Source organism: Vulpes vulpes, chromosome 13 (assembly GCF_048418805.1).
Source record: "Vulpes vulpes isolate BD-2025 chromosome 13, VulVul3, whole genome shotgun sequence".
Taxonomy (NCBI): domain Eukaryota; kingdom Metazoa; phylum Chordata; class Mammalia; order Carnivora; family Canidae; genus Vulpes; species Vulpes vulpes.
Window position 1 is genome coordinate 53,035,787 of NC_132792.1, and position 72,089 is coordinate 53,107,875.

Here is a 72,089-nt window from a genome sequence, read left to right on the forward strand (position 1 = left end):
CCTAAGCACTGGGAAGAAAAAAAGCAGGAAATGATCAGCTCTATAACTGGTGGTGGTAAGAAAAAAGCTTAATCTTCAACATTTCTGCAGTGTTTTGTTGGTCCTTTCTAATAAAATTCCATTAAAATGAATCCTCCCTTTGTTCTAATTGTCTGTTTATATATCGGCTTCTCCAAGTAAGTTATAACAACTTTATAGTAAAGACTTAATCCTATCTTATTTACTGCTTTTGGTCCCTAGCATATCAGAGAATGAAGAACATGTGAATTTTTCTTTACTGTCTATAAGTATAAAGTTTTAAAGTATAAAGTTTTAGTTTTATGCAACTCATATTAGTTGGTCTCATCACTTCCTTAGCCTTATTTAAGTAGATGTCACTCTCAATCTTTCCATTTGCAATGACAGAGATAGAGCCACACAATATAATGATCAGCAATATATAAGTCAGAGAAAGACAAATACCATAATATTTTATTCATACTTGGAATTTAAGAAATAGAACAAGCAAAGGGAAAAGAGAGAGAGAGAGAAACAGAGAAATCAAGATACAGACCCTAAAGAACTGATGTTTACCAGAGGGGAGGGGTAGGGAGGTGGGAGGATGGGTGAAACAAGTGATGGGGATGAGGAGGGCACTTGTCCTGATGAGCACCATGTGTTGTATGAAAAGTGTTGAATCACTATAGTGCACACCTGAAACTAATATAACATTGTATGTTAACTAACTGGAATTAAAAACTTTTTAAAAAACAAAAAATAAGTAGATGTCACTCTCCTATATTAGATATTGTTAAGTTAGATCAAATGATTGAAAAAATTTATCTTAAAAGAAGATGATAACTCTTGTGTAACTAAGATGAAACATTAAACTAATAGTACAATGAGTACCTGGTTATATTTGAGTAATATGTTTGAGATGCACAAATCTGTTAACAAAATATTGTGAGGAGTAAATACTAAACATCTCTATTAATTATTATCACCCTGGTACCCAGAATGAGCTAAACTAGGGTTCTTAAAACTCAACAAATGAATTATTAAAATCACAACAAAATAAGAACTATTTTTTATAAATTTGTGTAATGTCATGATATATATATATATATATATGGAGAGAGATATATATTATATGTATATAATATATATATATTACAGAGAGGCCTTTTAAAATAAGAATTGGAAGCTGGTAATATTAAATTATCTAAAAGCACCCTCTAGTGGCGAAAAAGCAATTCACATATAAGACAAGCAAAATTATCTATAAATAAGTATCCTGACAGTAATAAATAACTGAAACATTTCTAAATGAAAAGAAGTGTGGTTATCATTAACTTGGTTTTAACAATTTTCCACTGCTCTATTCAATAACATAGTCAGTTGTAAAAGTTAACCTTAGTACTAAAAATATATCCATCGGGGATCCCTGGGTGGCTCAGCGGTTTAGTGCCTGCCTTTGGCCCAGGGCGCGATCCTGGAGTCCCAGGATCGAGTCCCGCGTCGGGCTCCCGGCATGAAGCCTGCTTCTCCCTCCTCCTGTGTCTCTGCCTCTCTCTCTCTCTCTCTCTGTCTATCATAAATAAATGAGTAAATCTTAAGAAAGAAAAAAAGAAAACTACTTATCAACCCCCTTTAAAAAAATAAAAAATAAAAATAAATAAAAATATATCCATCATAGAAAATACATATACCTGCAATGCAAAAAAAGACGCAAGACTTCTGCTGACTCTCTGTTGCTGTGTACCTCTTCTATTATTTTTAATTACGAGTACAAATCAAACGTCTAATTTGATATTTCTATTAGCGACAACTGTTTAAAATTTTAAATATGATAGTTTAAATCACTAAGTATTGATCATAAACCAATAGTTTTTGCCATTAAACTATATATTACCTAATTAGAAATATCCAATGTTTCATGTTTTCAACTGCTATATTTTACTGACCAAAGAAAATTTTTCTTAGAAATCTTGAAATGAAATATATTTGTAATATTTATATGTCATAAAACACTTCAATAAAATAATTGCAATTTCTTTGAAATCTGATGGCACAAAAAAAATTGCCAATGAAAAGCACTATCTCATTTTTAAAAATCTGTATTTTGGCTTTGAACATTTTTTTCTTATTTCAGTGTGCTCTTATCTTTCTACCAATGTCTGGCTAAAAGCTAAGACATCAATAAAGACCACCTGGAATTTTTTTTTGCTTCATGTCTTTATTGAATAGGTTCAAAAATGAAGACAGTATTTGTAATAAAAAAAAGTGAACAAGAGACAACAGCAACCATAATAATCTTACTTCTCAAGCTAGTGACTTTCAGAATAATATATAAGCAATTTTTACATTTTTAATTTAAGCTTAACAATCATTTCTTTATTCTACCACACTGGCAAATACTTGTGAAAATAAATAAAAATAAATGATGCATAGATCTAGGAAAATTTCTTATAAACTGAACTATTGCACAACAAATCAGTGTGAGAATAATATATGTAGGTAACAAAAATGCATTTAAAAACACTGTCACAACATGTTTCATAATTCCTAAGTGTACTTCACCTATTTACTGTTTATAATAATCTCTGGGTTCTAGAATTGGATGATTTCTTACCAACTCATTTTCCATGTAGTACATTATAACATTTACTGGCTACTGCAAAATTCTGTGAAAAACAAACATGTGCCATTTTGTTTAAGTTCATTTATCTATCCCTCTTTGGGCTAAATTACCTGGTCTTTAAAAAAAAAAAAAAAAAAAAAAAAAAAAAAAAACTTGGAAAAAGAAAAATAGTGCTCAGTTCCAGGGAAAACAAAGTTTAAAGTTCTTCATATGATTTGTTAACAGAACAGAATAACATATATTATTGAAATGAAAATCTAATATGTACACTATTCTCCTAAATTAATTACAGCTTATTGTAGTTAATGGACTCTCTTTTTAGGTCAATATGACTGAATAAAGACAACCAGATTTAAAATTAATGAAAAGTCAGGAAAGAAACTATAAGGTAAATAAAACAATTCCCATTACTTCAAAGTTCATATCCCCTGCCTGAATGAAAAAACAAAAAAAGAAAAACAGAAACACAAAAAACAAAAACAAAAAACAAAAAAAAAAAACCTAATGAATACAATTATAAAGTATAAGCATAAATAGATTTCAGAGAAAATTAAAAGCCACAAATTTCTGCATTAACCCTTATATTTGCTCACAGTCATAAAAGAGAAGCTAGAAATGACCTATAAAAGACTTGCTTATATCTTTATAAGATCAAAGCTCTTTTCTTTCTATTCCCCAAACCACTAAGGAGTTACTGAACATGGCTGCACAATCAAAGTATCTACTACTAAATACTATCACATTGAAAGTGATAATGATTAAAAGCTGTAGGTTAGCCAAAGTCAAAGTACAATTAAATTTTTGTGAATTAGTTTAGTTACATAAGTCAGCTGTGCATTAAAGCAGTGCATTTTCAGTGTTTTTTTACTGTGATGTGAAGGTGTTTTAGTATTAAACACTAAAAATAAAATATAAGAAAGAAAAATTAGTCTCTTAAACAGCTCATCACTACATCTAACTATACTTCAAGGGAAATTAAAATTAAAAAATTAAAATACTTTTTACCTGCATGCCTTGTAGTAATGATTAATTATCCAAATTATTTATTAGGTTGAGGTGGTTTGTTTTAAAATCCATCAAAATAATTTCTTATAAATTTAGACACAGAAATAAACATGTAGAATTTTGTAAGAAATTTCATGCCTCTTAAATATTATGCCTCTTATTTTCAAACTTTGCAAAAAGTAAATTAAAATGCCTCAGACATAAGTTTATAAAAAAGGAAAAAGTGAAATATGGAGACACAATTAGAATATACATTCAACTAACACACTGAGGTAAAAAAATCAGTTATAACTGGAATAAGATATATTTATATTTTTTAATCTTGTGTCTCTGAAAAGGAAATTACATAATTACATTTTAAAGAATGAGTAAAGATCTCTAAATTATAAAATTAATGATATATCAATTAAAAAACAACATAGTATAGGGGTTTTATTCTCTTTTCAATTATTTATAAAATTAATTGTTGAAGAGCTCTTCAGGAAAATGACCTCACATAACTAATTGTAACTGAATGTACTGTTTCCAAATTCCAAGCATCCCACCCTATGATACTATATGAAAATAAGCACCGATAATAAAAATGTTTGTTCTGATTTTTTGCTCAAAGTAATGATCATCCTAAAGCTTGAAGGGCTGAGCACTAGCATTTGATTTTGTGAAGGTATGCTTAATGTGCTTTAATAACAACAACAGAAAAGTAATACCTAAGTTAATGATTCCACTTGAAATTATTTTCTGACAGATGAGTGAATATTTCCTTGAGTGGCACAGTTTGGGCTATCAGGTATTAATTATATACAATATATGTACACATATATATATACACATACACATTACACAGCCAAAGAATTATGCTCCAAAAATTGCCAAAAAAAAGTATTTTGAATAATTTTAGCATAAAATCATTAAAGGAAGTGCTCTAGCTATCCAAGCAGCAACAGTCATAAAATTCCAGACTTAGCTTTTTCTTTTGGACTCTGTTCACAGAATCATTCTTCGAATGCCACATTCACAGCAATACTTTGCCCATTCTACAGGGTATTTAGTCCCACACTCATGGCAGAATTTTGGTAAGTGTCCTGTTGAATTTCCTTCCGTGCCTTTAATGTTTCCGCCATTAAGTGAAGATATATAGTCTCCATCTGGCCTGAAGGAGTACAGGAAGAAAAGTGGAAACACAAAGTTCTTGTCAATAGTTTTCATACCCTTAGAAAACAGGACATAATATTAAGTATACATAAAAGCTTGCTTAATCTCAATTTTAAGATTTTTCTAGTTCAGATAAAAAAATCCCTTTTAGTTAATAATTAAATTCTAAATGTTTTCTTTGGCATTATATTTGTCCCGATTATGAGAATTTTTCATGAGTAAATGCCACACCACACTTTCCATCTGCTCAATGTACTAGGCATATACCACAGGGAATAGAATGGAAATTTATAACAATGTTCCTTCTGCAAAACCATCTCTAAAGAGAAAACTGGAACCTCACCCTCAGGAAAGATGGAGGTCTTTCCTCCAAATATACACTGCAATAATTATGTACATATATTAAAATATATACTATAAAACTATATATACATAATTTTTCCTAATGTGTCCTATTTTCACTGTATCCATGGAGTCATTTCACTCTAAGTCACATCACTATCATCAGGTTGAATCTTATTAGGTCCTTTGCTCTAATTTAGTTATACTTACAACACACTCAAATTCTCTTGTCCTTCAACCCTGTACTACAACCCACATGGCTCTAGACACTCTCACTGCCACCCTAAACTGTGTCCTCCGCTTTGCTTTGTTTTCCACCTGACATGCAGTATGTCATTTCTGTTACGTCTTGTCTTCTCCATAAGACTGTGAGCTCCCCGAGTGTGAGATTTTTATGTTTTGTTACTGCTCTACATCTGGGATCAAGAGAAGTACTTAACATAAACTTAATTCTCAGTAAATATTTTTTTTAATGAATAAGCGAATGAATGACCAATATATGAAGAAGATAAAGCAAAATATTTGATCCTTTTAAAATGATAAACTCTTAAGATTTATCAACAAAAAAATAAACAATATTCAGAATAAAGGAGGGATATAATATAGATATAGCAGATAGAAAATTATAAGAACAATTCTATGCTACTAATTAGAAACCTAAGTAAAATTAAAAACGTCCTAAAAAAAAAAAAAAAAAAAGTCCTAGAAAAATATCTTATGAAAACTGATTTCAAACAAAATATAATATTAAACAGTCATAATTATTAAAGCAAGTGAATCAGTAATTGACATACTACTACTCTTCCTTATCATGTGGGCACATGCAGGCGTGCATACACACACACACACACACACACACACACACAAACACACACACACAGTGGACTCATGACAGTTTTACATGGTAAGTTCTAGTAAACTTTTCCAGCAGAGGGAGGTGAAAAACAACATTCTGTAATTTCTTTTCAAAGGTCTGTAAAACCCTGATATTCAGGCCATTAAGAGAATATAAAATTAGAATCAATTTTGCCTATTAACTTGGAAATATATGTAAATATTTCTGAGCATTTTAGCAAACACAATCTACAAACATATGCAATTCAAAATGCTTTAGATTTATTCCAGAAAATAAGACTGATTTAACATTAGGAAGTCTATTAATATAATTTTTCACATAAACAGATTAAAGGATCTAAAAATATTGTTTTTCTATATGATATTCAATAAGATTCACCACTTATTTTTGATTTTAAAAAAGACACTTAGAAAATCAGGAATAGAAAGGAATGTCATTGACAAAAGGTATTTAACAAAATCCTGTATCAGCCTTCATATTTATTTTTTTTGTAAAGATTTTATTTATTTGTTCATGAGAGACACAGAAAGAGAGGCAGAGACATAGGCAGAGGGAAAAGCAGGCTCCTCGCAGAGAGCTTGATGTGGGACTCGATTCCAGGACACTGGGATCATGACCTGAGCCGACAGCAGACCCTCAACCACTGAGCCACACTGGCGTCCCAAAGATTTCACTTATTTATTCACGAGAGACACAGAAAGAAAGAGAGAGGTAGAGACACAGGCAGAGGGAGAAGCAGGCTTCCTGCAAGGAGCCTGATGTGGTACTCGATCCTGGATCCTGGGATCACACCCTGAGCTGAAGGCAGACGCTCAACCACTGAGCCACCCAGGCGTCCCTCAGCCTTCATATTTAATGCTGACATTTAAGGAGCATTTTCTTTAAAAGCAGAAATGCCAGAAGAATGTCAGCTATAATCATTTCTATTTTAATATATAATATAGCATAAGGAGAACTCTTTCTCCATTTCTGTGGACACATCTGACATTGGTATAACTTCCTAGCTTTCTTTAATGAAAACCTTTAAAAAGGTGGGATGCCAGCTGTGTTCCCAGGTAATAGTGCTTATATGCAACCCACTGAAATTAGACATCCCTGAGGACAACCTGAAAGCTATGATTATGGGGCTGTTACAAGAGAAACTGGTTCCCTTTGGGGACACAGAATTTCCAATTAAATTGATCATACACACACCTATTAAGATCTTGTTCTCTCACACCTAAGCTGTCACTTGGACAGCCAAAGAAAATCAGCTCCAGGACTGGGGCAAGGGCTCCCAAGAAAGAGAAACACCTGACATTGCCTGCTGTCATTCCCTCTTTCCTGTAAATAACCCCAAATGTCATATATTAGCGTAGGATCCCTCTACCTGAGCCTAAGACAAGCTCTTGATGGACATTTCAAGAGTCCTGACTTAGAGGGAGCGGCATGAGGAGAGGGGAAGGGAAAGTTGAGTCTCTAAAGCCCCACTTAGTGCAAGTGCAAGAAATCACTTTCTCTCTCCCACAATGACATTAAAACCCAAGTCTTTAAGTAAGGAAGATCGATGAAAACCTCAAATATAAGTGTGGCATCAGGGTTACTTTACTAATGTGACCTCTAGTTTCCTTTATTGACTTACCTGTGGAAGTTTCCCTATCTTTTCTAAGAGCTAAGCTATACATTCAAAAGGATATTTGTTCCATTTTGTGAGCATTTCTAGGTCTTTTGGGTGGAAGGGTCATCCAGAAAATGTAGTCTATCACATTTCCAGAAAAAGAAATCTGTGAGATTCTTCATCTGTTATGGCTCTAATTATTCCATCTGGGTAGGGTAGTAAGTCAAGTGAACAAGGTTCAGGGGCTTTCTATTACACATCAACCATTAAGAAAGAAAGAAAAAGAAAGAAAAAGAAAGAAAAAGAAAGAAAAGAAAGAAAAGAAAGAAAGAAAGAAAGAAAGGAAGAAAAACAAAAAAATTCAAACACATTTTTAATGTGATTTTTGCACCTGCCTATTGTCTCTTCTTTTGTCTACCTCTTTAGAATGAGATGATCTTTTTATTCAAGTATATGTATTTATTAAGTTTTCCATTTTATAAGAGACTGTAAATCCTACATTCAGAATGGGTTCAAAACCCATAACTCCACACATATACAATAACATACTACAACCAGCTTCAGGACTCCAAGAACATTAAGCTCTCTTCTTTAATATTTACAATGTATGAAAACCTCAAGTGAGGGCGCCTGAGTGGCTCAGTTGGTTAAGCATCTGCCTTTGGCTTAGGTCATGGTCCCAGGAGTCCTGGGATCAAGCCTCATGTTGTCAGGCTCCCTGGTCAGCAGGGAGTCTGTTTCTTTCTCTCCCTTAGCCTCTCTTTCCAGCTTGTGTTCTCACTCTCTCTAAATAAATAAATAAATTTTTAAAATCTTAAAAAAAAATCTCAAGTGAAACAGTCTAGTTGCAAAGGTAGCAATTCACTTAATTCCTTTATGGTTCTCATCCCTTGTTATGTATAGGTATCACTCTTAAAACTTTAAAAATCCAAACCAAAGAAATCAAAACCTCTGGGAGGAACGTGAGCATGTTCATTTTTAGAAAGTTCCACAGGTGCTTCTTTCTGAAGAGGTAATCTCCAACATTGACAGATAGTATCTTAGATACTTGAAAATCTATCCCTGGATTAAATCTGAATAATGGATAGCTGTATATGCTATATATTTATAACAAAAGCAGACAACATATATACTTATATTTAACACATATATATCACAACAATTTTCTATGAATTGTAGGATATCATGTAATAGGCCTGCATTGAGGGCATCTTAAGAAAACATCTTATGAAATTCATTGTCATATTTATAGTAGATACTTTAATTAAGAAGTTATCCATTGGATGGGGATGGTAAATTAGAGGAAAGTAGTCAAAAGGAACAAACTTCCAGTTAGGAGATAAATAGGTAGGAGGGATGTGATGTATACAACCTGATGACTACAGCTAACACTGCTGTATGATAGATAGAGAAGTTGTTAGTATGAGAAGATGGATGTTAGTCAAACTTGCTATGGTAATCATTTCACAATATATATAAATCAAACCATCCTGCTGTATGCCTTAAACTTAAACAGTGATGTGTGAAATTATTTTTGAATAAAACTGGAGGAAAAAGTTATCTATTAAATTATCCAGTGACTCTTCAAACCCTCATTCTTAGTAGATGACATAATACTCTGTGGAAAGCCCAAAAGATTCCACTCCAAAATTGCTGAACTCATAAGGAGTTCAGCAAAGTGGTAGGATATAAAATCAATGCACAGAAATCAGTTGTATTTCTACATACTAACAATGAGACAGGAGAAAGAGAAATGATGGAATCGATCCCATTTACGATTGCACCAAAATCTACGAATAAATATAATCAGAGAGGCAAAGGATCTGTACTCGGAAAACTATAGAACACTCATGAAACAAAGGGAACAAAACACAAGAAATGGGAAAATGTTCCATGCTTATGGATTGAAAGGACAAATATTGTTAAAATAATCTATGCCACCTAGAGCAATCTATCCATTCAATGCAATCTCTATCAAAATATCACTGACTTTCTTCATAGAGTTGGAACAAATAATCCTAAGATTTGTATGGAACCAGAAAAGGCCCCAAACAGCCAGACGAATATTGAAAAAGAAAACCAAAGCTGAGGACATCACAATTCCGGACTTCAAGCTGATGATTACAAAGCTGTAATCATCAAGACAGTATAGTTCTGGCACAAAAAGAGACACATAGATCAATGGAACAAAATAAAGAACCCAGAAATGGACCCTGAACTTCACGGTCAACTAATCTTAGACAAGGCGGGAAAGAACATTCAATGGAAAAAAGTCTCTTCAATAAATAGTGTTGGGAAAATTGGACAGCCACATGCAGAAGAATGAAACTGAACCATTATCTCACACCATACACAAAAATAGATTCAAGATGGATTTAAGATCTAAATGTGAGACAGGAATCTATCAAAATTCTAGAGCAGAAGAGAGGCAGCCACCTCTGTGACATAGGCGATAGGAACTTCTTGCAAGACACATTTCCAAAGGCAAGGTAAAGAAAGGCAAAAATGAACTATTGGGACTTCATCAAGATGAAAAGCTTTTGGGGATTCCAGGGTGGCTCAGCAGTTTAGTGCCGTCTTCATGCCGAGGGCGTGATCCTGGAGTCCCAGGATCGGGTCCCACGTCAGGCTCCCTGCATGGAGCCTGCTTCTCCCCCTGCCTATGTCTCTGCCTCTCTCTCTCTCTGTCTCTCATGAATAAATGAATAAAATCTTAAAAAAAAAAAAAAGATGAAAAGCTTTTGCACAGCAAAGGAAACAGCCTACAAAACCAAAAGACAATCGAAAGGGAGAATATATCTGCAAATGTCTTATCAGATAAAGGGTTAGTATCCAAAATCTACAGAGAACTTATCAAGCTCAACACCCAAAGAATCTAGTCAAGAAACGGGGAGAAGACATGAACAGACATTTCTCCAAAGAAGACATATAAATGGCCAACAGACACATGAAAAAATGCTCCACATCAGTCAGCATCAGGGAAATACAAATCAAAACCACAATGAGTTACCACCTCATACCAGTCAGAACAAGTCAGGAAACCGACAGATGTTGGCGCAGATGGAGAGAAAGGGTGGAACCCTCTCACACTGTTGGTGAGAATACAAGCAGGTATAGTCACTCTGGGAAACAGTATGGAGGTCCCTTAAAAAGTTAAAAATAGAGCTACCCTATGACCCAGCAATTGTACTACTTGGTATTTACTTCAAAGATACAAATGTAGTGATCCAAAGAGGCACCTGTACCCCAATGTTTATAGCAGCAATATCCACAATAGCTAAACTATGTCAAGAGCTCAGAGGTCCATTGACAGATGAATGAATAAAGATGTGGTATCTTCTTTTATATATACATGTATATATAAAATGGAATATTACTGATCCACTAAAAAAATAAATCTTGCTATTTGCAATGAAGTGGATGAAACTAGAGGGTATTAAGCTAAGCAAAATAGCAAAATAAGTCCAGCAGAGAAAGACAATTATCATATGATCTCACTCATGTGGAATTTAAGAAGCAAAACAGAGGATTATAGGGGAAGGGAGGGAAAAATAAAACAAGACGAAATGAGAGAGAGAGAGAGACAAACCATAAGAGACCTTAATCATAGGAAACAAACAGGGTTGCTGGAGGGGAGAGGGTAGGTGCATGAGGTAACTGATTGATGGACATTAAGGAGGAGACGTGATGTAATGAGCACTAGGTATTATATAAGACTGATGAGTCTCTGAACTCTACCTCTGAAACTAGTTATTATGGTACATGTTAATTAATTAAAAGTAAATGAAAGGAAATTAAAAAAATAATAATAGGGGCCCCTGGGTGGCTCAGTCAGTTTAGTATCTGCCTTCAGCTCAGGTCATGATCCCAGGGTCCCTGGGTTGGGTCCCTCCCCAACTCTTTGCTCAGCGGGGAGCCTGCTTCTCCCTCTCCCTCTGCCTACAACTCTGCCTATTTGTGCGCGCTTTCTTTCTCTGTCAAATAAATAAATAAAATCTTTAAAAAATAATAATAATAAATTATTCAGTAGCTCTATGAGAATTCATAGGCAGATTTTTGAGGTCACAGGACTAATTGTACTGCACAGAAAAATGATTTTTTTTTTTAATACAACATGAATCATGTAACTATTCCTCTCTTCTGTACTTTGGCTGCTACAAAGTTTGAATTCAATTTATGGCCAAAGGCTAGTCTATATACAGGGTCTCATGACACATATTTTGTGGACTAATTTCTTTCCTTTTCTTACCTTCTCTTTTAATTCTCATTTTTCCTTTTCCTACTCTTTCATTTTTATAAAATATTGTATCTCACTGTATGTCATGGATCTCTGTATATGCCTTAAAACTTTCTGGAATAAGTTGGGATATATACATATATGCACATATATATATAAAAATTATATATATACACACATGTGCATGTATATGTATATTTATAAAATATCTATAATTGGAACGATTTTATTATATGCTTAAAAACAGAGTGAATGTCAAGTTGTACAAACATTTTGACAGATAAAAAAGGGATGTACATGGATAATCACAGCCTCAGCAAGGGAATTTAAATGTATTAAAATGCTGCTGAAAATTACAATACCAGTGGTTTAAAAGGTCTACTACTCAATTTGTAGAAGTAAAAATAATCAGGATGTACTTAAGATATAAAATACAAATAAATCCAGTGAAACTGAACAAACTATCCTCAAGCCTTTACAATAATAATAACTACAAGGTTTAGAAAAAATATTATTTATACCCAAACTATTTCTTTAATGTAAAGTCAAAATAAATCATATAGCAAAGGAAAAATTAGATTTTCTATTAATAGCCTGATATATATTTTTGTATATGCTCCTTAGAAAACTAAATATATTTTTATTTTAGTTATTAGAATCTCAAAGTTAAACATACCTGGCTATGTAGTTCTCAGTATATGTTTTCCTTTTGTTTGTAGGCACACTTGAGGAAGGATTTCGTGCCAAACTAGGTGGTGTGGTATTTCGAGGTTTGATGTTAGTTCTAGAAGAAAGAGATGGCATAATGAAAAAGAACTGAATAACAAGCATTTATTTCTTATATTGTTCACTGACATGATTAAAAAATAATTTAAAGCTGTAGAGAGGTAAATTTAAAAGAGTAAAATCCAAGTAATTAATTTTAAATCTGAAAACAATGGTAGTCAAAACTAAGGATAAGTCAAAGCATTTTGCATTTGGTAACACTAACCTGATGGTAAATAAAGACAACTAAAAATAAATATATATACATATATATTCATGTTTGCATATATGCTTATATATGCATATAATCTTACATATGTATATATATGCATGCATATATACTTACATATGTGTATATATATATATATATGCTTGCCTTACATGAAACTTTTTAAAGTTTAAATCTATAGTTCCCTTAGAGATGTGTCTTATTAAATGCCTATGAATAACTGTTAAATAATGTTACACATTATGAAATATGGTTAAAAAAAACAAAAAAAAATTTACGTAACCACTTTAATAATTTCCAATTTATGAAAGACTGTTCTTAAAAACAAAAACAAAAACAAAAAAATCCTGTTCTTGGGTTATATAATTTTCCCTTTTAAGATTTAATTTCACCAACTATACAGCCTGGGCTATCTGCTCTCAATAGAAGAATTCTTGTTGGATCATCACTGAATTTCCTTTATGAATCTTCAGGAATCAGAAAGCTTAGACGGTTGAATGATGGTACAACGGTCAAAGTATAGGATTTGGGATTCAGATGAACCTCGATTCAAATCCCAAATGCTACTGACTAATGTGGAGGTAGTGGCCAAGCCGTGTTCAAGTTCCCTCTTTCTAAAATACGACTATCCTCACTTACCTTAGAAGTTATGGATATCAATTGCAATTTATACAAACATTCAGAATAGCTGATGATACTATTATAACTACTATGGCTATTATTTACTGTTCCTAGTTAACATTTACAAAATGCTGCTTACTACATTTAGTATAGTTAGATTTCTAATTGTTTTCATATATAAACTTACTTAATCCTAATAATCCAATGGAGTAAGTCATATTAATAACTCCATTTTAGAACTGAGGCAACTGAAACAAAGAACAGTTAAAAGCAACTTAACCAAGCTGACCTATACAGTATGTTACCGAACTTGGAGTCAGATGTTAAATAAAGAGCTAGTTTCCCCCCTTAGAGATTTGGTCAAATCTTTTCATTTCAGAGATGTGCAATATTTTGTTATATGAACAAGCAGGATACTTTTTAAAATTCCTTTAGATTGTAAGTTCTTAAACTATAGCTGAAATTCTTCCTTCTTATAGAGCAAAGTTGGGAAAGTGGAAATTCCAAATAGCTACTCCAAAATACATGCAGGTAATAACAAAATCTACTGTTTCTCAAATGCAAAATATGATGCCAGGTACTATGCATACTTCACTTGGTTTAATCTTCACAGAAACCTGGGATCCCTGGGTGGCGCAGTGGTTTAGCGCCTGCCTTTGGCCCAGGGCGCGATCCTGGAGACCCGGGATCGAATCCCACATCGGGCTCCCGGTGCATGGAGCCTGCTTCTCCCTCTGCCTGTGTCTCTGCCTCTCTCTCTCTCTCTGTGACTATCATAAATAATAATAAAAATAAAAAAATAAAAAAATAAATCTTCACAGAAACCTCAGAAGATATTATTCTCATTTTAAACTGGAAGAAAATTGTATTTAGAGAAATTAAATAAGCTGCAAATCTACTGTAAGGTCACAGTATTTGCACTTGAATTTAGGTGGGTCATATTACAAATCTTACTATATTCAATATGCAATGCTGTCTGTTGTTCAAAGAGAGGTTGCTTTTAATAGTACTTAACATTATTCCTAAACTTTGACAAGAATCACAGTGCATGAATGGGTTACCCTGGACCTCCTCAAACAGCCACTGACAGTCTAATTATGAAGTCTACTCTACTCTTAAGCCCCTCTAGGGATGTTGCGGAAGTGCTAGGTACCTTTTTAGGAACTTCTCTAAAAAAATCATGTGCCAAACAATCTCACTGTGATTCCTCCAGTGAGAGTCCTAAGAGGAATAGGAAGGAAATGGTTTTTTTTTTTTTTTTTTTTTGGCTCTAGAATAAAGCCTTGTTAGAAATCTTATCATTTTCATATAATACATACATGACATACACAGATAATACAAACACACCTATGGATATACACACATAATCTCACTGTATTAATGAAGTTATTCAAATAATTAGAAAATAATTTAGAAATTAGAGAAAAATAAGGGTATCAATAATAATAATCACTACTAAATATCTATCATGTACTTTTAGTAACAATTTCTAAGAGGTCAAGAATCATTCTTAAGAGACTGGGAAGAACAATATTGATTAGTATTTAAAACATGTTATCTCAGTCTCACATGGTCAACACATTTTTGCTCCTGTCCAGAGTTTGAAAAGTGCTACCCTTATTCTGTATCTGCAATCTGCTTATTGTAGGTCAAACAATAATAAAAGAAGATTTAATTTTGGAATTATACTTACTCTACCTTACTGCTAGTCAGTATTTCTTCGAGATATGCTTCAGAGGGAACAGAGAAACAACAGTACTATGAAAAATGACTCAGGGCACAAATTCTTCCTTCAATAATTTATCACTAACTACTTAAAAATAACACACAGCTGCTGCTAATATTTTAAAGACTTCTCCCATCTTTATTTTATATTTAGTTAAATTTACTCTTCTTTTCATATGTGGTAAGAGAATTCTGTAGTAGGAGTTGGTTTAAAAGTTAACTTTAAGTGAACTCTGTTTAATAATACATTTTTCAACTTTAGTAAGTAATTTATCTGACTCAAATCTCATCATCTTAAAATGAGAGAGCTAGATTTGGTATTGGAGCCCAAATGAGAAAACCGTGAAGACTTCTTTGGAAGAGTTCCATGGTGACTGTTGTTGCCACTGGCCTCTCTTTTTGGCTTTCTGAGCCAGTCCAGAAAGGAGAGTGTCCTTGGCAATAACTTAACTTTTCTTGGTTTTATGTGGAATTTGTAGCTTTTTAACCAAAACAGAATCCCTGGACTGAATATTTTCTAAAACCTCTTTGTTTTCTTTCTTTCTTTTTTTTTTTTTTGATTTATTTATTTATTTATTTATGAGAGAGAGAGAGAGAGAGAGAGAGAGAGAGGCAGAGAGAGAAGCAGGCTCCATGCTGGGAGCCCGACGTGGGACTCGATCCCGGGACCCCAGGATCACGCCCTGGGCCAAAGGCAGGCGCCAAACCACTGAGCCACCCAGGAATCTCCTGTTTTCTGTCTTTTTATAATAATCATCTTCTCAACTAAAAAATAATGAAGAGTATCACCTATTATGTGTGACATAATATCCCCTATACTCTTCTTTTTAAAAATATTAATCCTAAGGTGTGCCTGGGCAAAGTAGGTTAAGCATCTGACTCTTGGTTTCAGCTCAGGTTCATGATCTTGGGGTTATAGGCTCAAGACTCACATCCGGCTACACATGAGCATGGGTCTGCTTGGGATTCTCTCTTTCTCTTACTTTGCCCCTCTCACCCTGTGCATTCTCTTTCTCTCTCTCAAATAAATATTTAAAAATATATATATACTCCTAAAAGAAAGCTTCACAAAAATAGTAGCAATTATTAAAGGTGGCTGCTACATAACCCCTCTAAAAGTTAAAATTTAATAGAAATAAAGGTATGCTAAAAAGTTTTATTTAGAATAGAAATGTTCATCTAACATCAGTGTTTTAGATCCATAAGATTATTTAGCACTTCTTGGCTTAAAAATGATTTAAATAAGATTTTTAAAAAATATAGGAATATATAAGTTTATAGTACTCAATTATATAAAGCCCTTAAGGAAATATCTGAAAAAGATTAACCAAACTGAGTTACAAATACTTACTTGTAAATGGGTAATAACTCATGTCTTTTGATGGCATTGTCTGATTTTGTATCACTGTCATACAACCTTTGCACATGTCTTCCAGTTCGAAGTGGAGGGCCTAACTTGTCCATCTTACTATTAAAATATATAAAGGTGTACCCATAAGGAGATTGCTACTGTTTGTTTCTTTATATTAAAAATTGTTTTAGACATTATTCTGGTTCATCAGAAATCTACCCCCCAAGCTCTTAATTATTGGACCTCTAGGGTAAGGGCTATCCAAAAGAATCCTTAGATAGTCCATACAATGTCCACTATTAGACTATTTTATATAAAAATTCTGACTATGTAAGACACCCTGCCAGTTTTAGATGAACATCCAAATGAGACATTTATACACAGCAAGGCAATGGAATTAGTAAAAAAAAACAAAACAAAACAAAACAAAAAAAACTTAAGAAGGACAACAACTGTTTATTTTTTTTTTTAACAACTGTTTAAAATAAAATTTGTTGAAGCTAAAAGTGAACTAAAAGTTATTATTTTGAAAAAAAAGTTATTGTTTTGGTATATAAGACTAATCTGATGTTTCTTCATATGAAGTTCACAAATAATCTAGTTTTTCTCCTTCCCTGATTGCATAGTACCTTTCTCTTTTTATTATTTTATAATTTGCCCTGCATTTTTAAATTCCAAATATAAAGTAAGGAATCAAATAAGTGATATTTATATTTTTACCTCTATCTTACTTTCTATTTCTAACAAAGAATGGCTATTTATGAAATTTACATAGAGAAATGTAAAGCATGATGTATAGAAAAAACATGGGTGGCAATCGGAAAAATTAACATAGAAATGTTAAGTGGCCATGCCACCTGGTTTTCTATTTTTTTTAAAACCAAAAGTATAAAGGAGCTCCATCTGGAGAAAAATAGGAAAAACTGCAGGTTTGTAGAGACGTCATTATTTTACATCAACCAAATAATTGAATCCTATATACTACCACCGACCAATATTCATTCATTGTAGGAAGCAGGGAAAATTAAACTAGGAAGGTAGGAGAACTATCCTAAATGACTACTGAATAACAGATCACTACTCGGTAATTTTAAAAGGATACTCTTTAAGGGACGCTTATTTGCTCCAATGCATTCTTATTTGCTTCTTGCATTCTATTTATTAACTCTACAAATCCTGAGCACCTACTATGTATCAGGCACTATGCTACATTCTAGGGATATAAAACAGACCTGATGCTTATTCTCATGGAATTTAGTATCTAAAAAGAATCTGTCATTGCTCTAGATTATAAGGGTCTCTACAGAGGGACACCTTTTATTCACTTGTATGTTTTTTCAGTATCCCATACATAGCAGGTTATTTTATTATAAAAGTTATTATAAATACTTTGCCGATGATGGTTCTTGCATTAGGTGTTTACATCACATTATTTAAGACATTTTAAAGCTTTTAAAAAATGCTTTAAGAGGGATCCCTGGGTGGCGCAGCAGTTTAGCGCCTGCCTTTGGCCCAGGGCGTGATCCTGGAGACCCGGGATCGAATCCCACGTCAGGCTCCTGGTGCATGGAGCCTGCTTCTCCCTCTGCCTATGTCTCTGCCTCTCTCTCTCTCTCTCTCTCTCTCTCTCTCTCTCTCTGTGACTATCATAAATAAATAAAAATTTTTTAAAAATGCTTTAAGATGTGGTGTTCAGACAGACAGACAGACACACACACAGTGGAATATTACACAGCCATAAAATGGATGAGATTATGCCATTTGGGACAATATGGATGGACCTAGAGGATATCATACTAAATGAAATAAGTCAGAGTAAGATAAATACTATATGATTTTACTCTTGTGTGGAATCTAAAACACAAATGAATAAACAAAGAACAGAATCAAACCTATAAATACAGAGAATGAACCGATGATTGCCAGAGGTGATGGAGGTCGGGAAAAGGGCAAATAGGTGAGTGAGATGGGAGATACAGGATCCCAGTTATGGAATGAATAAGTCAAGTGAACAAAAGATACAGTGTCGGGGGGGCTGCCTAGGTGGCTCAGTCATTTAAGCCTCTGCCTTCAGCTCAGGTCATGATCCCAGGGTCCTGGATCAAGCCCAGCATCAGGCTCCCTGCTTAGTGGGGAGTCTACTTCTCCCTCTCCCTCAGCTGCTCCCCCTGCTCATGCTCTGTCAAATAAACAAATAAAACCTTTTAAAAAAAGGGCACAGCATCAGAAATATAGTCAATGCTATTGTAACAGTGTTGTTTAGTGACAGATGGTAGCTACATCTATAGTGAGCATAACATACTGAAAAGTTAATCACTATGATGTACACCTGAAACTAATTTAACATTCTATGTCAACTATGCTCAAAAAACTTATAAAAGTCTTCATTAAATATATGTTTTATATAATTTCTAAAATGTTTCAAATTAAAATTTGATGGGTTATTTGTAAAAGATTACTAGAAATTTTACTTATTTAGTAAAAATTAAGTAAAAATCAGATTTTTATTTGAATTGCTTAACAATTATCAAAATATTATTGTTCCAAACAGTGGTTATCTCACAAAAGATATCTGTTGCTTTGGAATAAGTAATAAAAGATCTTATGTTTTTCTCATAAGTATTGAAATTAAGATTTAGAAAATTTAAAACTACATTTTTAAAACATTTCTCTAATATGATAAGAACTACTCAAATCTTACATATGACACAACAAAGTTCAATTTGAGAAAGGAGATATGTAAAATCTAATAAAAATCTAAAAGTAATTATCTAATGCAAGTATTACATATTTTCCATATATGAGAGAATTAATCAGTATTTTCAGATTTTGAAAACCTAGTTGAATGGCAGGTTCCAATGATTTGTTTTGTTGTCCATACAGTTGTGTTAAAAAATTTAACTCAGATGATCTACCTACCTATGTATATGTCTGTGTGATTTGTATACACATATTCACAAAGTTTGAGAAATATAATTTCAATCTGATAGTAATCCATTATGGATTACCTCTATGCCATTTTTCTTTTAAAAGTTCGAACTTGGTAATGTTTGTTATATACCCAAGAGCTGAAAGAAATTCAGACAGAAATAAAGAAATCTATTCAGAAGAAGTAGTCTTGTTACTGCTAAAAAGAGGATATTTTGAAGTCAACTAAGTCCACTCACACAGCACATATCTGGTGCAGACTAAGCAATCTGATACACATATGATTTCAATGCCATATGAAATTCAAGGATATGCCCTTAAATTGGCATCTAGATTTGGTCAGAGTAAACAACAAAATATTTTTTAATTTCTTGTTGTTCTTTCAACTCAAGAACAGAAATACGATGGATTATTAAAACTTAAAAGAATCCTTTGGTTCCATGGACACTGGTCAACCCATAGTCAAACTTTCCAGATATTCCACATGACTTAATTTTTTCCTATGAAGGGCCAGACAAGGGGACGCCTGGGTGGCTCAGCGGTTTAGCGCCACCTTCAGCCCCAGGGCATGATCCTGAGACCTGGGATCAAGTCCCACGTTGGGCTGTTGGGCTCCCTGCATGGAGCCTGCTTCTCCCTCTACCTGTATCTCTGCCTCTCTCTCGCTCTCTGTGTCTGTCATGAATGAATAAATAAATAAAAAATCTTAAAAAAAGAAAGAAGGGCCAGACAATAAATATCTTAGGTTTTATGGACTATGCTATCTTTGTTACAAATACTCATCTGTGCCATTGTAGCATGAAAAGCAGCCATAGACAATACATAAATAATTGGGTGTAGCCATGTTTCAATAAAACCAGTTGTTGGCAGGACTTGGGTCTCAGGTCATAGTTCAAGAGGATCCCTGTTCTAAAATATAAAAATTTGAGACACCTAGGTGGCTCAGCCATTGAGCGTCTGCCTTTGGCTCAGGGTTTGATCCCGGTGTCCAGGGATGAAGTCCTGCATCAGGCTCCCTGCATGGAGCCTGCTTTTCCCTCTGCCTATGTCTCTACCTCTCTTTCTCTGTGTGTCTCTCTTGAATAAATCAATAAAATCTTTAAAATATATATATATAAAAATTTCACATATGAGAGGCACACCTTGGTGGCTCAGTGGTTGAGCATCTGAATAAATAAATTTACACGAATAAATAAAATAAATCTTTAAAAAAATTCCACATATGAGAGAATGCCAGTGTTTTAAGATTTTGAAGATTTGAAGATTTTCAGTGATGATTTTTAAACTTGGATATTGGATATATTAAAGAGTTATGAGAAATATCACAGCACTACATTCTCTTGTAATTCCAGACAAATATATGTTACTTTTTGTCAAGCCAATGCATTTCTATAGATGATAAACTGTAATTTTGACCAAGACTTTTTAATTTAAAATCTGTAGTTGCATATAACTGCCACAATATGAATAGTATATTTGCCAAGCTTCCAAATATTTATAGCTGAGAATGAATTCACCTTTTTTTTTTTTAAGGATTTTATTTATTTATTCATGAGAAACACAGAGAGAGAAAGAAAGGCAGAGACATAGGCAGAGGGAGAAGGATTCCTGTGGGGAGCCCAATATAGGACTTGATCCTGGGACCCTGGGATCATGCCACTAAGGCAGACACTCAACTACTGATGCACCCAGGCATCCCATGAATTCACATTTTAAGAAATATTTGGTGATGATATCAACTTACTGGAATAGGTTTTAATTTGAAATGAACTTTGACCTTAGGAAGGTCCTTGTTTATTGCTGATAACATGAGAGTGAATCACTCAGGAGTATGTAAGCCACTCAGTCTTATAAGACTACTGCAAGCCTATGAGTAGATATTATAGAAAGATGAATTAAGAAAGAATATTGGAAAAGAATTTACCAGTTCATATTTTCTATCCTGAAAACCCTACAGTTATGATGTTCTGACGCATTTGAAGTTGTGAAATGCGTCATACTTCTACTTTTGATCCTAAACTTACAAATCCTATATACATGGCAAAAACCAATAGCCTCAATCACTGTTATCCATGTAAGAAGCCACACTCTGCAATTCTAGGTTGTTTTAGGGATTTCTATATCAATCAATTTAAATGTTAGAGAAGTTCACAAAAATCTAAACAATGCTCCACACAAATTCAATTCACATATCAAAAGATTGGTTTATGAGAAAAACCTGTTTCCACTTACACAAAAATGTACTTAACCAGATATTTGTTTCTTACTGTTATCAATATAAAAGAGAAACTAAATTCAATTTACTAAGAAATTCTTCTTCAAAGCATTCTGTTGCTCTAGTTTTACTGTATCTACTAGTCTAACTCCAAAGTAAATGTGTTTTTATTAGTAACTGAACAGAAGTAAATCTTTGATATTTGATATTTTAGCTACTGTAAATTATCAGATAAAATTCACAAGTTAGCTGGTAATTAGCCACGAAGTAAACACAAATCTCAAGACTGTGTAAATTCTGTGACACAATTCAAATATGTAATATTTATTTAAAAGCTTTGTGTTTCACCATATTTGTAAAATTTCCTAGGATTAAAGACAGTTATCTTTTACAATAGGGAACATTTTTTCCACTGAGGGTATTTTTTGCTTAAAAAAAATCCGATAACATCAGTTAACCCACAAGTTATCTAGAAGTTAATTACCACATAAATGAGAATTTGTCCAAGATATATTTTTCTGCAGTATGATTCTAACATATGCTAAATATTAAAGATCATTGATAGCATGATTAAAGATGGCCATAATAAAGATTATATACACAACACTTTAAACAATCTCAAATTACTGAAATGACTCTATTTTACTAATCTCAGAAGGTGCTCAATTTCTTCGACATTACAACTAACCATATATCTTAATTCCACCTTTACTCAATCCTGAATCATCTGTGTCAACAGAAATAATGACTGCCATACAAACTTCAACTAATTATCCCACCAGGACAGGACCATGATTCTATGATGTGCCAACAAGTTGACAAATGAGGGATTTAATTTATTATTTGTTTCATTTATTCATCAAAAATTTATTGTGTGCCTATATGCCAGGAATTATATTACACTTTATAGTTATATCTGTAAGCAAGGCAGATACACAGAGCTTTGCCATCACAGAGCTTACAATCTAGCAAAAGAAAAAAAAAGTATGGGGCAGCCCCGGTGGCTCAGCGGTTTGAGTGCCACCTTCAGTCCAGGGTGTGATCCTGCAGACCCGGGATCAAGTCCGACATCAGGTTCCCTGCATGGAGCCTGCTTCTCCCTCTGCCTGTGTCTCTGCCTCTCTCTCTCTCTGTGTCTCTCATGAATAAATAAATAAAATCTTTAAAAAAAAGAAAAAAAAGAAAAAAACAGTATGATCAATAAATAACAAAATCAATATGCTCAATAATTCTTTAGAAAAAGTCAACTCTGCCACTAAATAGATAGACACGAACAGTTCTATTTAATATAGTAATGTTCCAGTTAATATGGTAATATATTGGCCACAAGCAACCAAGGCTCTTTGTGATAGTTGGAAACATTCTTCTAATATGTAAGGACTATACATATAAAATGTACAATTGGGATTTACACAGTTATGTTTGACAGTTTAATATGATGTCAGACAACCAGAAATTTTAAATCTTCATGGCATTTTAAGAGTGCATAATTTATAAAATTGCTGTGCTCAAAGTCTTTGCCTGTTAGTAAAAACAAATTTTCTCCTAGGAATTATATAAATGTTGGTCAGATTGTATCAGATAGTTGCCAAGGTCTAAGCAGAGTCACAGAATGTCATGAGTGAGACAGAAGAGGTATGAACAGAGTCATATGGCTATTCATTGGCAAAGTAGGATCTAGAAGCCTAATTTTCTAATCCAAAGTCAGTTCCACTTTTCATTACACCAGCCAGCTTAACATGCCTTATTAAGAATACAGGGTAGGGTGTGTGCAATTTAATACAGCCAACTGAAAAAATGACCAGTATGAGAGGAAAGGCACTAAAAATTTTCAGCTTTTAATTCATAATCAAGTGTAAATGAAACTATAATTCAACATGGAAGGCAATTCTGTGATATAGTAAAAAGGATTTGTAAAAGTTAAAATACATATTGCCATCTACACTTTAATTAAAAATTATGAGTCAACTCAGTAGGGAAACTAAAAAAATAAAATCAAATTAGTTTTTTACCACTGAAAGATGAAAACATTTTACTTTTAACCATCTGTTTAACTGATCATCTCTTTCTTAAGGATAGCCTGTGTCTTCTTTTTGGAAGCACAACAACAACAACAACAAAAAAACATTTAAAGTGAGATCTTGTTAGTTGATTTTTTTTTTTATAATGATAATTACATTAAACTCCCTTTAGGTCTTGTACTTTCCAAATTAGGAAACAAAAGACAGTTGCTCTCCCTTGATAAATAACTCTACATATATATTTCCTACCTTAAAAAGAAAAGTGATAACTCATATCTGTAAATAATGTGTGCTGTATTTCCTAAATAACTTTATCAGTATCTGTAACATACAGACATAGGCCCTTGTTCTAATGATTACATGGTAACCCATAATTTTCTGATTCACCAAAATGGAAGAGAAAGGGAGTTTCTACTGAGACAGGAGGAGTTTTTGAATCTCTAGTGTTACCAACAATTTTTTCCACATTAAAATAATTGTGGAAAGCTTAATTATGCTACTTTCTTAAAAGCCATGTATATAGAACTTAGATAAAAAGTAAAAAGTATTAAATAAGTGGAAAATAATTATCCATTGTTAATATTTTAGCATATTTTGTCTTTTTGTCTACATACATTTTTACAGTTTCTATCCCACTATACATGCAGTTTGGATTCTACATTCTTCTCCTCTGATAGAATCATCCCCTTTAAAATCTATATACATTTTATGATTACATAAATGTATATATATTTTTAACTTGCTTCCCAAACAAAGCTAGAAATTTAGGTGATTTTATTTTTTTTTTAAATTGTAATAAAACCATATGAAAGAGATAACTGTTTAGAGCCAAAAGCTCTAATTTATATCCTGCTTCCAACTCTTATAATAGCTGTGTAGCTTTGAGCAAATTACTTTGCTTCTCTGATCCCCTTATCCTATGGTGCCATGTGGAATGGTTTTAACAAAAATATATGAAAAATGTCTAGCACAGTGCCTGATACATATTGTTCCATAAGAAATGGTTATTATGGAAATCTTCCATATTTCAAATGATTTCCTTAGACTAGATTCCCAGAAGTAAAATTATTCAAAAACTATGAATGTGTTTTGGGCTCCTGATACATGCCACTAGATTTTTCTCCAAATTAGTTACCTTAATTTAGATCCTCAATAGTAATGTATGTGCCCCTGATCAGCAATATGTTAAAAGACAAATTAACTTTACAAAGAAAATCAAGGTTAATAAAAAAGCCAACTGCCTAAATAAAATAAAACTTTAGTATCATTTACATATATGTGTGTGTGTATGTGTGTGTGTGTGTATTATTAATCAATTAAATTCAAATAGACTTACCCTACATTAGGGGCTGGTATCCCTTTATGGGAGGGAGATAAGGTCTGAAGTTTGTTTCCCAAAGAGCTGCTAACTGAAGACACTTTACCTGAAGGCACACCTTATAATAAAAAAGTTATTAGTTTTAACAACATTCTGGAAAAGAAAGATCACAGAAAACAGAGCATCTGACAAGGAAAACAATGCTTTAGTGGCAATAGATCTTTCTGGCAATAAATCAAAACAAGTTATCAACTAAGAAAAGATTTTTAAAAATGTAATTTCGGAGAATAACATATAACATTCTTCATTTTTAACTTCTTTATTATAATTCATATAAAAATAAAAGTACACATCAGTTAGTCGATATCTTTAATTCATTAAGCATGTATCTATTAGGACAACTGTCAGGTTCAGAGCAGTATACACAGAAATGAGGGAAAAATACTGTAGTCAAAGAAGACAAGAACTTGGTTGAGTACTCTGCAGAAGTGATTTATCAAGAACAACATCCAGGATGGACATTCAAGATGGAAAAACAGTACTACAAAGTATCTTAAGTAGAAGTTATTAAAAGTTACTTTATTTTTACCCAGAAAGAATTACTTATCCTCCACATTTCTTCCTAATTATAAATCTATTTTAATAATCCAGAACAGGACACTAGCTTCATTTCTATCCCTACAAAAAAAAAAAAAAGTTATTTTATGAAGTTCATTACCTACAACAGTTTTGCTAGTGCCACTTGGTTGTGGTAATCGTGAAGATCCTGATGATGCAGTTCCAGGAGAATTTGACTTTTTAAGTGCAGGAGGCTTATACTAAAATAATGAAAATAAACATTTTATCAACATCACTTTTTGATTATAGGTTATAAACTATTATTTCAAAAGCTCACATACCCTTAACTGAGCAACTTTTTAAATTAGCTACTGAATTACCCAAATTGAAAAAGTATAGACTAAAATAAAACACATAACCTCAGAGAAAGGTTTCCCAAAATATGTTCCATCTCAAAACTAATGTACTAAAAGTTTGGCTCAGCTGTTCTGCTGCTAAAATAAACTAAGAGGAGCTCTGCCCAGTTCACAGAAAAAAAAAAAAAATAGGCCAAATGGAAAATATGTCTCCAATGTTAAGATTTTTAAATGCCAAACAAATATTAACAGGAAAACTTAAAAACACCCAATGATGCTCACTTAGTAGTGCAGATTTAAAGGTCAAAATTTTTACATATTCCTGGGTGTGATTTTGTATTTGATATATATAATCCAGCCATATTTCCTAATGATAATAATTCACAAGAAAAGTCTGGACAAGTTTTACAATAGCTGCCTTATGGATTTCCTGAATGTGAAGAGAAAAGAGCTAATTCTGGCTTCATTATCCTCACCAGATCATGTTAGATGAATAGACTATGGGTTGAGGAAAGATAAGGTACTTATTTCTTCTTTACTCTCTAGAAAGATCATTATCAATTTTATTTTACTATTTCTTACCTGAGCCAAATGTTACGGTTACTGAATACTAAAGTATCTTATTGATCATCTGCTCCAATATAACAAAATGAACTTGCCCAAGGTGAGACCCTAACTTAACAATAGAACAGGAATTAAGACTCATGCCACTTTAGTTCTGGCCCTATGCATCAACTATAAAGTGATTACTGTACTTGAGATTTAGCCCAATACATATTTAGACTACTTAGCACTTTATGTGAAAAACTGGTTTTAAACATAATATTCAAAAATCAAATTGTATTTTAAAACCCATGATCAGTATAAAATTTAAGATATGCTACTACCAAAAACTGTTAGCTAAAAATAAATTTTAAAGTCAAATATTATACCCTTAAAAATTTAGAATGTGACCTTTTAAGGAAAATAAATCTTTTTTTTTTAAAGATTTTATTTATTTATTCATGAGAGACAGAGAGAGAAAGAGAGAGAGAGGCAGAGACACAGGCAGAGAGAGAAGCAGGCTCCATGCAGGGAGCCCAACATGGGACTCAATCTCAGGTCTCCAGGATCCCGCCCTGGGCTGAAGGCAGTGTTAAACCGCTGAGCCACCAGGACTGTCCAGGAAAATAAATCTTGATAAAAACACTTCTCTCTCTCTCTCTCAATCTCTCTCTCTCTCAGTCTCTCTCTCTCACACACACACACACACACACACACACACATTCCATGCACATTTGGCATTATTATGCCAGAAAAAGGCATTTCTTAAGCACTTGGCAACTAGATAATCTTCAATAGCTGTCTGCCAAATGAACAAATGACTAAAAAATCAAACAAACAAAACAAAAACAAATGACTAGGACCCATTGGAGATAAGCCATTTAAAGACACTGTTTCTTTGAAAATCTCAGAGGTGTTTCTGAGTTAAAAGGGCACTTGGCAACTGATGAATCACTAAATTCTACCTCTGAAACTAATAATACACTGTGTTAACTGATTTTTTAAAATAAAAAAAAAATATTTTTTAAAAAAGTAAAGGAAAAGGACATCTAGGAGCCCCCGGATAGCTCAGTGAGTTGAGTGTCAGACTCTTGGTTTGGGCTCAGATCATGATCTTGGAATTGTGAGATGGCCAGGTTCCAGCTCCATACTCAGAGGGGGTCTGCTTGGGTATTCTTTCCCTCTGCCCTTACCCCACTCACATACATGTGCTCTTTAAAATGAAAAAATCGGGGGATCCCTGGGTGGCTCAGCGGTTTAGTGCCTGCCTTTGACTCAGGGCATGATCCTGGGGTCCCAGGATCGACCCCACATCGGGCTCCCTTCATGGAGCCTGCTTCTCCCTCTGCCTGTGTCTCTGCCTCTCTCTCTCAGTCTGTGTCTCTCATGAATAAATAGAATCTTTAAAAAAAAAAAAAAAAGAAAAAATCTTTAAAAGGGGTTCTCTCATTAAAATACCAATGAAGACAGTAGGAAAGATTTCAAAACTAACAATATGGACAACAAGCCCTAACAAAGACCTGCTAAAATATCGGAGCCACATCTACTAAAAATAGGCTAAATAAAACTGGTAAGAACTACCAACAAAGAGCAAAATGACTGACATAAACAAAGGGTGCTGGTACAGCATATTACAGATGCAGAGGTCAAATCTTTAGGCTGGGCACTGGTAGCAAGAGTCTGGTACCATTACATAGCAAGGACTAAATGTTTTTATGTACATATTAGATATTAACTTAATGGCTTACAACCAGAAAAAATATATATTTATTTGAAAAGGTGCTTTGATTTTCCCCTCTCAGTATTAGGCCTCTTACTTTTTTTTTTTTTTTTTGGCTTTTATGTGTGTGTGTGTTTTGAGAGAGAGCCAGAGCGAGAGTAAGCAGAAAGGGGAAGAGGGAAATAGTAAATCTCAAGCAGACTCCTCGCCCAGCGCAGAGCCTGAGGCAGATCTCATCTCATGACCTCAGCTGAGATCACGACCTCAGCTGAAATCAAGAGTCAGGTGCTTAACTGACTGAGTCATTCAGGTACCCTAGGCCTCCTATTGTTTTGTTTTTTTTTTAATTTTTTTTTTATTTTTATTTATTTATGATAGTCACAGAGAGAGAGAGAGAGAGAGGCAGAGACACAGGCAGAGGGAGAAGCAGGCTCCATGCACCAGGAGCCTGACGTGGGATTCGATCCCAGGTCTCCAGGATCGCGCCCTGGGCCAAAGGCAGGCGCCAAACCGCTGCGCCACCCAGGGATCCCCCTCCTATTGTTTTACCCAATTTTATTGTCAGGATTTCTGAGATGTCCGGATCCTAACCTAACCTTATCTATCTCCTATAATATTTCCTATTACTTTAAACCAGAACTAATCAGGTTACAGTTTCTATCCTGAATCCTTATACTACTCTGAATGCTGCATTTAAAACATATTCACCTGTCTCTCAGTAACTTGCTGTTCCCCTGACCCAGATACACAGACTCCTTCCTTACTGAGCTGCATTTCATCTATTCTACATTTAGTTGAAATTCCACTAGAGGGACACCTGGGTGGCTCAGCAGTTAAGTGCCTGCCTTCAGCTCAGGGCCGGCCACGATCCTGGAGTCCGGGGATCAAGTCCCACGTCGGGCTCCCTGCATGGAGCCTGCTTCTCCCTTTGCCTATGTCTCTGCCTCTCCCTCTCTGTGTCTCTTATGAATAAATAAATAATTCTTTAAAAAACAAAAATTCCATTGGGATAACAAAGGCTTTCAGGATGACTCTAGTGATTAACAATTTTGTATAAATCCATTTTAGTGATGAGAAAAGCAAAATTACCTTATTTTTATAGTTATATTCAATACATATTTCTTTCATTCATTAAATATGTATTCGTTAAGTGTTTATTATTTCATGTGTTTTTACACAAATCATAAATCTAATAAATTTCCTTAGTGAAAGGTTTATGTTTACAAAAACTTTTCCTGGGCAGCCCCAGTGGCGCAGCGGTTTAGCGCCGCCTGCAGCCCAGGGCGTGATCCTGGAGACCCGGGACCGAGTCCCACATCGGACTCCCTTCATGGAGTCTGCTTCTCCCTCTGCCTATGTCTCTGCCTCTCTCTCTCTCTGTGTGTGTGTCTCTATGAATAAATAAATAAAGTCCTTAAAAAAAAAAAAAAAACACTTTTCCTGAAATTGACAAAAAGCTTAAAGAATAAGGAGGGCATTCATTTCTGATAAAATAGTAAGAAGGCACAATTTGGACTGACCTTTCAACTAACAAGTAAAAGTGCTCTAAAAAGTATAAAAAATAACCTTATAAGCAATGAATGTCAGATAAGAAGAAAAAAAAAAGTAGGCCAACACCATTTGAGATTATAACAATAGTCTGGCCATCACATAGATTTACTATATAAATCTGCATTACTAGGTGGCCAGCCAAACTAAGCCAACAATTTAAAGTGCTTCCAGACTGGTAGTACTCTTGGATGTCTGGAAGATACAAGAAGGCTCTTCACATGAACAATTTTCACAAATAATTTTTTAAGGGCAACAAGCACCAAATGATCAATAATTATGTATATAATGATATAAGAAACCATGATTGAGAAAAAAACATATCTATAAAGATCACATGATACAACAATTGCCAGATACATAATATAAAACAATTATGCTTACTACATTTAAAGAAATAAAAGGCAACTCTGGAAATATTAACAGGGAATTAGAAACTATAAAAAGTAACATGGGAAATTAGAAAAATAGCCAACTTCAAGAAATTAAACAATACAGTAACAGATTACAAACTTAATAGTGGAGGAGTGAAGTAAGTAAAGGAGTGCTTAATTATCCTATAGACAAAATAAAAAAAAGATCTTTTAAAAAATGAAGATTCTAAGAGACTAGAAGCCATTCAAAATCAGTTCTAGAAAATTAATAACTGTATTCTGGGTTTAACTACAGGAAAGAGAGGAGCAGGGAAGGGGAAAGGAGAGACAAAGAAAGAAAAGGAAAAAGGAAAGCAAAAAACATAATCTATGTTTGGCAAAAAATAGTCAACACTATAACCCAAGTGGGCATAAATGTATTACATACAAGCAGTGAAAGTCTTCAAAACAGTTATTACTAATATGTTAAAAAAATAAAGGGATATAGACAGAAAAACTAAAGGAAAATATGGTAAGAGTGAAAAAACACACAAAAAATCTCAATAGAGAAGTAAAGGCAAAATATAGGCATTTTTTCATTTTTTTGCCCAAACCAGAAAATTCCTTGCACTCTTGGGATATTAAAGCAGCTTTGTAAGATTGAAGGAAAATGACAAAATATGGTAACTGAGATATACAAGAAGAAATGAAGAGATCTGAAAATGGTAATACATGAGTAATATGTAAATAAAATACAAAATATGTGTATCAGGCAGCAGCCGCAGCAGAAGAAAGAAAAACAAAGTGTATGTGGGTGTACACAAACATACATGTGCATGTATGTATGTAAATGATTATAATTTATTTTCTTCTAATTTCTTTAAAAGATAGTTGACTTTTAAAGGGTTAAGTATAATACTGAATAACAACATACATCAAGAACATTGATGGGTCTATCTATAGATATATATATAACAATTAAACAATTAACACTAAGATTAGTGGATTAGTGAGAAGTTATGTGGAAATATCCACAGAGGGGGTAAGTTAAGAAATGCACTGTTATTCCTAGAGTAACAATTTAAAAAAATAAGACTACTGAAAGCCAACAAAGTTCGCTTAAAAATATGACATTATCAGCGTGCCTGGGTGACACAGTTGGTTAAGTGTCTGACTCTTGGTTTGGGATCAGGTCATGATCTCAGGGTTATGATCTCAGGATCCTGAGATGGAACCCTGTATCTCAGATTCTGCACTCAGAGTCCTCTGAAACTCTCTGCTTGAGAGTCTCTTTCTCTCTCCCTCTTCCCCTCCCACTCATGTTTTCTCTCCTCTCTTTAAAATAAATAAATCCATTTAAAAAAGGTATAACATTATGAAAGCTTTTGTGTCACAGTATGCTTAATGAAAAACAACAGTACTGTATAAATTTCATCTAACAAAATCCTTATATGGTTTATGGCTCTTGAAGTGTTTTCACATAGACCATCTCATTTGCTTCTCACAAAAATCATATAGATTACTTCACAAATAAAGGAATAAAAGCTCTCTTACATGAAATGTTACTTGCCTAAAAGTTCAGAAGAAGCAGCTGGACTTGACCCCAGGATTTCATTCTCTCAGGTGTTTGGAAACATTCAGTATTCACATGATTTTCAAATGTGGATTTTTACTGTCATTTTCTCACTCTTCTAAACCCTTGTCCTCTGAATCTGCTTCAGGTTACTTTTTAACTAGTACTACTATTACTAGTATCACTAATTTTTAACTAGTTTTCTTACATTTTTCTAATACCTTTTTCAACATGCAATATTTTTAAGACTCTACTAAATAAGTCCATTCAAAATTAATAGTCTTAAATATTTGTTCTCAATTAAACATTCAAATTTCTTAATAATCCCTGAACAGTAATATAAAAATTTTAGCAGGTAAGAAAACTGCAGCTGAATGTTCTGGAAAGCATAAGCAAAAAATTGTGAACCTCAAAGAGTCATTTTCTCATTTATTTGTAGAAATAATTGAGCATTTCACCTGTGTCCGAGAAGTTGCCTTTCCTTTGGTGTCAGTAGAAAATTTGCCTTTATTACTAATACGTGCTGCCTGTTCTTTACAGAAGTTAATATGTCTATCAGCTGCATTTTCATTAAATCTCCTCTGGCAATATGGACACTGAATATAATCTAAAACAGAAAAAAGAAAGATTAATAACATAATTCTTGAAGTGAAACATAAAGAATTTTAAGTTTTTATGAATATATTTCAAGATACTAACAAAGTAATAACATTTGATAAGCAAAACTTGTCATTTCCTTATAACCACCGAATCTGACTACTAAACTTAATAAAGACGTTCAAGAAAAAAGTCTGTTGGTATATGATAAATTCTAATTTTTTCCCAGCTTAGAATCAAATTTGAGGGGGAAAAGAACCAAAAAGGTTGGTCCTTAGTACAAAAGAATAAATAAATAGAAAAACAAGATTTCTTAAATGCCTTTATACTGTACCATATGTTTTTTACCATATCTACATATTTTTATACTGTAGACTAAGCTAAGCAGTAAAATCATATTACATTAAAAATAAATTTTAAAATTTAGACTCATCTGTTAAAATCTTTTATTTTAATTAGGGGAAAACTGTCAAATAGTTTAATCAATTTTATACAGTTGTATTTTCTCTTAGAAGTCTCAACAGATGGAAGAGATAAAAATATACCTCGTTAGCTAAGATACTTACTATCTGGGCCTTTATAGAAATAGTTTGTCAGCCTCTCCACTATGATAAAGTGTTAAAAATGATCATATCTAGATTTTCTAAAGGACTTCTTTTTAAAAAGAAATTATTATTGAAGTATAGCTAACATACAATGTTACATTAGTTTTAGGTGTACAACATGGTGATTCCACAATTCTGTTATTAAAACCACACCACCTTAATTACCATGTCACCATATAATGTAATTACATTATTGACTATAGTCCTTATGCTATGTTTTTCATCACCCTATTTTATAAGAACTTCCCTTTACTAAGAAATAAATCTCAATCAAGAATAGTAACACAATTTTCATGCAGCTAACTTGTTATATTAAAATAACTACCTCTTTAGGCTATTCTAATAGCCAATGTCAAAGTATCAATTGTGCAATTTTAAATCTTTCAGTATCTCAATATCTTATACAAGTTTGCCAGCATCTTGCCTTGCTTTTGATAACAAATAAGCAACTCTTATCTACCTAATGAAGAAAATATAGTAACATATGAATTTAAAGCATAATTTAGGTAAACCAATCTATACGGTGTTTTCCCGCATGAATATGTACCTTTTAGAAACAGTATTATGATTTTTTTTCTTTCCCAGATGAGAAGATACCAAAGAACTAGGCAACATAACAATCTGAATCTTACCAAATGACTACATTTCAAATGATAATGCACATCTTCAAATATTTCCTGGGATATTAACATTTGATAATTACTAACAATAATTTTTCAAACGATATTTTAATGATTTATGTTTAAGTGAGTATTGAGATAAAAAGATCATATTTCTATGTTCAACACCAACATAAGCCTTTATGTCTTATGTTGTCTTTATAAGCCTAAATGCCTGAGTTATCACCATTATTTTATAGTTCAATTTTTAAAGGTTATGTTTCAGCAGGTTCCATTATTATAAATTAACTCTTAGTAACAACTTAAAATTTATAAAAATTCCATCAATATTTTCTCTTCACATGAAGATTTCTGTCTACAATATTCCACATACCAGGATCATAAGAGGGTGGAGGAGGAGGAGGAAGTTTTCCACCCTCTTTAAGTGCCTGATCAAGGCCTTTAGCTGCTCTTATGGTAGCAATGAATTCTTCATGTTTTCTTCTCCAATTAGATGGTTTCTTTGGTGGTTCAGGCTATGTACAAATAAAGAGAAACCCATTTCAAAACATTTTTTAAAAAAACTAATTGAAATAAAACTTGAAGAAATGCTATATTGTTTCAAATGTTTTCTTATTAGGAGTGCTTAAATTATTTTCTTCCTAAATTTTTAATTAAAAAAAAAAACTTCACGTAATTATATGAGATTTTTAAATTGTAATTGTAATTATAATAAACATTGCTAAATTAACTTCTTAGGGGTTGCATCCATTTAAGCTCCCACTAACAGTGTAATTTCCCTATTTTACCACACTTTCTCCAACAGAGAGTATGTAAAAAACTTTTGTTGTTTTAATTGACTGGACAGGTGAAAAATTATTCTCTCTGGTTTTATCTGGCTTTTCTTTATAGTGAGTGAGTTGAGCATCTTTTTATATCATTAAGAATCATGTGCAATGCCTTTTTTGTGAACTGTTTATGTGCTTGGTCAACTTACCTGTTGGGTTACTGGTCTTATTTTTAACAATTTCTAAGTTATGGGCACCTGGGTGGCTCAGTTAAGCATCTGCCTTTGGCTCAGGGTCCTGGGATCAAGCTCTGCATCAGGTTCCCTGCTCAGTGAGAAGTCTATTTTTGCTCTCTCTCTGCCCATATCCCCTACTTGTGCTCTCTTGCTCCCATTCTCAAATAAAATAAAATCTTAAAAAAAAACAAAAACAAAAACAAAAAAACAATTTCTACCTAAGTCTTTATAAGAGACTAGCCTCAGCCCTACCCTACAATATGACTATCTTCTGATCTTGTCTAAGGATCTTCTGATATTAAGAATTATTTTTAAAATATAGTTTAATTTACTTGTTCCTTTTATGGTCTCCAGATCTGTAGTCACTGTTGGCAAGGCCCAACCTCACACCAAGGTAAAATGAAATTTTCCCATGTTTCCCCCCCTAGAATGTTGTTCATGATTTCATTTTAAAATTTTAAATCTGGGGATTCCCTAGGTGGCGCAGCGGTTTGGCACCTGCCTTTGGCCCAGGGCAGGATCCTGGAGACCCGGGATCAAATCCCACGTCGGGCTCCCGGTACATGGAGCCTGCTTCTCCCTCTGCCTATGTCTCTGCCTCTCTCTGTGTGTGTGTGTGTGTGTGACTATCATAAATAAAAATTTAAAAAATAAATAAATAAATAAAATTTTAAATCTTTTATAGATTTGGAATTTATCGAGACATAGTGTGACATATAGACTCAACTTTATTTTTTGTTTTTAACATGGTTATGCAACTGCCTCAACATCCTTTATTGACTTTGCCCCCCACTGAACTGGTAACAACTTTATCATATTCTCTTTTGTATTTGGGCCTATTTCTGAACTTTCTCTTCTGTTCCACTGTTCTGACCATCCTTTTATCGGTAACAGTGTTTTACATATTGAGACTTTATAATAACATTTTAATATCTGATAAGATAACCCTACTTTAAGCTGCTTCTATTTCAATCTTTTCTGGTTATTCCTGCAAGTAGATTTTTTCCCATAAGAACTTTAGAATCAGCTTGTCTAGTTTTTTTTAAACTATCTTTTAACTGGAAAACTTATACTTTACATTTATAAACAACTTAAGGAACTTAATATCTTTATTCTGTTGAATCTACCTATCCAAATATATCCATTTGAAGAAGTGTTTGTGTATTTCAGGTTTTTTTATGTATTCTTTGTGGAAATATTATACCTTTAAAAGGTTTATTCCTAAATAATTTTTATTTTGTACTGTTCTTTTATAAAGAAGTCTTTCTTTTTTTATGTTTCAAGGAGTCTATTGAAATATGAAACCTAATAATTTCTGTATATTACCATTATATCTCATTACTTCCGTGGCTTCTCTTACTGTTTGTAATAACTTATCAGTTGATTCTCTTGGGTTTCCCAGGTAAATCATCTCCTAATAATCATACTTTTAGCTTCTCTTTTCCAATCCCTATGCATCTACTATCTAACTGTATGTATAGCAATTACTATGTTGGTTGGAGCTTAACCTTATTCCTGTCTTTAATGGCTACCTCTAAGTGTCTTTCCACAATGCATAATGATGGCTCCTGTGCTATAATACATTTATTTTGTCATATTATTGAAATACTCAACTATATTTTTATGTTATTTTTAAAATCAAGAATATACATTGAACCAGCAAAGTTAAAAGATGTTTCTTTAAAAACACTAATAAGGCAAGATTAATAAGTGGGAAAAAAGAAAACACAAAATACCAAGGGATGCAAAATAGTACACGATATGGTTCTTATAAACGTGAAGAAAAAAAGAAGATACTATCAGGATGCCTGGATGGCTCAGTTGGTTAAAATGTCTGCCTTCAGGACAGCCCGGGTAGCTCAGTGGTTTAGTGCCACCTTCAGCCCAGGGCGTAATCCTGGAGATCCAGGATTGAGTCCCACATCAGCCTCCCTGCATGGAGCCTGCTTCTCCCTCTGCCTGTGCCTCTGCCTCTCTCTCTCTCTCTCTCTCTCTCTCTCTCTCTCTCTCTCTGTCTCTCATGAATAAATAAATAAAATTAAAAAAAAAAAAATGTCTGCCTTCAGCTCAGGTCACAATTCTGGGCTCCTGGGATTGAGCCCTACATCGGGCTCCCTGCTTTGTGAGGAGTCTGCTGCTTCTTCTCCTTCAGCCTGCCGCTCCCCCTGCTTGTGCTATCTCTCTCTGTCAAATAGATAAATAAAATCTTGAAAAAAAAAAAAAAAGAAGATACTATAATGGACCTTTATGCTAATGAATTTAACAACATTAAGTGGACAATATCCTTGATAAACACCACTAAACAGGTATCAAAGAAACAGAAAACCACAACAGTCCTAAAGGTGTTTTTTTTGTTTTTGTTTTTGTTTTTTTTTTTAAGTGAATCTGTTTTTTAAAAAACTAAAGAAAACTCCTGGCCCAGGTGCCTTTACTGTTGAATTGTTGCAGACATTTAAGTGAGGAAGAAATAGCATCAATCTTTTAAAAACTCTTTCAAATAATTAAGAAAAACCAAGAGAACAACTTCCTAACTACTCTTAGGAGAGCAACAGAAATTTGATAAAAAGAAAAATTACAAACTTACCTCTCTCACGAATATAGATACAAAATCTTAACTAAATACAAGCAAATTTAGATGTCGAATATGACGGATTCTTTAAAGTTTCTAATTTGGGATGCCTAGGTGCCTCAGCGGTTGAGCTCAGGGTGTGATCCCTGGGGTTCCAGGATCAAGTCCCGCATCAGGCTCTCTGTGAGGAGCCTGCTTCTCCCTCTGCCTATGTCTCTGCCTCTCTGTCTCTCATGAATAAATAAATAAAATCTTTTAAAAAAAATAAAGTTTCTTATTTTATGGTGAAAGGTCTGATCACAACATTCACCTGTTCCATGAATATAACTCATCTACTGTTAAGTTTTCCTGCTCTCATCCTCCCTTCTTCTCACAGCACCCTCGTGTCAAAGCTAAGTTAATGGTTTTTTATTCCTCATCATTGAATGAATTAGATTTTCCTGGTGCAGCTATTTACAAGAGGTTCTGGGGAGGAGAGGTCCACAATCCCCTTCCAAGCTACACAAACCCACAGCTAGGTCACTTCTCTGTTGTACCAGATACAGAAGAAAATAGGTCTCTCTGTGATTATAAAGCAGACACATCTTTCATGCTTCTCTAAAACAGTGTGGGTCCAGGAAGGCTACTACTGCCAGCCATGCTTTCTTCAGTAACCACACTAACCATTTCAAAAAAAAAAAAAAGAAAGAAAGAAAGAGAAAAAGGACCTAGCCCTGTAGACAGGCCCCTTACCTTCAAAAAGAGTATTTTGTTTTCAGTAGTGCTTTTAGAGAGCTTCTGCCATTAGGTCCCTTCAACTCTCTGTGCCTTTTCTCTCTACTTTCTCCTTCCTGGTCTTTGTCTAATTTCAGCTAGGCTCATTGTAGCTCCTGGACTCGATCCCTGGTCTCCAGGATCAGGTCCTGGGCAGAAGGTGGCACCAAACTGCTGAGCCACCGGGGCTGCCCCTTTATAAATTTTAATGTGCATTTGACTCGCTCAAGGATTTTGTTAAAATGCAAATTCTAATTCAGTATTTCTGGGTGGGATCTGAGATTCTGCATTTCTAACGAGTTCCCAAATAGTGCTGATATTACTGTTCAATGAACCACACTTCTTAAGTACCAAGAAATTAAACTACTTAATGTAAGCAATGGTTTTTACTTTGCTTTTAACTGAAGATTAGTTTTTTTCACTATTGGAACCCCTCTCCCTTAAAAAGAAATAGCATGGGGCACCTGGATGGTTCAGTAAGCATCCAACTGCTAATTTCAGCTCAGGTCATGACCTCAGGGTTGTGGGATCAAGCCTCATATCATGCTCTACACTCAGCACAGAGTATGTCTGAGATTCTCTCTCCTTCTGCTCCTAATCCCCACTTGCACATGCTCTCCCTCCAATAAATAAATAAATCTTTAACAAAAATAGGATATTTTTTATTGAGAGATCACCATGGATAAACTCAATGTAATCCTCCTAAGAACCCTATAAGAGAGATACTACCCTTACTATCACCATTTTACAAATAAAGAGATGTATAGATTAAGTAACTTAACCCAATACAACATGGTAAGTAACAGAGCAAGGGTTAAATCCAGGCAGTCTGACTCTTGAGCCAGTTTTTGTTTTCATACCCACTATATTATACTGTCTCTACAAATGTCAATAGTTCATCTCTTAGCTGATAGAAGCCAATATAATCGTATGTCTGGCAGGTATACTAAGAAAAATATCAAATAATGGTTTATGTACATTATTCAAATTTTACCATCCTTCACTTAAACAGTCATAGACTGGAAAAGATGAACATTCGACTTTCCTATTATAAAATGATTTTATTAATAAAATTAACTGCCCCATAGGGAAATGTTTTCTGGTAGCACTGGGAGAAGTTATTATCGCTGAAGCAGGGTTTTATTTCAAAAACGTATTCAGTGAGGTACTCAAATTTTGACTATTTTACTGAACTAACTCTTTAAAACTATGTCCAACAAAATATGTATGCGCATTATTCTTAGCACCATAACATATCAGAGGTAGTATTAAGGAGAGATTATTAAAGGAGATTCACTATTCACTGCCTTCAAAGAAAATAAAATGAGAATGGCTATACATGGACAGCTGGGTAACTGATCAAACTTCCCCACAAAGCATAAGATCACAATTACTGATAATCAATCAAGATAATCAATATCTATTATGCAAGGATATCTGTAAATTATAGCTTTCCTTTGTATACAGAGACTATACTACTAAGAGTTTAAACTGCACTTAAATTATGTCTGAATAATTAACAGTAACTTAGGACAAATATGTGAGGACTTTTTAATTATTTCTAGCGTATAGCTAGGCAATTGGCTCTCCAATGCCACAAAAACCTCACTGTAATAGGCTGTGAGACAGTAGCTTGGTTTCTCCTTTGCAGAAGTTTAAAATAAACAAGTTTCTAATCATTTCTATTTTTTTTTAAAAGATTTTATTTATGCATGAAAGACACACACGGGGGGGGGGGGGGGGCAGAGACACAGGCAGAGGTAGAAGCAGGCTCCATGCAGGGAGCCCAATGTGGGACTCAGTCCCGGGTCTCCAGGATCACGCCCTGGACCAAAGGTGGCACTAAACCACTGAGCCACCCGGGCTGCCCTCTGATCATTTCTAAACTGAAAACAAAGCAGAATTCTCATTATTCTTCAATCTTTCACAACACATAATTATAATTGTTTTCAATATACACAGCAGCAAAGTTCATACTATTAAAAAAACTACGTAATTACCCTAGGTTTAAGAGGCTTTACTGTTGGGATATCAGTTCCTTCAGCTCTTTGTCTGCTTGAATCAAAAGTCTTACGTTTTTTAGTGGCAGTTTTCTGGCAAATGGGTCCATGTTTTTTCTGTTAAGATAAAGAAATGCAATATATCATTTTCTTTTCTACAGAAGGGTATTCTACAAAACTTCACATTGACATTTGAGCCAATTTAAAAACTGGAAGATGAAATAATAATACTTGAATAAGGCATATTGTGCTTTAAAATTGTTAAAAAGTATATATAATGTACGCTATAAGTTATCTTTCTCAAGGAAGTATGAATTCTATATATAATAAGAAAGATAAATACTCTTCCAAAATTTAATTAAGAATTATTGAACATTCTAGTTTTCACACTAGGAAGAATAAAAAAAATAATATAACCAAGTCAAAGCTAGTTAAGTGGGAAAAAAAAAAGTGTTCTCGTCATCACTAAATACATGAAAACAGATACTGGAAAAAGAATGCAAACAAAGACTACATTAGTGTGAGGATTACAAAAGTCAACACAATAGTAGTAGGCTTGCTTACTAAAGTTATTACCATAACAGTAGTATGTTAACACAACATTAACAAAATAATTGAGCATGTCAGATTTGTGTCTTTCCTCCACAAACCACTTTATTCTCTTCTGAAACAAGTTTTCTACCTTCCTTTAAGCCTGATTTTTCTTGAACTATCTAGCATTCCACTTCTATAGGTTTTTTAAATATGGCTGCCAACTCATTCATTCAATCATTCATGTATTCATTTTAAGGACATTCCCGTGGACACTCTCCTAACTGATCTCCAATTAGCCTACTGGATAAATAAGCATTCTCCCTCCCCCAAATAAAACATGTTAATGGATGACATCAGTGCACTATGTGCATCTTTTTTCTTTTGTATTTTGATAAACGCTGAACAAGCTACAACTGTTAAACTTTATCTAAGAAAAGAGGAAACCTCAAAACTGGTTGGTTTGATATCATAGAATCTCTTACATTTTCAATACACAATTAGAAATCAATTGTTTTACATATGTTATTAGTTTTCATTTTAACAAACAAGCACTAAAATTATATCTATAAAAAACCTTGTCAATATGAAAAAAAATTAAGTGTGGCTAATAGGCAACTTTCTTTTTTTTTTTAATAGGCAACTTTCTAATAGATGTCTGTTCTTACACTGAGTTATACGTATCAAAAGGATGTAGTGCTTGTTCCCAAATCTGATGTATTATATAAGCTGTAGTTGTATAATGATTACATTATTTGATTAAATATTAAATAAATAAGGGCAGAAGAAGGCATTTTCTTTCCTATGTAAACTGAGTGGAATGCTTTGAAAATGGTTTGAAAAACAATGAGTTGATACAAAAACAATAAAAAAATCAGAGTTATGTGTAGGCAAGACGTTTTTAAAGGACAAATGAAAAAAGCTGTCATTATTTAAAAGGAGTCTATAGGGATCCCTGGGTGGCGCAGCGGTTTGGTGCCTGCCTTTGGCCCAGGGCGCGATCCTGGAGACCCAGGATCGAATCCCACGTTGGGCTCCTGGTGCATGAGCCTGCTTCTCCCTCTGCCTGTGTCTCTGCCTCTCTCTCTCTCTCTCTGTGTGACTATCATAAATAAATAAAAAATAAAAATTAAAAAAAAAAAGGAGTCCATAGTCTGATAGACACTTTAGATCATTAAATCCTTGCTTTGCTTTAAAGAAGCAAACTAGAAATAACACACATTCCAGATTGTAGCAGAACTCTAACGAACAAATTCATATTCAAAGAAAAGTCTTTATTTTACAACAAAATATTAATAAATGTATATTTATATTTAAAGAAAACATAAAATATTTTAGATAGATATGCATTTTTCCCTTTATTTTCTAGTTAGTTGGCGATTTTATATTAAAATCAATAAAAGTGCTTCTATTTGTGTTACTAAATGAAAGCATCTAAAAAATGCATAATATATTTTAGGTACACTTTCAATTGAAAAGAATTTTTCTTCAGAGTATTTCAAATATACATAAGAATTAAGAGAATAATGTCCCATTTATTCATCAATACGATTATCAACAATCTAAGCAATCCTGTCATCTATACCAGCTTTTTTCCTCCAAAGTACTTCAAAGCAAATTCTAGACATCGAATCATTCCTTATCTTTAAACATTATTATGTATTTTTGAGAGTTTTTGTTTTGTTTTTGTTAATATTCCCACAGAGAAACACTTTAACAGAGTAGTTGAAGACCAATCTAACTCTGAAGAGACCACTCTAGAAACACAGCTGGAACTGATAACTCTTGAAAAAGAACACTGGAAAAAAAAAAAAAAAAGAACACTGGCCAGTATCTCTTTAAGTAATTCCACAGAGGTTCTTTCCATAAGAGTTGTCCTAAAACATTGAACAATTACAGATCTACTATAATCCAAAGGAAAAAGGTACTCACTAACGCCACTGGAAAGAATGTTCTTCCACAAATCTTGCAAGGTAACAATTCTCCCACTTGAACACTTCCATTTTCTAAAACAGAAGAGAATTTAATCAATAATTCTTTGCTTAAATTGTAAAACTTCCAAATTTTAATATCATCATATATAAGTTGTCAGTTCTTGTGGAAAATGTCTTGTTTAATTTTGGAATAAGCAATATTACTGATTAAAATAGGCACAAGACTTAGATTTATCAGGTGTCAAAAAGGCCATGCCAAATACTCAAGTCATGATTTAAGAATCACCAAGCTGATATTGTTGGAAATATTTTGTTTTCTTTCATTTTAACCAAACTAATTTATTATATTCTCTAAATTTACAACTTCTCTCTACTTTAAATTACCAAACCTTAAACACCAAGTTTACCTTAATGTTAATATTGTATATTATTAATCTTCAAAGCATTAAGATACAGCATTGGTGATCAGTGAGGTGGCTTCCTGAGATGATCTAGGGAGTCTAGGATAAAAAAATCATTTTCTGTTTAAAAACAGACAATAGGAAGTATAATGCTTTAAAGAAAAAATCGCCTCGTTACTATGCTTGCTACCGTTATTATGTGATTTGTTTATTATTTTACACAGGTAATATTATATGAGGATTCAATGGACTGGCAAAGTAATATATTCTGTCCTGTGGCATAGTGCATTAAATAAGGGACAAGTAGGTGAAACTTAATCAAAACTTAAAAATCTGTTACATATTTTCATACAACACATTTTGTAACTAAATTGCTTTAAAAGAAACAACTACATTCTTCGGAATTCTACATAGCTGAGTCATTTTGTCATTTTATTATCTAGCCAATTATCAAAAAAAGATAAAATTTCCATACCTGTAATTTCTAAAAATGATATTTGAACCTATACCTTAAACATATTTTCTGCTGAATATTTTACTGTTAAAATTCCTTTATCACATGAAAGACAAATAGAAAGCCACTTTGTTTTAGAAATAATCTAAAGGGGCAGCCCAGGTGGCTCAGCGGTTTAGCACAGCCTACAGCTCAGGGTGTGATCCTGGAGACCCCAGGATGGAGTCCTAGGTGGGGCTCCCTGCATGGAGCCTGCTTCTCCCTCTGCCTGTGTCTCTGCCTCTCTCTGTGTATTCTCATGAATGAATAAATAAAATCTTTTAAAAAAAATTAATAATCTAAAGAAACTCATGAGAAAAGTACAATTACAACTTCAAATAATTTGTCCCAAAGTGTTTAGTGAGTTCAAGAATCAAAATAGACATGGGTGGGAATACAATCAAACAGTAACAGAAAAACTGTTTTGTTCTCTCATTCTCTTAATACTCCACTACCCTCTTTTAATGATAGTGACTATCTGTCATCTTAGATGGAAGCAATGTCTCTACAGTGGCAATTACGCAGTGAATACTACAAAGCAAAGCTAAGATTTCCCTGATTTGTTCTTCTCCAATACCAGAGGGTAGGTTACTTAAGGAGAGAACCTCATTTACAGACTTAATTGCACTATCTAAAAAGTTGAGGCAGTTGCTGGATAGTCTGTTATGTACATTAAGATAAGAATGTCTTCATGAAAAAATGAGTGGGAAATATCAGAAAGGGAGACAGAACATGAGAGACTCCTAACTCTGGGAAACGAACTAGGGGTGGTGGAAAGGGAGGTGGGCGGGGGGTGGGGGTGACTGGGTGGCGGGCACTGGGGGGGGGGGGGCACTTGATAGGATGAGCACTGGGTGTTATTCTATATGTTGGCAAATTGAACACCAATAAAAAAATAAATTTATATAAAAAAAGAATGTCTTCATGATGGTCAAAGGATACCACATGATACATCATCTATTAAGTTCGCTTATTTATAGCTTTCCTATATTCCCTTAAATTCTAAGCAATGATTTAAAAATTCATCAGTACAGAATGTTAAAAAGTATTACCTATTTTACTCACTTAAAAGTATATTTCAGTTAAATAAATGACAAAGCAAAATTTTATAAAAATTCACTATTGAGAAAAATATTTTCAACCCATAAAATAATGTGAGTACCTAGTTGGGCACTTACCACTTGCCAAGCACATATAAAGTAATAGTAACACAAGGGCGGAATAACACAATCATTATTCTTATAAAGCGAACAGTCTACATAATTTACTTCTTCACTATATCTAAGAACCAAATTATTTCCCATTTTTAATGTTATAGCAACTACAATACCAGCATATAATAAAATATAATTCCTGGCATTAATTCCTACAAGTTATCAAATATGTTCCAATTGTCTTTAAAGGAAAAGGAAATCCTTATTACTAAAAGGTAGAAAAATGAAAAAACAGCATTAAAGAGAGAGTACTGAAGAATAATTATCTCAAAAAAGAAAAAAAAGTAAGCCATTGCTTTATTCAAAATAAATAAAGATATAAATGTATAATTTCCTCCCTTTTATATTATCTGGTTATACAGCACAGCCCTATAATTCACAAAATATAACATGCACATGTATGTCAGCATCAACACCCCCCTGTACCAACAGGTTATACATGATAAGCAGCTTAGGTTCAGAGTCACAAAGCTACATTTTGTTGTAATGGTATTCATTAAAAGACATGAGAGCAAAAAAGGCACTGGAATTTGTCTGATAAGTCTCAACTCTATCACACAGAATTATGACTCCCTGGGCAAAATATTCAACCTTACTAAGGTTCAGCTTCCTCTTATATAAAATTTGGAAGGAAGTTAGGTTAAAAGGCCTATATGGTCCCCTTCTATCTCTAATAAATTATAATAAATATACTATACTTACTAAAATCTACCTTAAAACAAGTTCATGGATGGTAACACATCTCTTTTAATGGTATTAAATTAAACAAAAATTTGCTCATATTTAAGGATGATTAAACTGCAGATGGTGGAATGAATGCTTCAGGTAGCATGTAGAATGTTGAGAAAAACCACTTCCATTTGTCTACATACAGAACTGAGAATAAGGAACTAGAGCAAAGAACACGATGCCCCTTTCCTTGTTGGAAGAATCTTCACTACATGACTTAGAAGAAAATGTATGACTGATCATATAAATAACTTCAGTTTAACATTTGTTTAATGAGGATATTATCTGCTCAATCTACCTTAAAATGTAAGGGATCATCTGAGATGTTATAAATGAAAATGCTTTAGAACCAATGAAATAAGAAAATACTACTATCCGGCGGATCCAAGCAAACTCCACTAATCTCTTTTGTGTGGCAAAAGCTAGCAAATTTTGAGGCTTATAAAAATATAGTAGAGATAATATGCAGAGGGGTGGTGACTAATGTAGCAGAGAATAAACACTGTTGAAAGAAGCACTCAAATAAATGGACAAAATCAAGTAAATAAAGTACTCTAATATTCGAAAACTCTCAAGAAGCTAACTTCTCCTTATGAAATTTATCTCCCACACAATGTTGATTCTGTTATGCATTACTCCATTTAGCACCTTCAAAACCTGTACCATAAGGCTTGAAATGGTATCTTTATGTAATACTATTAAATACATATATACACCTATATATATCACATATAGATGTAAAATAATATGCTATTTAAATAGTTATGCCATTCTAAAATTAAAGAAATAGGAAAGAATGTTTTCAAAAGAAAAGAAATCTTAGAAATTAAGAACTGTTCTGGCCTTTGTAACATGTCCATTTCTTCACCACTGGTCACTGCTCATCTGAATCTAACCTTTAGAACAAACTTTCCTTTTGAAGGAATACAACATCTGTTATACCACTCTCTTCCAACAATCCTTTTCAAAGTCTAGTAATTTTCAGGTCTATAATCTCTAATAATTAATCTCACAAGATTTTCCTCTTAAAGCTCATCCTAGATTTCAACATTCACACCTCACCCACTCAACACATAGCCTTCACCCTCCATTCCTTTTCAGTCCATCACTCCAGTTCAGCAAAAATGACTGTTAAAATAATTTAGTAAACGGTCCCCCTCTAGACTCTTAAAATACCCAAACGCCCTCTTTAACCACACACTTCTACCTTCTAGTTCTCTTCAAATCACCTTCTTGATCTCAGAGTGATTGGCATTTTCTTGATAACTCATTCCTGGTTTCACTTCCCTTCCTACTCAGTCTGAACCTGACTAGTCATTTCCACTTTCACCAATCACCCTCAAATCCCTTGCTCCAAGGTCACATAGTTGGCATATGCTAGATTATACAGATGAGTTTTTTTTTTTAGATGAGTTTTTATAGAGCAGAACTTACTTAGTCTTAATAAAAGAGATTTAGTATACTATTAATTCCCTAACAGAGAGCCTTTCTGACCCTAGGAGATATTTAGGACCAATGTCCTGAAGCACATTTTTTTCGAAACACTGGCTTACATTTACTGACTAGCTCCTCTACCTCCCTTTCTCTCCCTACCTGAACCTAAGGCAAACTTTATCAGGCCTAAACACTACACTAAAATAGATCAATTTGTTGATTCTACAAGTATTTGTTGAGCACCTAGCATGAGATAGGAACTGTTCTATGAGGTAAGCAAACAGTGATGATCTTACAGAGCTTCTACTCTTCTAACATGGAAAAAATAAAGACAAAATATAGAAAATGTCAGGAGATGATAAGCACAATGTAGAAAAAATACAGAAGAGTAAGGAGAGAGAGGTCAGTCATAGTGTTATGTGTAAGCATGTCTGGGAAGTGGGTAGGATCAGGGAAAGTGTCTTTAATGAGATTTTTAGAGTGGAGACCTTAAGACTCTTAAGAGAGAAACCACCATGAATCTAACTGCCAAATGCAGAGGTGCCTGCCTGGTTCAGCTGGGAAAGCATATGACATGATCTCAGGGTATTACTTTCAAATAATAATAATAATAATAGTAATCGTAATAGTATTAATAATTGCCAAATCCAAAGTCCTCTTTTGAATATTCATCCTACTGGACCTTTCTATAGCATAAGGCACTACTGATCAATCTCTCCCATCTTTAAAGTGTTTTCTCTCTTGGCTTCAATGATATTTCTCCTCACTTAAGCCCAAGTTTTTCAGATCTCAGAAGCTAAGCAGGGTTTGAGCTGGTTAGTACTTATACCTCCAGTAATACCTGACGCAACAGGCTTTTTTCTGGCACATATTCACTACTCAATAAATATTACTTTCTTACCACTTTCCTTTCTTGATAATTTTTAAACCTCTTTACAGATTTCTTCCCACTCCAATTTCCTTTCCCGCTCAACCCCTAAACCATCAATTCCTCCCAAAGCTTTATCCCTCATTTTATTACATACAACTTTCCTAGGTGAATGCATCCACTTGCTGTCACTTACATGTTATGACTACTAAGCTCAAAACTACATAAACATTCACAAGTAGCCATGAGACGTTTCTACTAGATAGTCCTCAACATGTACAAACACATTTCTAAAGCCAAACTCATTGCCTCTTCTCCCACACTTGGTCTTCCTTCTTGGTTAAAAATATTAATTATGACCTCTTAGTCACAGCTAGACAGGCCTTCATCTTTGATTCCTTTTCCTCTCTCACATCCAACAGTCATATCTCACCTCTCTATCTCAGAAATATCTTCTAAATCTATCCTCCCTTTTTAATTCCCACTGTTTGTACCCTAGTTCAAATCCTCATCCCATATATGTATTTCCAGTCTCTTCTTTCTCCAGTCTATCCTGCTACTATAGCCAACTAGTGATTGCCCACAATCCCTTCTGAGCATGCTGTTTTACTTAAACTGAATCACTCCTAAGTTCCTCACACATTTCCTATGAGTTTACCCATCCAATAAACAAGTACTGAAGAGGCCTCCTACGTCGAGGCACTTCGCTGAATGCTTTATAAATGTGACATCATCATTTAATCTTGACATAGTTCAGGTAGATTGGTAGTTAATAGCTCTAGCTTTTATAGCTGAGGAATTGTTCTAACTTCAACAAAAACTCGCAGAGCTTTAGTTTAAACCACTTGAAATTACTAATATTCAATTGTTTTGCTGTACAAAAAAAAAAAACCAATTTCATATATTTTAACCTAATTAGAACTAAACACATTATAGTTAATGATCGTAACTCATTTTGTTAAAAAAACAAAAACAAAAACAAAAAAAACCCAAAAAGTAAGGAACATGTATGGTTTACCGAAACACATCATAAGCTGAGCACATAAAACATGCCTCTCATAACATCATATTCCATCGGAATACATGTATTTTTTCATCCATGTAATTGAATATTATGCTAGTACTCAAATAAGTCATTATATTTTAAAAGCATTCTTAGTAAGATTTCTTTTTTTTTTAATTTTTATTTATTTATGATAGTCACACACAGAGAGAGAGAGAGAGGCAGAGACACAGGGAGAGGGAGAAGCAGGCTCCATACACCAGGAGCCCAATGTGGGATTCGATCCCGGGTCTCCAGGATCGTGCCCTGGGCCAAAGGCAGGCGCTAAACCGCTGCGCCACCCAGGGATCCCGTAAGATTTCAATAGTAATGTCACAGTACTGCTAAAATATAAGGTTCACTAAAACATAGACTCAATGAGAGCAGGGCTTTGGCTTTTTATTTTTTGCTATGTCTCCAGGGCCTAGAATGGTGCCCATCATGGACACAGTCATTCATCTAGCAACAAATATTTATTAAGTACCTACTCTGTGTCAGGCTATTTTAGGGGCTTGGCATACATAAGTGAAAAAAAAAAAGATGAAGATCTTTGCTTTAATTACAAACGTTAAATAAAATAAAAATCGGTAGAAAAGTTGTTTTGAAGCATTTTCTGTGTTACAATAACTTCACAAGAATTCCAGAACCCACAATCCTACCCACTATGTTACAAGACCACCATGTATTTTTAAGTTTATTAAAAGCAAAAGGTGTCTCCTGGAGTATTCTAAAAAGATAGTATCTTGGGGGAACCCTGGGTGGCTCAGCAGTTTAGCGCCTGCCTTCTGCCCAGGGCATGATCCTGGAGACCCAGGATCGAGTCCCACGTCAGGTTCCCTGCATGGGGCCTGCTTCTCCCTCTGCCTGTGTCTCTGCCTCTCTCTCTCTCTCTCTGTGTCTCTCATAAATAAATAAATAATAAAATATTTTTTAAAAATAGTATCTTGAAAGTAAGGAGAGTGATCATTACAATTCCTATTTCGCGGAAACTTAATCTCCCTGAAATACATTAGATGGTCAGGGCCTTCACTCCGGACCTTCACTCCTCACAGTAAACTGCAGCTGCCCACAAATGGAACATTATCAGAACTCTTATCTACCATTCTCAAGCTGTTTACTATGAGAGTAAAACCCTGAAAAACGATCATACTCATCGTTACATCTGGGTTTTTTTTGGGGGTGGGGGGGGTTGGTATGCTTAGGTAACTGCAAAAACTTACCGGTCATTACTTTTCACTTCATAACACAACCTGAAATAATTTGCTCTCTGGCATACAACATTAAATAAACAGGGCTCCATACCTCTGTTTATTTTTAATTCCACCTGAATCTATGTAAAATAGGAGGGGGGGGCGCGAAGAGCTAAATCAAGGCGATACTATCTTTCAATTCTGCAAGCTTATTCTTCCACCAGGAGGGCCAACCACAATTTGAAAAAATAATCTTGAAACTGTGGTTGCCCGTGCCGGTTCTCTTTCCTTTGTTGTTTTTAGGTAAAGGCTATATAGTACGGAGGACAGAACGGACAAAAATAATAGAGAAGTGAAAGAATAGAGAACAAAGCAAAATCTGGAGTCATGGTTACAGCACAAGGATCAACTCAAAGATAAGGACTCAATGCCGGGTCTTCCTTACAGAGTCCTCATTAAGGAGCCCTCAAATCCTTCTGTGAGTCTATTGTCCCCAGCCCCTAAAGCTGGCCGGTGACTCTTCCTTGGGAGATGCTCTTGGCATCCCTCCCACAGAAGATGCGGTACAAACAGAAAGACGGTTTCCTAGGGAAACGGGCCAAGGGAGGTGTCAGGAGCTGGAGGCTGGAAACACAGGCTGGCCCAGGAGGGAGGCCATGCACATTAATGAACGGTCCGTTTGCAAGGAAAATAAATCTGGCCGGAGAGCGATCACCGAAAGGGCGCTCAGGAGTCAGGCAAGACCAGAAGATGGTAGGAAGGGGCCCGCAGGCAGGTGCCCAAGGGAGTCTCCGGCGCGCGTGGGGGACCCCAGCGGAGGACCGCCCGAGGCGGGCAGCCTGGGGACGCTGCGCCGCACGGCGTCGGGGCTGCGGCTGCGGCCGGCCGGGCCTCCGGGGGAGCGGCTGCGCCCGCCGCTTCGGACCAGCCCTCGCCTCCCCGGGCCCGCTCACGGGCCCACGCCCGCGCTAGCCGCCCGGCCCTCACCCCTTCACCGCCTCACCTTCCAGTCCCTCCATTGCGCCACCGCCTCCGGCTCCGCGAGATCCCTCCCGCCGCCGCCACCGCCGCCGCCGCCACCGCCGCCGCCGCCACCGCCGCCGCCGCCACCGCCCAGCTCCGGCTGTAGCAACCCGGCCGCACCTCCCACCCGCTAACATCCCGAGCTCCCATTGGCCCGACGCTGAGGGGGCGGGGCTTCGGGGGCGGGGCCTCACGGGGACGGGGCGCGCCTCCTGCCGCGGCTGCACCGCTGTCTGTGAGCTTTCGCGGTCGTCGCCCCGGTAAGGCTAAACCGCTTCAGGTCGCGTGCGGTCGCCGGACGCCGCCTTTGTTCTCCTGACTGCAGACCCGTTCCCTCACGCCCGGTCCTTCCCCCTTAGAATGGCTCAGCTCGCCGTGGGCAGCCCCTCCCCCGCCCCTCAGTCGGTCGGTGCAGTCCTGTCTTCCCGTCTGTCCCTCTGAGGGCTCTCAGCGAACCAAGCCCTACTCGCGTTGAGGCCCCGCGCTCTCCGTTTTCCGCCAAGAGCTCACAGGGCCTCCCCTGAGTGTACTTCCCTAGACTTGATATTCACACACCGATGTAGGAGTTAAGGCCCCCCCCAGCCCCCCAATAATCCTACTTTGTGTCTGGGATTGTAGAACTGAGATTGCTCCAAACACTTGGGAACAGTATCCTCAGCCTGAAAGCTTGGACCGAACCTTCCACGTGAAACCCGACCCCCCCCCCCCCCCCCATCTACTCTGGGCCTACACAGCCCCTATACTTTATCATCCCTTAACTAAAGTAGTCTGCTGGCTTCGTAACTTCTGAAGTAATATCAAAACTATGTCTGAGGAGGGAGTTCAAGGGCAGAACTCACAGAATGAGGGAGTTTCTGCCAGAGTCAAAACCTTTGGGGGATGAAGGTAACTTCAAAACTAGCTAAAACTTTTAACAGCCTAACACATTTCAGGACGAATAAATTGCTTTGAAAATTTGATTTACTAGACCATATCATGTGTTATCTCCAGTATATCTACTGGCAAGTTATCACTATTAATGTCATTTCTCTCGCAAACCTTATATTAATTTTTATTTTCTTCTCTTATATTTTTTAATATTAATTTTCTGGTTTATCTGTTTCGTTGCAGAGTTTTCACATCATATCTAACTTTGTCTACTGCGGTAAGTATGTATCTGACAAAGCAGTGGTTCTCCAACTCCTGCTCCAATGATGGTATGTGTAACAGTTGACCCTTGAGTAGTATGGGGGTTAGAGATGCTGACATCTGCACAGTGGAAAGTCCACGTATAACTTTTGACTCCTCAAAAACTTAACTGTTGACTGGAAGCCCTTACAAATAGCATAAAAAGTCAATTAACACATATTTTGTATATGATAGGTATTATATACTGTACTCTTACAATAAAGCAACCCAGAGAAAAGAAAATGTTACTGGGAAAATCATAAGAAAGAGAAAATACATTTAGAGTACTGTTTTTATTTTTTAAAAAATCCACATGTAAGCGGACTCCCACAGTTCAAACCTGTATTTTTTTCAAGGGTAAACTATATAAACTAGAAACAAACACGGGGGAGGGGGCGTCACCTCTTACTGGGAAGGGTACTCAAGTTAGTTGAATATGGTGTGGTTCACCTATTACCAGAGTCATGTGAAGGAAAACTTCAACCATGCCTGTTTCTATTCCTGTCCTTCTCATGGTTCTGCTCTGACTTTTCTGTTTCTTTCAATATCTGAGACCCTGGGCCCTATTCACTAGACCACAGCCACATGCCACTTAGCCTCCCTGGCCTAAGTGGAAAGGTCCTTTTTCCTTGGTGCTGCTAAGACAAAGCCAGAATTGTGGGAGAGTGGATGGGGAGAACTTTTAAAAGAGCATAAAGGTGGGGATCCCTGGATGGCTCAGTGGTTTAGTGCCTGCCTTCGGCCCAGGGCATGATCCTGGAGTCCCAGGATTGAGTCCATCAGGCTCCCTGCATGGAGCCTGCTTCTCCCTCTGCCTGTGTCTCTGCCTCTCTCTCTCTCTCTCTGTGTCTCTGATGAATAAATAAATAAAATCTTAAAAAAAAAAAAGTGCAAGGAGGAAAAAAGCACACTTGGAAGAAAACCCATAAATAAAGAAACAATTTACGTTACAAATTGCAAGTTCTTGAACTGAAGTCAAGTCAAAGATTGAGTTGGCTAATACATACTCTATTAGACATAATAGCTGTAGTAACAACAAAAACAATAAGGCAGTAATAATGATAACAATTTTTTAAAAATCATGGTAGGCATATTTTAGGTCCTTTTCATATGTTCACTTATTTTGTCTTCAAAATAATTCTTCAGAGGATACTCTAATTTTCATTTTTCAGAACTAATTATTTTCTAGATGTCTCAGATTAATTTTTTGCTATATTTATACTATTAGTGAATGTAACTTGGATTTAAATTCTGATCTGATGTCTATGGCAATGTCACGGGACTCCTGAGTTTCCTTTCTTACCTTGCTGCCTAGTTGCCTCAAATGTAATTCTAAATATTCAGACATGTTGTGGAAGGTATACTTGGGTAGCCATTACTACTGTGAATCTTAATTCTCTAAAATATGCCTGCTAATCTCCTGTACAGATAATAGGCTCTCAGCACTTTTATGTTACAGCTGTCCTGACTCCTGTAGCTTTTTCCTGGTCCTGACATCTGAGCTAAGAGGACAGTTTCTTATCTGCCTTCCTAAATTCCATCCTCTGCCTCCTGCATGCTTGGCCTGAGTCTGGTCTTGGTGCTTTCTCCTGACTTTACTCCATCTTGTTTTATTCCATTTTCTGATGCATCCATTCGACAAATATTTGTTGAGTACGTACTATGTTTCAGGCCCATTTCAGTACTAGCCAATTACTAAAATGAATGAATCTCAGTTTCTTCTCATATTCCTTATCTGTTCATATTTCTTTTTAGCTGCCAAGTGATCTTTTTAGCTAATAACAACAGTCATGGATAAATACAAAATATTTTCTCACCTCTTTATCATACAAAAAAGAAAGCAAAGGTTCAGAGATGTTTTATTGACTCAATCCAGATGACAAACTAGTAAGTAATTGAAATAGATATTGGACCCTATATTATTATATCATATCCCTGATTATGCCTTGCATTACTTTCTCTTCAACCATTATTTCCTGGAACCAATCCACATCTCTTTTGCACCTTCCAAAGGGCTGAGCAAGCCACATATACCTTATTGTTTCAAAGTCCCAGCATCCTGTTGGATCTTACACAAAGATCAATTTCCCTTTCAGAAACATTTGGCTCTCATTCAGATCATTTGCAAAGCACAGCTAAATGAGATTCTGAATATCAGAATCCAACTCAATTTATCAACTTCCACTATGTAGGATGTTTCTTTCCTCCCAAGCCTCTAGAGGAATGACCCACCAAGTTAGTAATTCACACATTTAGTAATCATAACAAAATGATAATTTTCATCAAAAACAAAAAAAAAAAAGTATTATTTCCCCCAAAAGGGAAGAAAGGGCTGTTGAACAGTTTTCTGGATTATTAGAAAGATTCATTTTCTAGATTGTTACTAGATTTATTTTGTAGATTGAAGTAAAAACATAATTCTTTAAGTGTTCAGGGAGAAAATTAGTAATAGTCCTAAATAAGAAAACACTGAGAAAAGGAAGAAAAAAAAAAAAAAAGGAAGAACTTAAATCAAGCTTCATCTCCTTTATTGATTGGAGGGCTACTCCATTTACAGTGTGATAGTGACTATTCTACTCTTTCCCCTCTAGTTCCAAAAGGAACTCCAATTCCAAAAGGAATCTCTATTCTCCCTACTTTCAAAACGAATTCTCAGCAGCAATAGGATACATTTTTTCAACCTTCAGTTATGATTGCATCTATCCATCTCATCCCACCACATCCCAAATCTTAACTGAAAGTCTGTTAATCCAAATACTTATTGAGATAGTCCCACATAGATGACTCTGTTCTCAGCATAACAGGAAGCTCCAAAAAAGCCTCTCTGCTATCTGTGCGGTTAACATCTAGCAGAGAAGTCTCTGGGCAAGACATAATACAGTGATAGAGGACAATATATTATTAAGTTTTAGGCAATGTGGTACAGCTTTTAAAAGTAATTAGTTTTAGGGAGACATTTACATGGATAGAACAATTTTAAAAGCCTTATGGAGAAGTAGAACTTAAGTTCTATCTTGAAGGATGTCATTGGATAGGCAAAGATCACTGAGGATGAGGGGGCTATAGCATAAGACTTAAGAAATTAATGCAAGTCTGGCGTGTTCTGGGATAATCAGTAGAGAAAGAAAGTAATTATATTTATTCATGATGTAATATTTTCTCCTAAGTCACAAAGTATAGGCATTGTAGGTATATATTTCATATACCTACATATTTTAATCTCAGTTGCAGAGTATTGAATTAATAATACTTACCAGTGTACAACACATATGTCAGCTGCCTACACAAAGGCCTCTCTTTCCCCCATTTATTATTATTTAGATTTTCATACACCATTTTAACTCTATTTACCAACCTACTCACTATAAGCATCATTATATTGCATTTAATCTCAAAGATCACAGATATCTTTAGATATATATGGTTCCTTGAAGCATATGTGGTACTGTTTTATATGTGCATCTGTTCTTATTTTACATACATGACCTTACACTGTAGCCTTCATTCAATTGAAAGTTTTAACTAAGTATTCATGTAAAGATTCACACACGCTCCTATATATAACACCAGTTTATTGCTTCTGAATGCTGGGTAGTATTTTACTGTACATATACACTGCATTTTATTTACCCATTTCTGTAGCGATGGGCATCCAGTTGCATCTAACCTGCTGCTACAATGAACATCTTTGTGCCTGTCCCCTTATGAACCTGAGCTCAAGTTTCTCTGGGATGCATCCCTGGAATGGATTACTGGATCATATTCATTTCTAGTAAGTATGCCCAAATTGTTCTCTCTGATGGCTGTACCAGTATACACTGCTGTCAGCCATGTGAAAGAGTGCTAATCTTCCTATGTCTCATTAATAGCTGGCTTACCTCTAATTTTTCCCAATCCATTGAAAATCAAGACTTGGGCATATCTTTATATACTTGCTAGATTTGACTTTCAGTGAATTGCCTGGTTTTATCCATATCTTATACTGGGATTCTCTTTTATTCCTAGAGATTTATAAATTCCTTGTATATTTTAGATGTTAAATTCTTGCTAATTTAAAAAAAAAAAAAACACTTTTTCCAGTCTGTGAAATATTTGATAACATTGTCTATGACACCTTTCATTAAACAGAAAATTTTAACTTTAATTCTGTCAAATTCATCAATATATCTTTCTTATGAATTGTGCATTTGTGTTTTTATTAAAGTTCTTTTCACCTCTAGATTATGAGAGTATTTGCTTATGTGTTTTTCTATTAGTGTAACCAAATCTAATCCTGAGAAGACAGAGACAATTTAGACACAGACTAGGGAGGACAGCAAAAACACTTTTTTTTTTTTCCTAGTGCACTGTATGTTATGGGGTAACTCTAAAAATTCAAATAAGAACCAATGCCTAGAACTGTTTTGAGACATTGTGAACTTCAGCTTTTTGCCCATGATTTAAAGGGGAGTCCAGTGTTTTCAGGTGCTCTTTTCCCACCTGGAAGAAGAGAAACAAAATAAAGGACAAAAATACATATCATGAGACCTTTCCACCTTGCCTTAATATGAATCATAGCTTCAGTGGGGCCTTTAAAAGAGTTTTCTTTAAAATGCTATAATGTATTACAAGTAAATATTATGTAATGTTAATGATGATGTCAGGATATTTATACTAAGGACAAAAAAGGAAGTCTCCCATTATAAATCACGTAAGTAAATATCTTGGCACTTCTTTATGATTTTAAAAGCCGATTTATGAATCTGTTTCTTAAAATGATTATTAGATACTATAGTTTCTCCAGCTACTTTTTAATGGAAACAGCTATTTGAGAATTCACTCTATAAATACATGTAATTACTAATATAATTGATTACTTGGTTCTAAGAACAAACAGGTAAAAGTGAAAAACCAAAGCTCATATTTTCATTGTAATTATGCATGTTATTAGAATTATCTGCCATTAACTATTTATCTAAATGTCCACATTAGCAAACCTATCTTTCTAAAAAAGTTGCTTATTACAGTTTTGCATTGAAAGTATATTATTCTATTTACTTCTTTCTTATAATGTACTTCTTACTTAGAATAAATTTGGTATATTTTCTCTCTAATTTTGTAACATGAGTCCAACAGTTGTTTGCTTGCTGTTTCTAAGAAACATAGAATTGCTTAAGCAAGCCTTAAGTACATTTGTGTTTCTTAGAAGCTAACAGATAACCAAGAAAACAGAAATAAGGATTTCCTCTGGCTCTGTTTTCAAAACAATATAAAGTTTATATTTTCATAAGAAAGAGAAATTCCAGATAATTATTTATAGGAACTTAATTTATATGAATTCAAGGAAGGACTAGTTTTCAAAACCATAAAGACTACAGTGAATACTAGTCTTTTTTTTTTTTAATTCAGAAAGTTCTCCCTTTGCAATGCCTCTGCTATTATGAACATCGATGTCCTTTTGTAGTGGAGTTTGTTGTTGCCAGCTTCAGATCCCTTTTACTGGAAGGTGCATCTTGCCCAGCTGTTGAGAATGCTGGCTGATAACCCATAGCTACTTTCTTCTCCAAAGAATTACCTTCCTTATGAAGAGTACTGCCATACTTAAGAGGTTAGTTATGGCCCTCATCATCAAAAGGGCATCCCACAGCCAAAGAGACTCTTGGGTACAATAACCTAACCTTGATTCAAGGTGAGCTGAAGACAATCTTCATATAAGACCACATCCTTGCTTACCTATCTTCTCACTACCATAACATGTTTCCCTCACTCAGGAGGAGTTTTTTCTAATAAATCACTTACACAAGAATCCCCATCTCAGTCTCTAGCTTCTAGGGAACTAACCTAAAGTGCCTTTAGATGTATATAGTGGTGCCAATGTAATGACCTAGTGCTATTACTAAAAGTTATCCATGTCCAGCTGTACTTGAGTTGATAATAACCATACAGAATATTCAGTGCTTAAATAATTCTCTACATTTGCATATGACATTGTTTTTGAGAAGCTTAGTGTAATACTTCAGTCATTGGTATTCAGTAAATACTTGCTAAATGACTGAAGAGATATGAGTGAATGGTGTGGTTTTCAAAACAGTTCTTTTGAGTAGGCAGAGAGGTTTTATGTAACACATAATGGTTAGGTTTAATATGTTACTATGAATACCATTTTCCATATTTTCCATATTTCTCGTGTTTCCTCATAACCTACCTGTGAGGTAGATGTTATTCTTCTCATTTTCATGTTGAAGATATTGAGATTCAATAAGACTAAGTGACTTTTTCAAAGTTACAGTGAATAGGTATTGGCGTTGGAATATGTAAATAGATTATCTGACTTGAGATCTGTATACTATAGCATAACTACTTTTTCTTAATAAGAATAGTGAGCCTGTTGAGAATGACAAGGGAAGGCATTGGATTTCTACTCAAGTTTCAGATCAGGAAAGAGAGGACTGGTAAATCGCTCATGCAATGAAATAAAAGGAAACCATCTGAATTACTCTTTATTTCTCTTAAGGATAGAATCTGTGTGTGATGGCTAATTTTATGTGTCAACTTGACTAGACCACAATTTCTAGATATTTGGTCAGAAATTATTCTGGATGTTTCTGTGAAGGTGTTTTCTGAATGAGATATTAACATTTAAATTGGTGATCTTTGAATAAGGCAGATTATCTTCCATAATATGGGTGGGCCTCATCCAATCTGTGGAACAAAAACTGTCTTTCCCTGAGCAAGAAGGAATTCTGCCTTTGGACTCAAATTATAACTTTACCCTGGATTTCCAACTTTATGGTAACTCTGCAGATTTTGAACTTGAAAGTTTCCACAATTGTGTGAACCAGTTGTTTAAATCTTTCTCTCCTTATATATGTATATGCACACTCCATAAAGATATGTGTTTATGCACATGTATACATAGGTATATATGTATGTACATGTTGTGCATATATGTGTTCTCTCTGGAGAACCCTGATTAATACACCATTCTTACCCACATAGGTAACCAACACCGAAAAAGCAACAAAATAAAACCAAGAATATTCTCAGGAAGATTTTATAATCTTTATATAAAAACCTTTGCCATATTCAAATACTCCATTGGCAGATTTTAGTTGTTAGAGATCTCCTTTATTCCCATCCTCTTTTTAAAGAGATACATACTTCATCTCTTAGTATATTAGTTTGGACACTAAAAGGCAAACCATGGCCCAATTGCAAAAAATAAATTTATAAAGATCTTAATCTTCTCCCACTGTAACTTTATTCTGGAAAGACCCAGAAAGATTTATTTAAAGACTTCTAATATGGGTAGTTGGTTAGTTAAACCAAGGACTAAAACTGAGGTCTTATGTCTTCTAACCCTTTGCCCTCCAGGCTGTAATTTTCTCTCTCACATACACAAAATTTTACATCGTTCAATTTTAGACATTCTACGAAAAAAAGCTTGTGACTTCAAGGAATTTAAAATGTAGTTAGTTAATAGAACAAGAGCATATGAATAATATAACACATGACAAATAGCAAATTAATAGTATTTTGGATATAATTAATGGCCAAATGAAAGCAATAGCAAATAAGTACTAAATATTCAAAGTAGAGAGATTATCTGGAGCTGTTTCCGGGGAAGGGTTGATGAAGAAGGACTAGGTATTGAGAATGGAAGCCCTACAGATGTTTACAATTTTGATGAAGTGACAAGATATTAAAAAATGCCACGAATACATGCTCACATATCCAGTGCATACACTGGTGTAATGAAAAGTTAAGGTCAAAAGAGGCAGAGCAATTATAGGGAAAAATATTCATGTGGTTTGAATTGGGAAAATTTCTTATAAGAAATACATTTTGTGGGGATCCCTTGGTGGCTCAGCGGTTTAGTGCCTGCCTTTGGCCCAGGGCGTGATCCTGGAGTCCGGGGATCGAGTCCTGTGTCAGGCTCCCGGCATGGAGCCTGCTTCTCCCTCCTCCTGTGTCTCTGCCTCTCTCTGTCTATCATAAATAAATAAATAAATCTTAAAAAAAAAAAAAAAGAAATACCTTTTGTATTTGTTCTTGGAAGATGTGTAGGATTATGACAGGCATTTTGGGTAGTGAGTTGATCACAGGATGAACAAAGGGAAAAAGGTAGGAATGCTAATGTCAAAATCAAAGGACAGTGAGAACATGTTGAAAATGGAAAATTAATTAGATAAGTATTTGTTGTGAAAATAATATATTGTTATATGTGGGAAATTTAAATTGGGTGCAGATTATAGAAGATCATGAGTGTGAAGCTTTCAAACTAAAATTTATTTCATAAACAGTGAAAGATCTTCAGGTTTGATGATTTTTGTAGAGGGTAAAAATTTTTTTTAAGTATAATTTAAGATGAATATGTTTGGTAGAGACAGTACACAGGGTAATCTCTTGGAAAGAATCTGAAATGACCCAAACCTAACAGGATGATGGTCTGACCTATTGTGGTAACAGAGTTGATAGATTTAGGGGTATGGTTTTATAATATTTAATATTACTCTTCTCCAGGGTACAAGTGTACACATCTTTTCTTGCTAATTACACTAGCCACCAAAAGGTGACTTCAAGTAGATTAGCCACAAAAAATAGTAGTAAAATGTGAACCAAGCTCCAAAGAAGCATTTATTTAGACATAGTATTGGAAAATTAAAAAGTGACATACAGAGGTGCCTGGGTGGCTCAGTAGGTTAAGCATCTGCCTGCAGCGTGTGTCATGATCTTAGGGTCCTGGGATAGAACTCCATGTTGGACTCTTTGCTCAGTGGGGATCCTGCTTCTTCCTCTCTCTCTGCCACTCCCCCTGCTTGTGCACTCTCTCTCTCTCAGATCAATAAATAAAATCTTTAAAAAATAAAAATAAAAAATAAAAAGCAACCTGCAATGTGTATGGCAGTGTAATTTACAGTGACCTTTCTTTTGTTAAATGTCACCAGAAAAGAATATGTATGCAAAAGATGACAGTGAGGTGGAGTATGTCTTTCCTTAATATAAGTATGGAAATCAAAAAGGATACAATAAATATTTCAAAGAGAATTCATAGGCCTTGTCAATGGGTCAAATGTATTTTTTTCATGTCATTTGCATGCAATTATCTACTTCCAGAAGTATTTTATTTATTTATTTATTTATGATAGTCACAGAGAGAGAGAGAGAGGCAGAGACACAGGCAGAGGGAGAAGCAGGCTCCATGTACCGGGAGCCCGATCTGGGATTTGATCCCCGGTCTCCAGGATCGCGCCCTGGGCCAAGGGCAGGCACCAAACCACTGCGCCACCCAGGGATCCCTACTTCCAGAAGAATTAAAGCAACTTATAGTAACATCATTAAAATATGATCTTACCATTAAAAATCACAGACATAGAAATAAAATTATAATAAAAACTAGATTTAATTTATTGCACATAATACATGCTCAGTAGGTATTTTGTTTTTGTTTTTTTTTTTAAATTTTTTATTTATTTATGATAGTCACAGAGAGAGAGAGAGAGAGAGAGAGGCAGAGACAGGCGGAGGGAGAAGCAGGCTCCATGCACCGGGAGCCTGATGTGGGATTCGATCCCGGGTCTCCAGGATCGCGCCCTGGGCCAAAGGCAGGCGCCAAACCGCTGCGCCACCCAGGGATCCCTCAGTAGGTATTTTGAATAATATTTTATCTGTCAGTTTTACCCAAACTAGATAAAATGGCTATCATAATTAAGGATTAACCACAACTGCATGGCTTTTTGGCAATTAAGGTTACCCAAATTAAGAGGAAACAAACTCAGTCACAAGATCTTTTTTAAGATATCAGATATTAGAAGTATTCTGATTCTTCAGGAATTTTCTCCTAAAACTGAAATATTAAAGCAATTTATAGGAAGACAATAGAATTGAAGGCAAATTAGAAAATTAAGATGATTGTCTGAATGATTAGAAAAATGGAAATGCTAATGGAATAAATAGGGAAATTGGCAAAGAAGTTCATTTGAAACTAAAATATGCATTTGGTAGTTTGTAATAATGGGAGATACAAAGCTAAATATGATGTTTTCAATAATGCATGAGATGTATTTTGTCAAATAAAGACTTAGATTTGTGTTGCTTTTTAGAAATGAATTGTTAAAACTGTTGTGTTTTTTTATAGATATTTCTGTATTAAGGCAAGAAGAACTAGAATTTGGGGGACTTACTAACAAATCATTTGTATATGGGAAATTACGGAATAAAGATAATGAGTTAACTATCACAAGATTAGGAGATAAATATAATCATCTTTTACAACATAAAATTCAAATTTAAGTGAACCGACACACATTTCCAATTCAAATGTAGTTTCCTACAAGAAACTGTCATTGCCTGAACTCCTGGGTGGCTCAGCGGTTGAGTGTCTGCCTTTGGCTCAGGAGGTGGTCCCGGAGTCCCAGAATCAAGTGCCCATCAGGTTCTTTGTAGGGAGCCTGCATCTCCCTCTGCCTCTCTCTCTCTCTCTGTGTCTCTCATGAATAAACAAAGTCTTTTAAAAAGAAAGAAAGAAACTGTCATTGCCTAAAGTATGTGAAAATTTCTTAAATCTATAAATAATAGTATTTTGACTGTTCTATGAAAGCACTTTGACTCTCTTAGCAAACAGATAAAAATTAATTGGTAAATAATGGTAAATAAAGAAACAACTAGTGGTAAAAAAGATACAGATTAAATTAGATGTATATTTTTTGGTGTGGATTGATAAATACCCATAAACTTATCCTTATATATCTAGCACAATATAATGACTATTTTTTCAAAAACAAATATGGCAATAGTCTTTCATTCTTTCAAGATCTGTCATTAAATTCCTAACCTGAGGCTTGTAGATTATAGCTTCAGATACATTTTCACAGCCAGAGTTGAAATAGTTAATACGGGGTTTATACTTTCTATTTCCACGTGGTAAAAAAAAAAATAAACACGATTGCCTCTATATTGAGGTATGTGATATATAAATATGAAGTCTAAATATTTGAGATTTCAAATTATTTTTTTTACTATTTTTATTTACAGAGATCTCCTACTAGTACGAAAGTAGCCAAGAAATTTAAAGTAAAGAAAATTTATTTTGAAATTAAAAATGAGGTTTATATTATTTATCCTTTACAAATGGACCTTAGACGAGATCGGGCGCGTTCAGGGTGGTATGGCCGTAGACTCAAATGGACCTTAGAAATACAAAAATGGAAAAGAGTATTCTATGTTGAATTTTTGGGGTTTTTACACGGTGAAGCATCTTCAAAACAAACACTTTATGATTCTTCCTTAGAGATAACAACAGAAAAAATTACAAAATTACTTCTTGTTCTCCAGCTGAGGAGCACTTTGCCCAATAATTCTGTGAAGTCTGGTTAAAAATTGCAGCAGCATCACAGTGTTAACAGAACTCTAGAACAGAATTGACCTATTTGAGGTCAATCTGTCCTTCAGAGGTTTATTTAAATTGAAAACTCTTTTTTTTCCCCAAGAATTATACCGATTTATAGATTTTATATTCTCTTGGTTATATCTGATTCCAAGGACATAGTTTTGCTGAATTATCAACTTTATCCCTGGTGCTTGGTCTTCATTTCCCATGCTCCATGATGATCCCAACATAGAAGTCAGACCCAATTCTTTTTTATTCACTCAATGCCATTCTGATAAACATCTGAATGTATAAATTTGTGAAAACTTAGCATTAATAAAAATACATCGAAACCATAGGTTTATGATACTTAGAAACCAAAATATTAAATATATTGTTAGTCTCTTATATAAACTTCTGCAGTTTGCATGCAACACAGCTAATGAATTTTGGTTCTAAATAACAATTTTTAACAAAGTTATTGCATAGGTGATTTTACTGCTAGGTGAAATTAAAACAGATACCTGAGCCACATCATAAATTAATAGCATTTTTTTATCACTGGAAATTTCCATCTTCAGTTAAAGCACTTCTTCAAATTTTGAAAATTAGATAAATTAAAAACTTATCAAACGCAATACCCCCCCAAAACAATACAATCAAGAAATGGGCAGAAGACATGCACAGACATTTCTCCAAAAAAGACATACAAATGGCCAACAGACACATGAAAAAATATTCAACATCAGTCAGCATCAGGGAAATAACAAATCAAAACCACAATGAGATACCACTTTACACCAGTGAGAATGGCTAAAATGAACAAGACAGGGAACTAACAAATGCTGGCAAGGATATGGGGAAAGAGGAAACCTCTTACACTGTTGGTGGGAATGCAAGCTGGTGCAGCCAGTCTGGAAAACAGTGTGGAGATGCCTCAGGAAGTTAAAAATAGAGATACTCTATGACCCAGCTATAGCACTACTTGGTATTTACCCTAAAGATACAGATGTAGTGAAATGATGGGACACCTGCACCCCAATGTTCATAGTAGCAATATCCACAATAGCTAAACTGTGGAAGGAGCTGAGAAGTCCATCTACAGATGGATGGATAAAGAGGATGTGGTATATATATGCAGTAGAATATTACTCAGCCATTTAAAAAAAAAAAAAACCCTTGCCCTTTGCAAAGACACTGAAGGAACTAGAGGGTATTATGTTAAGCTAAATAAGTCAATCAGAGAAAAACATTATGTGATTTCACTCATGTGGAATTTAAGGAACAAAACAGGATCATAGGGGAAGGGAGGGAAGAATAAAACAAGACAAAATCAGAGAGGGAGACAAACCATAAGAGACTCTTAGTCATAGGAAACAAACTGAAGGTTGCTGGAGGGGAGGGGGTTGGGGGCTTGGGTAATAGGATGATGGACATTAAGGAGGGTAGTGGATGTAATGAGCACTGCATATTACATAAGACTGATGAATCACTGACCTCTACCTCTGAAACTAATATGTTAATTGAATTTAAATTGTTTTAAAAATTAAAGAAATAAATAAATTTGAAAATGAGAGGATAAGTATCTTCTTTTTATTATTTTAAATGTATTTCCAGATAGAACTTTCAAAATGTCCAAATGATTTTTCACATTTTTGCACATCTCAGTCTAATATTTCATTCTTAAACAGCAGTATCTTCTATTTAGGACATTTATCCTAATTTATAGAAATATGGGATATAAAATTAAAATCTAATATATTTTCCAAGTAAAAGATGAACATGAGGAAAACAGACAAAAATATTAAAGTTTGGGGTGCCTGGGTGGCTCAATCAGTTAAGCATCTCCCTGTGGCTCAGGTCATGGTCTCCATGTTCTGGGATCAAGCCCTGCATCGGGCTCCCTGCTCAGTGAGGAGTCTGCTTCTTTCTCTCTCTCCCTCTTCCCATTCCCACTACTAGTTTCTCTCTCTCTCTCTCTCTCTCGTAAATAAATAAAACCTTTTAAAAATGTTAAAGTTTAATATATTTTGTGAATGCTAAAACACTAAAAATCCATAAATTGATAGTATTAGATGTGAATACCATATTGAAAATAATAAAATTTAGAAAAACTTAAGTCAAATAATGTTTTATGTTATTTTCTCCAGGGAAAGGAATGTTGAATTCACTTTTTTTCCTCTTCCATAAATTGTTTTTTACCATTTATTAATCCTTCAATTCCCTTTACCATTTCTCAGTTTCTCAAGGCAAAAATCTATTTGGCTGCTTCTTTAACAGTAGCTTCCAATGTCATTTTGTATTGATGTTAAGAAGTTTGCCTAAAATCTCAGAAGGTAACAGAGTCAGTGACCATTCTTGCATAATATATTCTGGCTGGCTGTGTTTTTCTACAGAGGTATTTGACGGACTAAAAATTCATCCAGTCAGTAAATTGTAGGAATTTATTTAACGAAAATAAATAATGAAAAACAAATAATGACAAATCTCAAATTTGAAAAAATCAATCTGACTTTAAAAACTACACTTATTTCTAATAACATAATAGTGTAATCACAACTGATTCTGTTTTTTGGTCATAAAAGAAAATGAGGTCAAGTTCATGGAGCTAGTTGGTAGAAAAATGATTGTGTGGGGAAAAAGAGGTAGGGCAGCACAGTGATTAGATGTCTGTCTCTAGAGCAGGAGTTGGCAAACTACAGTCCACGGATCAGTTGCCTGTTTTTGTAAATGAAGCTTTATTGGAATATGGCCATCCACACTTACTTACAAATGACTTTTCCCTCCATTATAATGGCAGAGTTGAATATTTACAACAGGTGACCCTGTTGTGACCCAGCGGTTTAGCGCCACCTTCAGCCTGGGGTGTGATCCTGGAGACCCGGGATCAAGTCCCACGTCGGGCTCCCTGCGTGAAGCCTGCTACTCCCTCTGCCTGTGTCTCTGCCTCTCTCTCTCTGTGTCTGTCATGAATAAATAAATAAAATTTTTAAAAAATGAATATTTACAACAGAGACTGCGTGGCCTGCAAAGCCTAAAATATGTACTATCTGACCCTTTAGGGAAAAGTTTGCCAATCCATCCTTGCATAACAAACCTGGATTTGTATCCATTTTTTCCTTGAAAAATGAATTGAGCTTCTCTGAGCCATCCATTCCACACTTGTAAGATGTGGATAATAGTAGCTAATTTATAAGGTTACTATGAAGATTAAGTGTGGAAGTTGAGGTGAAGCACTTAGTACATAGTAGTTTTATTCTGATTTAAGATATTGTGAAGCACCTCCAGTATTGGCTAAGGACTTTCTCACCTGTCTTTCCCACCTAATGCAAGTAAATTTTTGTACAGAATATGGAGCAGCTATCTGATGACTCTGAAAAAAGTATGGTAGTAGTGAGACTGGGGAACAAAGACTCTACTTGTGGTATGTACAATTTGGCAGTGTTTCCTGTTATTGTTTTTGATTTTTTAACCTCCCAGCCTGAACTCAAAAGCAGTGCAGATCTCAAAACTGTGCACCAGCATGGACAAAAAACAGCTTTAATAGAAGCACTGGTTTGAGGAGTGAGAAGGGGAGTGTCCATGGGATAGAGAGAAGAGGGGGAATCTGCTGGATGTTTTTTTCTTCTGGCCCTGCTGTCACAGCAAACTCCAGTCTTGAAGCTACAGTCTCACAGTAGCAGGGCAATTGCAGAGGTCCAGAAAGCCCTAAATCTCTGAAAGAGGTCAATGCTTGTCTCTGACTAGAGGGACTATGATTGGAAAACTCTGGACTGAATCCCCATTGCTTTTGTTTTTTTCTCTCTATCCTCTTGCCACTGGCCCTCCAGGTCAGTTCAAGTCACAGGATGAATGTGGTAGAGTAAGGAGACTGAACCTAAGATTACTCAACATAAAAACACAAGGAAATATCAAGAAACTTCAAGGGAAAAGTCCAACAGACCAACTCTGAGATGACCTAGACGTTGAAAATAATCAGAGACTTTAAAGCAACTACTATGACCATGCTCCAAGAAATAAGGAAAATTACTATCAAATGGAAAGTCTCAGTAGAGTTAGAGAAGCTATAGGAAAGAATCAACTGGACATTTTAGAAGGAGAAAAATAAATCACAAACTGCTGAAAACCAAGCAAAGAAAGACTCTTGAAAGCAGCCAGAGAAAAATATGAACTACATATAGGGGAATCATGATTTGAATAACTGGATTTTTTATCAGAAACCATTGGAGGCCATAAAGCAGTAGAGGAAAAAAAGCTGCAAGAAATGACCTGGAATGGTTTGAAATTCTCTAGCAACTTCTTGGGTATAAATCTGAAATTGGCGCCCTTCTGTGGAGGGCAGGGAGAAAATAAATAATAATAGTTAGGAAACTGAAAGATTTATGCAAGAAATGTGTGTTCCAAGAGCAGCCCGGGTGGCTCAGTGGTTTAGCGCCGCCTTCAGCCCAGGGCCTGATCCTGGAGACTGGGATCGGGATCGAGTCCCACATCAGGCTCCCAGCATGGAGCCTGCTTCTCCCTCTGCCTGTGTCTCTGCCCCCACCCCCCCGTGTCTCTTATGAATAAATAAATAAAATCTTTTAAAAAATATGTGTGATGATTAGGAACAAAAAGTTATGACAGGCTTTTCAGTGTTTATAGGTGAAAACATGCAACAATCACAATATGGAGGGGAGTAAAGAGCTCTATAGTGACAAGGTTTCTACATTCCACTTGGTGGTGGTAAAATATAGATTTTAAGTATAATGTAAAAAGCAAGTATTTACATTACTATCCCTAGAACAACTACTAAAATAGCTGTACCAACATAGTGAAACCCCAAAACAAATTTAAATGGATTACTAAAAAATATTCAAATAACCCAGAAGAAAACGGGAAATGGAAAACAGAATAACAAACAATAGAGGAGATAAACATAAATAATAAATAATAAAACAGTAGACATAAATCCAAACATAATGGCATTAAATGCAAGTGGTTTCAATATACCACTTATCAGATTGATTTAGAATCAATAAAAAGAGAACCAACCATATGCTGCTTACAGGAAATCTACTTTAAATGTGATTGGTGGGCAGCCTGGGTGGCTCAGCGGTTTAGCATGATCTTTGGCCCGGGGTGTGATCCTAGAGACCCAGGATTGAATCCTACGTCAGGCTCCCTGCATGGAGCCGCCTTCTTTCTCTGCCTGTGTCTCTGCCTGTCTCTCTCTCTCTCTCTCTCTCTTTCTCTGTCTCTCTGTGTCTCTCATGAATAGATAAATGAAACCTTTAAAAAAAAAATAAATGTGATTGGTGATTTAAAAGTAAAAAACAGAAAAGATAAACCATGCAAGAAAGCTTGAGTTCTGTATTAACAACAGGCAAAGTATACTTCACAGCAAGAAAACTTAGGAGGAATTGAGTGACATTCTATAATTATTGGAAGGGTTAGCTCAACCAAGAAGACATAACATTTAGATTATATAACTAACACTGGAGCTTCATAATACATAAACCAAATGCTGATAGAACTAAAGAAACAAAAATTCAAAATCAGCGTTGGAGATTCCAGCTTTCTCTTGTTAGTTAATAGAATAAGTAGACAGAACAATTATCAAAAATGTTTTAAAAATTTAACAGTTGAATCAGTTAGCTGGAACTAATTGACATTTGTAGACACTTCCCTCAACAATTGAAATATAAAATTTTTTTTAAAGATTTTATTTATTTATTCATGAGAGACACACACACAGAGAGAGAGAGAGAGAGACAGAGACACAAGCAGAGGGAGAAGCAGGCTCCATGCAGGGAGCCCGATGTGGGACTGGATCCCGGGGTCTCCAGGACCAGGCCCTGGACTGAAGGCGGCGCTAAACTGCTGAGCCACCGGGGCTGCCCTTGGAACACACATTTCTTGCATAAATCTTTCAGTTTCTAACTATAATTATTTATGTATTCTTTCTTGATAACTGTGATGATTTGAAAAGAGGTTCCTCTGTACTAATTTCCTAGAGCTGCTGTAAAGAAATCCCCACAAACTGGGTAACTTAAAACAATAGAAAAAAAATTTTTTTTTAAGATTTTATTTATTTGTTCATGAGAGACAGAGAGAGATGCAGAGACATAGGCAGAGGGAGAAGCCGACACCCTGCGGGGAGCCCGATGTGTGACTCTGGGATCACACCCTGAGCCAAAGGCAGAGGCTCAACCACTGACTGAGCCACCCAGGTGTCCCAAAACAATAGAAATTAAATTTCCACCTCCTCTATTTTCCCCTCCTTTCTGTTCCCATTAACTACACTAGCTCATTCTTATCTTTAAGTATAGAGATCATGGTTTTATATTTTATTTCAGTCCTTCATTAAATCCAGCATAGTGCCAGGCCCTAAGCATGAATTTATAATCATTACAATTCTATTTTATAGTTCCAAAAAATTATGTTGAATTAAATATCTAAATCCTTGAAACGGCGTATTTTGAGGGAGGGGTATTCTTAATCTCAGAGGGAATACAAAATTCATGTTCTGTAAAGTAAACAATTTGTAGTATACATTTGACCTTTATTCAGATTTTAAGAGGATTTCATTTGCTTAATTAAATGCTTTAAGACTGAACAACATGGGGTATTTAGAACTTTAACTTGTGAATAATTTATAGAGTTTGGTTTGTTCAGACATTTCTAGTAACTTGGAAAATTGTCAGGAATACCAATGAATTAGTTGATAGTAAAACATTTATACAATGTTAGTGTTATCTAAATATTATTAGTAACCAGAGCAAAAGAAAAGGAAATGATGCTTGGTCACCCCCTAGTGGTTTTTCATTGGGAATTAATAATGTTTAGCCTATGCCCAGAAAGAACTATGAAAGATTACATACAGAGTTGATAATTTGTGTTCTGCTATGATTTAGAGATTCCATGATCTATAAAAATACTCTGTTGTTTCAAAATCTGAGAACTTTCTATGAAATGGAGATTTAGTGAAAGAAAGAAAAAAGAAAAGAAAAAAAAGAAAGTGGGAAAGAAAGTTTGAAGGAAGAATGGAGGATTGTAGATACTAGGATAGAGTAGTAGACATATAATCTTTGCCAATATTTATAATAAAAGACCAATATTTATAATAAAATATGGAAGATTGTGAAGTTTTTTAGGTGGTATACTTAAATTATCATTCTATTCATTACTGGTTACTTTAGAGCAAGAAAATTGGAGCATGGGATTAACAAGAATATGGGTAGATATTAGAAGAATATTTTGTACTATATTTTTGGTGTAGAAATCCACTGGTAGCACAAAAGTTATTTAAAGATGTGCCCAGTTCTCATGGCTTTGTGATGAGTAATCATAATGCTAATAACAGAGTAGTTGACGGAGCTCTAGGCATTCCAATTTCTGATGGCCTGCAAGATGTTTTCTCTTGAATATACTGTCATGATACTAAACAAAATATACAGCACTTAAATCTATCAGTATCTCCCAAAAGTCCTCCAGTTTAGAGCTTCCCTGGTCTGTCAGTGACTAGTACCATAAGGGTACTAGTTAATCAGGGCTAGAGGCCATGATTAACTTCAATGTATTCTTTTTTTTCTTTGTGGTAAAATTATTTAAAAAATAAAATTTCATATCTGTTAAGAGTTTTGACTATATATCTTAAAAGTCCCACTTAATATAAACTTGCGTCTATAACAAAAAGGATATTTGATTCAGAAAACATATATAGCTGATACTATATCAGATGGTTATTAAGGATAATTCAGGTTTCTAAGTAAATCAGTTTGAAGTAAAGAACCACTGTAACTACACCAAAATTCATGCCAGGAAAGGAAAGTTACTTTTTATATATGGATAGTCATGAGTAAGGTGTTAAAATTTTTTTTAAATATTTTATTCATTTATTCATGAGAAACACAGAGAGAGAAAGAGGCAGAGACACAGGCAGAGGGAGAAGCAGGCTCCATGCAGGGAGCCCGACATGGGACTTGATCCCAGAACTCCAGGATCACACCCTGGGCTGAAGGCAGGCACTAAGCTGCTGAGCCACCCAGGCTGCCCTAAAATTTTTAAAACTATAAGTCTAATCATGTTTCCATAATCCCTTTTGTTGTGGGAGACAAAGGCAGAAGAGAAATGATTAAATTTCCTTACTACTTTCAAGGACTTGCCATTGACAAGTCCTTGAAACAGGGAGAGTGACATTCCTCTAAGGACTCAACTGCCTCCATGTTGATACTTTGCTAAGGACAGAAGGCAATCTTATCTTAGCCCAACCCCCAACACCCTATAAGTTACTTTAACATATAAAAATTCCTTTGGAAACTTCCTTTATCTCTACCTTGCAAGATACATGTAGGCAATCATCCTCCAGCTATATGACCCACCGATACACATTTGAAGGGTCTCATCACTAAGGCTTTATTAGATGGTAATAAATGACCTTTTCCCAACAATAGCTAGCCCCCTCAAGGTCCTGGAAACCTTGGTTCCAAAATTCCTTAGAGACTTACACTATCCCTAATCCTCTCCCTAACTTGACAGTATATATGTAATGGGCTACTCCTCTTGACTCCAGTGCAGCTCTTTCTGCCCACAGGTCTAGTCCCCGTGGAAGAAAACCAGAAGGCAGAATCTTTTAGAATAATATGTCAGACTGAGAGCTTTTCTTCCAATTTCCACTGAAATTTTCTCCCTCTTAGTCATACATACCAAGAACATAGCTTTGAGGATAGTTTCAGGAACTTTAATTTAAAAACATATCAGAAAAATTGAATGGATCTGAGAAGGTTCAATACTGAAAAGCCTAAGCAAGAGAAAGAAACAAACAAAAAAAGCAATGTCTTTGTTGCTAAAATCTGTACAAAGGCAAAAGGGCGCACAGTATACCTTACAGGAGATTATGATAAGGAGGATAATGCTAAATGTAATTCAGTTGCATTTTTAAAAATATTTTGCTTTTC

General features: G+C 34.9%; 1 protein-coding gene across 2 annotated transcripts; it reads right to left on the minus strand.

Moving 5' to 3' along the window:
- Nucleotides 1-2,195: 2,195 nt before the first annotated feature.
- On the minus strand, nucleotides 2,196-50,758 carry ZC2HC1A (zinc finger C2HC-type containing 1A). 2 transcript variants are annotated; one of them, XM_026012808.2, is made up of 9 exons: nucleotides 50,620-50,735; nucleotides 42,244-42,317; nucleotides 39,781-39,897; nucleotides 33,829-33,970; nucleotides 32,092-32,240; nucleotides 25,701-25,800; nucleotides 25,001-25,100; nucleotides 12,486-12,593; nucleotides 2,196-4,775 (listed from the first exon to the last, which is right to left on the minus strand). In XM_026012808.2, exons 1-9 carry the CDS (start codon nucleotides 50,633-50,635, stop codon nucleotides 4,610-4,612), a joined length of 972 nt encoding a protein of 323 aa, XP_025868593.1. In that variant the 5' UTR covers nucleotides 50,636-50,735; the 3' UTR covers nucleotides 2,196-4,609. The 2 variants fall into 2 exon arrangements, with proteins under 2 accessions (XP_025868593.1, XP_072590541.1); XM_072734440.1 differs by lacking the exons at nucleotides 2,196-4,775; nucleotides 12,486-12,593 and adding an exon at nucleotides 21,939-22,803 and having other exon boundaries at nucleotides 50,620-50,758.
- Between the last annotated feature and the right edge of the window lie 21,331 nt (nucleotides 50,759-72,089).

Coding starts and splice junctions, on each gene's coding strand:
- ZC2HC1A (XM_026012808.2), bottom strand. Junction 32,241..33,828: donor TCCACCCTCTTATGATCCTG/GTATGTGGAATA, acceptor TTTCTGTTTTAG/ATTATATTCAGTGTCCATAT. Junction 25,801..32,091: donor AGGCAACTTCTCGGACACAG/GTGAAATGCTCA, acceptor TCATTATTTTAG/TATAAGCCTCCTGCACTTAA.